General features: G+C 46.3%; 1 long non-coding RNA gene across 1 annotated transcript in view; it reads right to left on the reverse strand.

Annotated features, from left to right (window-relative positions):
- LOC141424630 (uncharacterized) overlaps positions 1 to 734 on the reverse strand; it is a 2,267-nt gene extending 1,533 nt beyond the window's left edge. Inside the window, exon 1 of the long non-coding RNA XR_012449504.1 lies at positions 287 to 734. This is a non-coding gene — a long non-coding RNA (uncharacterized lncRNA). The remainder of the gene's footprint in view (positions 1 to 286) is intronic.
- Between the last annotated feature and the right edge of the window lie 71,355 nt (positions 735 to 72,089).

Below are 72,089 nucleotides of genomic sequence, written 5' to 3' on the forward strand. Positions count from 1 at the left end.
CCCTTCCCCCACTGTGTGTCTGCCCATCGCTGTCCCTGCTCACTCCAGTACAGAGGTGAGATGCTGGGGCCCAGCTAGGTGGAAGTAATGCAACGTGACGGCCCAATTTGGGCTCTCGGCCCCTCGGGCAGAGAGCCCGTCTCCCTGGTGCGGATTAGCTCTGTTTTATCTCAGCCCCTTCAGAGACAAAAGGGGAGCTCTGTGCAGGCGCATGTACAGGATGTGGTGGCCACAGTTTCAGACTGCATTGTGAGGAAAGGAGCCCACAGCCCATCCCATCCAGTACCTCACTGTGCACACAGGAAGGGCAGAGGCAGAAGTTGTTGTCTATGGGGCAAGCCAGGCTCTGATCCCAGGTCTGCAGACTCCTAGCCTCCCGCTGGAGTGTGTTCCTGGGTTGCTGCATTTGTGTAGAGGGGACAGAGTGGAGGAAGGTAACAGTGGAAACATAAAGGCCATTTCAACCATTGAGAGCAAATGTTGGCGGATCTCCTACAATGTGCAAGTCACCAGAACAGACATGGAGCAGCTCAGAGACAGAACGGAGGGGAACACAAGCCATGCCCCCAGGTCAGCAGGAAGGGCAAATGCAAAGCCAGTGTCCACAGGCTTCTATCTGTTACACACACACACACACACACACACACACACACACACACACACACACACACAAATCAGTGCCAGACTTCTGACCTGTCCTCATCCAGATCCCAGTTGGAGAAAGCACTCCTGTATTTACCTCCCCAACGCCTTTGTCACAAAACTTATCTTCAAGGAACTCAAAGCATTTGCAGTGTATTAGTTTTCTCAGCCACTCCCTGGCTCCATGTTCCTTGAGGCATGAGGAGTTTGGATTACTTTTATGTTTCAGTTCAGGAAACTGAGGCTGGGAGTAGCCCTACAGGATGGTCCCCCATGGCAACACTGGCCTACATAGTACCTTTGAGCTCTGGGCAGATCCGGCCCCATGTTGTAGAGTCTGGCTTGGTAAACAGAGTGAGGCTGGATTCCAGTCCTATAACTGCCCCCTCAGCCAAGCACCCTTATTCAGTGAACAACCTGCCCAACCAGATATGGCAGCTGTGCTGTCACATCTAACTGCTTAGGATGGCCCTGAGGGCTTTTTCAGCCAAAAGAGGACTTTTGGTAAAACAGTGCAACCATTGGCATCCTCTACCCTGGACCACACTGAAAAAGGAAAGGAATAGCTTAATTTCACAAGCAGGAAAACCAAAGCGCCTGTCTTCCAGGTGGTACCCACCTTCTCCATATGTCTTGGCCTCAAACCTGCCCCCCTCCCATCTTGGCCTCTGATGCTATAACTTCTCAGCTGTTTCAGATGGAAAAGATCTTGAATCACAGGACAGCTTTAGTTCAACCCTACTTCAAAGAGTCAGGGTAAGGGAAAAGTCCAGCAGAGCAGGGAGTGTGCTGTGTCCCACAGCAGAGCTAACACCTGTGCCAGGGCCTTGACCCTGAGCCCTGCTCTGCCTGCAGTCCAGGAGCTGTGGAAGACTTAACTTTCCTCAATGCAGATCCGCCCATCTGTTCAGATGTCTTCCACTAGGATTCCAGAGTCTGAGTCTGTGCCTGTTACCTTACCTGGGCTTCAGGTGTGAGAGAAAGGAGCATCTCAGGCTCAGTATAGGCAGGTGTACTGGCAGAATCCCAGTCCAGGACTGGGGTCTGGGACTGCATTTCAACTGGAAACTGGGACCTTTCTATCTGCGCAGCCCACTCTGTCCCAGACCCTGGCAACATCCTGCAGAAGCTCAGGCCCAGCTGGCATGGCCAGGACCACACCAGCACCGGTGAAGGGTAGGATCTGTAGGGCTGTGGACTCCAGGGCTGCAGTGTGGAGTTTCCTCTCTGCAGCTGTGACTCACAACCCCTAGATCTCCTGTGGCTATAGCAGATGGCCTGGTTCCCAGTCCCAGAGCTGGGTCCCATACTAGCTCCTGCAGCCATGAGGTGTCCCCATGTCACACTCATCTGCAATAACAGGATAGCAGAGTTGGTACATCATCTGTTTTTGAAAAATAGGGTCGATTCAAGGCCACCCCGGGAATGCTGCCTCTCTCAGTTGCTTGCATTTGATGCTAACACAGGAGACCCTTATATTAACAATAATAAATAATAGCTAGTATTTATGGGGTGCATCCTAGGCACCAGTGCTATTTTCAGAGCCTCATGACTCCTCTAACAGCACTGAAACCAAGGCTCACTGTTACTCCCACTATTTAGATAGGAACCCTGACAGCCAGTGTCCTTCTGGGCCAGTTTGCACCTATCCTGTCTGACCTCAACCCTCTCAGTCAGCCCCTAGAACTGTTCCCGACCTGATCTCCTAGGAGCAGGCACTTAGGAGGGTCACTGTCTTATGGGGTCTTAACAGAGAGAAGGTAAGAGCTGTGGGCCTGGCCCACCCTATGGATCTCTGGGCAATGCTGGTCTGGGGAGCCTCTTCAGTGGAACCCTCTTTCCCATAGCCTCTCCCTCTGGGGAGCCTCTCAGTACTGCTCCCCTCCCTTATGGCACAGCCATGAGTCATGTCCTACACTGTGGGGTTTTGTATCTGCTCCAGAGAGGCCAGTAAGCAAGTTCCATTCTGTTTGGGGATTCAAAGCTTTTTAGCTTTATTCTAGCCCCTTCAGTTCAGCAGGTCAGGGGTGGGTGGAGTAGGCTCTAGGAGTTAGTGTGTAGATGACAGCCCAGACTTCACCAATGTCTCCCTCTCCACCACCCCTACTAGAGTGCCAAAGACCTTTCTTCCTAGGACCCCCCTGGGAATTGTTTGTCCTGATGAACATGGGGAAACTGAGGCTGGTCTCCCTGTAACCCAGAGCCTCCTCATCTTTGTCCCAGAGAGAAGTGTGGCCCACCCACATCTCTGAGGCCAGGGAGGGGAGAGAAGAAATAGAAGAAATAGGACTGAGAAGCACTTGTTTTTCCTCAACAAAGCCTGTTTCTTTAGGCAAATGATCTGGGGAAGGAGAGTCACTGCAGGAGACCAGAGTGATTAATTACAAAGGAAATGAGTGGCCAGCAAGACTAGGACTGGTGGGTGGAGGGTGAGCTCAGAGCTGGTTCCACAGGGCAAGTGAACCCTGAGCAAGCACAGGCTGAGCCTGAGGGGTACCTACCTGGGCAGAGGGAGGAGGGGGTACACCATCCGGCTTCCAGGAACTGCAGGCTTCCCTGGGGAAAGGAGACCAACTCACCCAGACCAGGAGACCTGAGCTAGGGGCACAGAGGAGCGAGGATTGAAGGGAAGAGGCAGGAGGGCTCACAGGGTACGGGAGAACTGGTATGTCTGGCTCCCCCAAGGGTGTGTCTACCCATAAGTGTCCTCCTAGCTGTCCCTCTGCTGCCCACCCAGGTGCTTAGGCCACCCTGCAACTGCTCAGGTCCTGTCTCATCCACATGGCTCTCACCCACACTTGGCTTTGCCCCTCCAAACACTGTCAAAGCATACCAATCCATGTACCTGTCCCTCACGGCTAGGGGTTTTGGCACATTGTGTGAAAGGATAGTGTACCATGAGCACAGAAGAGTCAATCTGACCACAGGGCAAGCACCTTGTCAGAGCAATGCCTTCTAATGGGTAACAGAAATGTCATGGTGGCTGCAAACTGTACAAGTTCAACCACCGCCTTAGGCTTCTCTCAGCTCCTGCCCTGCTTGGGCCAGCTGTGGCATCCATGTCCCAAAATGCCAGTGCAGAAGGGCCCATGGACTTTAACTGAGTCATTTGTAGACCAAGGGCCAGAGAGAGGTTATGCCGGTCCCCCAGCCACATAGCACGTTTGCAGACTGGGTGAATTTCCCAGTTCCTACCAAGATTCCTGAATATCCTTCAGAGAGGCAGCTTTCTTCCCTGAGAGGACCACCCACCCCTCTGGAAGCCCTTCCCTTGCCTTGGTTTCAGCATCTGTCTAATGGGTATACACCATGAGCTCCCCCTAAGGGCACCTTGTTTGGCTGCAACTCTGATCTCCACCCTAGCCATGCCTTAATCCTCAGTGGGCAGCAGTGTCTCCTTCAGTCAGTGTGGCACCTTGGCCAGCACAGGGTTAAATCCAACAGCTCCTCCCTCACTCTCCATTCATGACAAGCTCCTCACCACGTGATGGGCACTGGCTAAGAATAGAGCTGGCTGCCCCTGGCTCTGCTCAGACGCCATCCTGATACCAGTGTTTTCTGTGTCTGCCACTCCAGGGCGCTCTGGGCCAAAGGCCCCATGACTTCCTCTTTGTCCCACCAGGCAAGGGGCTGAGAGCCAGAAGCCCACCTTGGAGGCCCAAACAGGGTCCGAGACAAGGAGCTAGGGGGACTCAAAGCCCCAGAAAAGCCCATCACTTGGGCTCATTCAACAGACATTGTTGAGAGCCCCTTCTGTGGCTATCAAAGACTCTGTGGGCATTGGATCTCCACCCATTGCACAGCTGTGGCAATTGAGTCAGGGGGAGAGGCTCATCTGGGGTCCCGCAATGCCCAGTGGAGGACTCAAGATATGACCCCAGGACTGTTCCTTTCATGGAGGGGACACAAGTCCCTTCTCTACCCAGCTACAGCCTTCAACTCTCCTTTCTTTGTCCCAACCTAGTTCCATTCCTTGACCCCTTCATATGGGTAAAATGAGACACAAAGTGGTAAAATAACTCATGCAGGGTTGCACAGCTGTAAGCCACAGAGCCAGGATCCAAAGCCAGGCTGTCTGTAATCAGTCTGTGCTCCTAGCTGCCCTTAGCACAGGCCACTACCATGACAATGACCCGCCTATCCTAGCTCTTGCTCCAGACTCAGGCTGCAGCTACTTCCTAAAGGGTAGAGGAGGCACACATGGCATTCTGCAGAAAATATACTAAATGTGTCATTGGGCGCCCCCATTCCTGGGCCCCTTGGACTCTCCCAGGGGAGGTAGCGAGGCTAACGGCTCACGTGTCTGCAGGACCCTCTGGCCTGCTTTGTAGCTGTGGGTTCAGCTCTGGCTCCCAGCTCCCCAGCTTTCCATCGGCTCCAGTCCAAATCCTTTTATTAATTCCCTCTCTCTGCAGCAAGAGAACTTTAATTAGCCAGGCCGATTTATCTATATAAATACAAACGGATGGCGCTCCGTGGTGGGGTGGGGAAGTAAAAGGGGAGCTAGGCCAGCGGGTTGCCTGGGGCAGAGGAAGTGACAACCGCGCCTTCCCAGCAACCAAAAATATGGCTTTAATATCGTGCGCATGTGTGCGCGTGTGTGCAGGGTCCAGGCTGCTCACCGTGCCGACAGGAGCCACAGGCACACTGTCACTCTGTGATGAGGATGTACTTCCAGAGCTGCGTTCTTCTGCTTTCTCCAGGAGGCCTTAGTCTCCTCTCCTAGGAGTGACATTGACGTACCCCTACTCATCGACCCCTTCCCCTAAACTACCCAGAGAAGGCAGGGGGCCTGTGACAAAGTCACCATGTTCAAAAGGCTGCCTTCAGACTTTCAGGATTCTGGGTAGGAGGATGGGCTTGATAGTTCAACTCCTGTCCAACCCTGGAGACTCAGCAATGAGGAGTGGGTCCCAAGGATGCACCTCTGCTTACTTACATATGGATCCCAAAGGTTAAACCTTCCTTACTGAGCTCTTGAGGTCAAGGGAGAGGAGGGGGTGGGCAGAAGAGTATGGTCTCTAATATAGACTGCCTGACTCTGCTACTTCCAGCTGTGCTACCATGGGCTAGTTATTTTCCCACTCCAAGCCTCAGTTTACTCTTCTGTAAAAACAGAGCATTATAAGTTGTGAGGATTAATGGGGTTCTCATGTTTAAATGCTTAGAACTGTCCCTGGCACGTGCCAAGGGCCTGCATCCTGTTGCTGCTTGCCTGGCCAAATGAGGGAGCAGGACCTAAGATCTCTCACTTGTGCTGTGGCTGAGTGAGGTCCCAGTAGCTAGACAATGGTGGAAAGAACAGCCTTTCTTGTTACAGCAGCTGACATTTCCTCATTGTGGGCTAGGTTCCATTCTAAGCCCTTTTTCTTTATCATCTCACTCAGGTGTGGGAAACGGACCTCTGTTCTGGTGAGGCTCCTGTCTGGCTAGGAAGACAAGACCCCTGTGACAAGACACATGACCCCCGTAACAGACAGACATGATATGAAAGGGAGACAGTTGTTATTAATGGAGAGACAGAGGAGAAAGTTGGGGTCCTGGGGTGGTCCTGGATGGGATCCCTGGAGAGGGAAGGGCTGCAGTGACCTTGAATTCCCTCCAGCAAGATCACAGTGACTGGGCCCTTTGAGGGAAGGACAGTAAAGGACAGGGAAGGCCCAGGAAGTCTCTTTTCCCAGTCAGCCTTCTCAGCAGGCAGCAGGTACCTTTGGAGAGAGCATGGTTCTTGTCACAAAGTCAGACAAGAGGCCTAGGGACAAAGGTCAGAGATGGTGTGGAGGGGATTTCTGAAGTGGGTGTGGCAGGAGGCAGGAACCTGTGGAGTCCTTGTCATTACAGAAGTCACGTACATGCTCCAAGGCATGTACACACACACACACACACACACACACACACACACACACACACACACACGATTCAATAAGAACATTGGACAGGTACCTTTTTGAAGAGACGGCATCCAGTAGCAAAAGTCTTGCACACTAAAGGTTCCTGTGGAGTTCTGGTGCCTATGGAGGGGACCTTACAAAAACAACCTCCTCCCTGAGTGTTACAAAGAACTGGGCAACACAGCCTGCAGGTGGCCAGGTCAGACCTCCACCCATCACATTCCAGATTGGGACCCAGCAGCCACAGTGCCACTGGACTACAGGTGCCCCTGGTGTCCACAGCCTCCAGGCTGGACTGCTTTATTCTGCCCAGACATAAGTCCTACCTAAAACCTACAGCTGGGAATCAAGGAATTGACTCCCAGGACAGAACAGGCCTGGGGCTATTGGATTGCACCCTGTCCTGTCTCATCTCACAGCTCTTTCCCATGACTCTGGCCTCAGTGTCCCCAATGTCCCTACTGCGTTGGTGGTGAGAGCAGCCTACTAAATTGTGTTCCTCATAACATCTCATTTTTAACTTTCCCCACCTTTGTGTGCAGGAGACAAGGGACATCCCTCCCCACTGCCCAAAACTGGGGCAGAGACCCAGATAGCTTACTCTGTCACCAACTGACTGTGTGACCTGGGTCAGACCCTGCTCTGCCCACAGAGGCTTGCCTCTTCACCAGCAGCCTCCAAGCTCAACCCTCTGAGGTTCCAAGCAGAACTCTCAAATTGCAAAGAGGAAAAGCCACCAGCGCAGGCCTGGATCTACTTACTCAGAGGAGCCAATTGGTTCTGGGAGGATTTGGCTATGAAGTATTGGACTTCAGACTTCTAAAGGTCCTGAGGCTTCCTTCACTCTAAAAAAGGATGTGGGGAGAATGAATTAGGCCAAGAGCCTGACTTTCCAAGAGGGACCAGCTGGCCTGTACTCGCGTAAGCAAGGCCCCTCACTGCACAAACCCTTCCCAGCAGAGGCCAGTTAGTCCTAAGTTGCCCTCACTCCCACTGTGCTGGTCACAGTTTAAATGTGAGCATGATGAGAGGCCATCCCTGACCACCTGAAAGAAGCAGCCACCCATGCCCACCTCCATTTTGTCTTCATAGCACCCTGTCCACCTGCCTGGGTCTGATGGTAGTGTCTGTTTTTCCTAGAGAGGAGGTTGCCCACTGTTCACTGCCGTGGTCCCTGCACCTGGCACCCCAAAGCTAGTTTAAATAAGTGAGTACATGAGCAAATGAGTGACAACATGGATGAACCCCTGAAAGGATGGCCCCAGTGCATCCTACAGAGGAGAAGGCCAACCAACTGGAGGGTGGCCAGGAAACAGCTGGGCCTGTTGGGGCCAAAGGCCTGGGGCTGGCGCCTCCTGATCATCAGTCCATGTGCCAGTGGTCTGGTCCTCTGAGACCGAAGCCAGTGGGAGAACAAGGTGAGGGCAGTTTGAGAAAGAAAGATGGGCCAGAGATAACTTTGGGACAATGAAAAAGTGAAGTCCACAGGAAAAAGCAGACAGGGGACAGGAAAGGTTTGAGGACCATCATTCATCAGTAGGACAGTCCCATCCAGGTGGCTCTCCAGAGCTGGCTCATCTTTCCCATTATCTCTCAGCATAATGACGCCAGGAAAACCCCTCCCGACCAGCCCGGGACCTCCACCTGCCCTTCATTGTGCGTTGGCCGGAAGGTAAGGCACAGAGAGGGCCAGGGACTTGCTCGGGGTCACAGAGCAGAAGCAACCAGACTCCAGACATCTTGGTTCCCTGAGAAAAGCTTTCCCACTGCCTAGCCCATTACAAGGGTGTTTGCATCAACACCCCAGCCCCACCCCACCAGCCCTACTCACTGTTAGCCCAGCAGAACCCCATTTGGGTGTCAACCAGTTATTTCTAGCCAGCACTTGCTCCCTGAGGCCTGGTATCTGAACGTCAAAGCCTAAAAATAAAAAGACAGATTGTCCACTTCAGCTGTAATTACTGCCTAAAAAGACCCAGTGGGGAGAAAGAGAGAAAGAAGGAAAAATCCCAGAGCTAAGCATCCATCACAGGCAGACAGACACTAGGAGGGCGGGTCTGCTGGCACATCAGAGGGACTCTCAGCCTCCTGCTCCCGCCCCCAGCTCACAGAGCAAGCAGACCCTGCATACTGCCACCAGCCCCTTTGAATTAGATAGAGAGAGGCAGGCCACGTGGGGGACCTAGCCAAGCTCAGTGACTCCCAGCTGTATGACCATCACACACAGCAGACTTCTCTTGGGACTCTGTTTTCTCACCTGCACAATGGGATTGATGGTGCCCTCAACAAATATGTATTGAGTGCTTACTGTGTGCTGAAAATACCACTGAAAATAAGAAAGGCAAGTCCTCTGTTCTATGAAAGACACATCTGTGCACGTGGAAAAGTGAGTTATGACCTCACAGAATGGAGGGAAGCTCCTTCAGATGGGAGGCAGGACACTTATGGCAGAGGAAAGCATACTTGGGGACAGCAGAAAGTAAAGCCTGTGTCTGGGGCCCTGGAGGCAATGGGACATTTTACAGAGGCAGCCAGGGCAGATCCTGGAGGGCCTCACAGCTCCAATTAGAAGTTTGCATTTTATTATGGGTGCTGTGGGAAGCCACCAGGGGTGTTAAGGACTGGGGTAGCACCCTGACTTCAGCTACACAAAGGCAATCCTGGCTGCAGTGTGGATAGAGGGAAGTGGAGGGAACAGTAGGAGACTGTTCCTACAGTCAGGAGGAGAAATCACAGCGGCCTGGACAGGGACAATGGCAGTGACAGCGGAGAGAGGAAGGATGGGTGGGAGAGAGGAAGGATCAGTCTGGTGATGGATGGGATCCAAGAGGGGAGGGGAGGAACTGAGGAGAATCCAGGTGTCTAGACTGAGCATGGGACACACGGTGGTAACTTGCCATGAGGAAAGACTGGTTTTCTTGTGAAGTGATGGGTGCTTGAGAGCTCTGTTTTGACCATGATGATTTCAGACACCTACATGACCATTCATCCAGGTAAATACCCCAGCAGGTGCCGGTGATCCCTGATTTACCATGTTTCAACTAATGATTTTTCTACTTTATGATGATGCAAAAGCAACATGCATTCAGCAGAAACGGTACTTCAGAATTTGAATTTTGGTCTTTTCCTGAGCTAGTGATGCTCAGGAAATGATGTTATCTTCTGATGCGATGAGCCATAGCTTCCAGCCAGCCATGCAGTTGTGAGGGTAAACAACTGACAACCTACAGTGCACTCTGCAGCTACGAAACTTGGTAGGCTGGGCGTATTGAATGCATTTTCAACACGATACTTTTAATATATGATGACCGATCAAGATGTGGCCCCATTGCAAATCAGGGAGCCCCGTGTGATGGAAATACATGTAGAGCTAAGAGTCAAGGCTCAGGCTGAAGACACAAGGGGAAGCCACCAGCAAGGGGTTGGTTGGTTTCAAAACTGCAGAACTGGGTAGAGAGCCTGGATAGAAAAGAGAAGAGGGCCTTGGGCTGAGGTCTGGGGCTCCCCAATAGTGTGAGTCCTGGCGGTGGAGAGCCCACAAAGAGGACCAAGGAGGCAGTGAGGTGGGAAACAGGGAAGCCAGGGAAGCGACTTTTCTGGAGAGAGAGAGAGAGAGAGAGAGAGTGATGAACTGTGCTGGACATTAGGGAGATGAGGATGACACGAGGACCTGACCAGGCCTGGCACTCCATTACAGTGGGGGCAGGGCGGGGCATGAGAGGCAGAGGATGGTGGAACTGGGAGATGGGGGGTACAACTGTAGGACATTCTGCTTTTCAGATAGCTGAAGGGGAACACAGGGCAGTGGGGAGGGGCCATTAGATGGGAGAAATAGAGAGCAGCTGAAGGCCACAGGGAATGGCTGACTCACAGGAAGAGGTTTGTGGCACAGGAGAGAGGATAGAACCAAAGCTGAGGCTGGAGGAATAGAGGAAACAGGGAAAGTGGCAACCTGAAGTACTGTGGCCTGGACTGGCCAGGAGCCATGTTGCACCAACTGTAGAGGTGGCTGTCACACTGTGTCTGAGGGACAGTGGGGACTGAGAGAGGATGCAGGGAATGCAGACTGCTCCTGCCACACTCTCTGCCTTGTGCATGAATCTGAAACCTCCATCCCCTCTCTGTCTACAGACTCCCTGTGTCCCAACAGTCTGGGGGTGCTGGGGCCTGCAGCTATTGCCAGTCTCTGCCACACAGCTCCTCTGTCACCTCTGAAGCCGATTCCCTGCACTTAGTCCCCCTTCTATAAACATCTGAGACCCTTCTCCGTTCCTAGTTAGTGACTGCCTGGTGCAGTAGGGAGCAGGGCCTCTCTGAGCTCTGGGCAAGGTAGTCAGTATCTCTCTCTCCAAGCTGTCAGGAAGACAATATGAGGTCATTGATAGAAACATGCAGCACTTGGCTGAACATACAGAATGAGCTTACATGGGCCCTGAAGGAAGGCCAGAGGTCAAGGTTTGCATTTCATACTCACCTTTTCAGTTCCTGCTCTATGCTGCATGCCGATGACATCCCTGGAACCTGTCCGTGGCCCGAACTTACAGGCCTGAGCTCCAGGGAGAGCAGGCAGCCTCAGAGCAGCAGTGCTGGTGTGAGGGATTCAGCCCAAGAGGCCCGGCTCAGCCTGCCAGCTGGGGTGGAGTGGAGACTTCCAGGGAGACCACATCTGAACTGACCATGCCATGTGAGGATAAGTTTCGCAATACAGGAGAGCAAGGATCAGGCGTCCATGTCACTTCCCCAGTACCCTGGCACATGGGATAATGCTCAGGGCAAACGACAACTCACGTGCCTTTGGCTGAATGCCCCTTCTTTCTGGTGCGGGGCTAAATACCGTCTTCCATTCCTTGCCCTGACCCTTGCAGGGAGGCACCATTTTCAGAATGGGTATCTCAGCACTCAAGATCTATGTGACAATCAGGCATGGGATGAGGAGGCAGCCAACAAAGCCAGGGGCAGAGAGCCTTGAGCACAGCAGATGGCTTTGCTCAAATGGCTCCAAAGCCAGATGGGAAGGTTTCCTGCAGGCTTCCCTGGGGGCGCACATTCCCATCCTACTCTAGGTACATTTGTTGTGGCTGCATGGGTACAACCTGCACTGAAACAGGGTATGGAGGAGCTTCTTGGGTGGGGGTAGAATTGACCACAGAGGTCAAGACTGACCTCTGTGCAGGGAAGGAGGCAGGGCTGCACTAGTGGATGGGGATAGCTAGTCTCTGCCCCTGGGTCTTGGGGTTGAGACAGCAAGAAGGTAGGTAAGAATGACAAGTGGCCAGGCCATTTGAGGTCCACCTTCCACTGGCTTATCCTGCTTCTGCCCCCTAAACTGGCCTGTGGCTATCAGTGACCACCCAGGACTGACCTTGAACTGAAAAATTCCAGAAACTCTTTAGCCTTGGAAGATGGTCAAACACTACTCTTCAAGGAGCTGCTCCTTCCTCAGGTCCCAGGGCATTTTGAGACAGTCTCTCTGTGGTTTTGGTTTCAGGATTTTCATTCAATGAGAGGCCTCAATAGGTGCTTTCAATACAGTGCAGCTTCAGGGAGAGGGAGAGGGAGACAGAGAGGAAGAGGGACAGGAAGAGGGGCAGGGAGAGGAGAGGAGAGAAGATGATGGAGAGGAGAGGGGAGAGGAGAAGAAATAAAAACAAAACAACAAAAAAATGCAGTGCAGGTCCTCTGTGGGTCTCAGTTTCTCATCTGCCACATGGGCCTATTAATTCTCCCGTCACGCCTTCTTCTCCAGGATTACCAAAGGCTCTGCTGTGAAGAGGCAGATGAGGGCCAGCTAGGAACTGGATGAATGGGCATGGGTCCATCTCCCCCCCCCCCATTCTCAGGGGCCCTCTCTGCTCCTCTGTGTGCTGCTCCCCTCCCAGCTCCCTGAAGAACCACAGTAAGTATCAGTTGAATGCAAGTAGCTTGGCTGTCCCCTGCCTCAGTTTCCCATTTTGTGCACTGGAGAGATTGTTCCTTCTCTACAGAGTTCAATGACCAGTGTGGAGATCAAGTATGGGTGAGTAAATGTGAGGATTAGGAGGGGGATGGCAGGTCCATTTCACCTTCACAGCATCGGGGGCTGCTAGAGTCTCACAAGGTGACAGAGCTGCCCAAAGGGTGTGATGCCCTTGCTGCAGACCCAGTCTGGCTAAACATCACACATCCTCTCTCTCCCACCTCCCAGCTGACACAGCTGAGGACAGGCAGGGCCCTCTCTAAGCCTCTGCTCCTGTCCCCATACCCATGCTGCTGGACACAGTATCACACAAGGGGTGTTCTTAGAGCCACCAACATTTATCAGACCACACTAGCACAGATCTGCTCCTCTGGGTTGTCCCCTCCTGTGCTGTGCAACTCCTGCAGTGCTAGCACATACTGGCCCTGCCCTGAGAGGAGCCGCAGGGCTTCAAGAGCTGGGCACATCCTTATGTTATGGAGCCCAGCTTCTGTGTGTCTTGGAGGAGAACCCTGAGGCCCAGAACACTTGCTGTGGGCGAGCCTGGGGCTCCCATGTGGATCTTACTGCTTCTGCTTGTCCAGCCGTTGGTCGCATTCCTGGAGCCACAGCTACTGTCTTTTGGACAAGTACTCCCCGTGAAACCCCCTGTGTCAATGGGTAATAATGACAGCAAAGGTGGCCAGCACACGTCTCACTTAATCCTCACATTACCCCCAGAACCGGTCCTGTTATCAGCCCCAGCCTACAAACGAGGCCTTAAGGCTCTGGCAGGTTAAATTAGCTGGAGAGACCACACAGCTAGTAAGGACGTAATCAGGATTCCAAGCCGGATCTGCTGGACTCTGTGACCACCTCCCTATGCTGCCAGGGCTTTGTGAGCCTCATCCTCTTCCTCAATAACCTCTTTTTGAAAGCAACTGCCCTGCGCCAGGCCTATCACCAGACCTTAGGGTCACAATGATGAATGAGACCTGGTTGCTTTAGAGTCTCCAGACATTAGCGTCTCTGAGACCAGGCAGATAGGTCGGCTGTTGGATAAAGAAACTGATGGGATTCTGCCCATCTCAACTCACTGGTAAACATTTAACGTGTCACTTTATCAGTCCCTTCCCCTCCCCCGCCTGTGAAACAGTCCTCAGAGGCCTGAGCTAATGAGCTAATGGCTGAGACTGGAGGTCGGAAGTGTGTTAAGTGCTCTACGTGCAAAAGCCCCATTAAAGCCATTATCTGCTGATTGGGTGGGCATCACTGCAAGTGAACTCAGAGTGACCACGGATGGGCACCCCATGGAGGGCTGTGGCTGCAGAATGGGATACCCCTCTTCTAAAGTACCTCTCACCTTGGGGCCTGCCCTCCCCAACATGTCTCAGGTCAAGCTCTCCAGGTCCTAGCTCCAGCCCACCAAGCAAGCCAGCCAGGACAATGTGTCTCAGCCTAGGCCACCACCCTGTTGGTTCACTAATGTCCTCTAATGGGCCCCTTTAGCAGCCCCGTCTCTGGTCTCTGCTGTCACCGTAGCAGCTAATTGCTGCTCCTCCTCCAGCCCCTCACAGGCCTCTGTAATCAGTAGCCGGTAACTGCCTCTGCTGTGGAAATGATTCCCCTCAGCCTCACCCCCCTCAGACCCGCTCCCCTCAGCCCCAGTTCCACTCCTGTCAGCCCTGGTGTTCCTGACCTCACGAGCCCAGGCCCTCAGAAAAGGAGGCAGCCCCTTTGCAAAGGGGATCGGGGACTGGAGATGTAGAACACACTCCCCAGCAAGGTTATTGCCCTGAAAAATCAGGGGGTCAGACAGTCATACCTATAGACATACCATGGTATGTCTATAGCCAGGGTGTTCCTGGCTGCCCAGGCCTCAATTCCGCCCATTCAGTACAGTGAGAAAACTACATGGGATCCACAGAGTGAGAAGTACTGAGGTCCCACACTGGCAGTCAGTTTCATCCCCCATATGTTTGGGAGTAAGTGGACATCATTACCTGGAGGTCCTCAGGAACCTCAGACTCACCTGTCCCCAAGTGACTGCATCTCCTCCCTATCCTGAGTCTGCAGCTTTATGCATCAGTCCTGTGGTTGCTCAAAGCAGGATCCTAAGGTCCAGCTGAGACTTAACTTGCTCACCTGCTCCCTGGCCAAGCCAGTAGACTGCATGTCTTTCACCTGTTGGATATCTATCTGCATCCTGATACCTCCCTGACCACTGTTAGGATTGGATCTTAAATGTCCCCCCAAAGGCCCATATGCTAAAGGCTCTGCGGCAAAGTGGTGGAAATTTTAGGAGGTAGGGCTTAGAGGAAGGAAGTTAGGTGATTGGGGTATGTTCTTGAAGGGGCTATTGAAACCCCAGCCCCTTCCCTCTTCTCTCTTTGCTTCCTGGCTACCATGAAGAGACAAGGTTTCCTCCTCCTCGTGCTCCCACCATGATATCCAAACATATGAGCCAAATAAGCCCTTCCTCCTTAGAAGCTGGTTATCTCAGGTATTTATCACAGAGATGGAAGCTAACTGACACTGCCCCACTGATGGATAGGTCCTCATTATCTTCACTTAATGAATGCTGTGGCCTCCTAAGCCCCCTAACTCTAGCTTCACTTAGACTCCCATTCTTTCTCAATTCATGTGACACATCACAGCTAAAGAGATCTTTCCAAAACATCAGTCCAGTTATGTCACCCACTTATTAAAAACCCTTCATTGGCAGAACATTGAGTGAGGGTGAAGTCCAGGCTCCTCACTAGGGCTTGAAAGGCACTGCAGCCTTCTCATTTCTTTCTCTGACTCCAGGCTCCAGCCCCACAATGCGTCTTTCTTTTCTCTGAATGGCCCATGCTTTCTCTCATCTCTGGGCCTTTACACATGCTGATTCCTTTTCTTCAAATACCTGCACATCAGGATTTCTTAACACCTCCCCAGATTCTGAAGGATAGTCAGAGTTGACTCGGTGTGGAATAGACACGAATAAGTGTCTATGTAATGAATGAGTACACATTGAATGAGAGTGAAGAAGCAACATGAACTCTAGAATCAGACAGACAGGGGTTCCAACAGGACCAATCTTGGACATGTGACCTCCGAGTATTCATTGCCTCATGTAAGATGGAAAATATAGTGTTCCTCTTCTAAGGTGCTTATGAGGATTAAATGAAATCACCCAAGTCCTCTGGCACCAAATCAGTCAGAACAAGTTAATGATGGCTGTGATGTGGGTGCTCTCCTGGCTGACCAAGGAAACCCTGGCAAACTCCTGTCCCAGCAGGTACCCCCTCCCCACACCACATACACACACACCCAGGACAGCAGGGAAGACCAACTGTCATGGCCACCTTTTACAGAGGGGCAACGAGGGTCCTGAGGAAAGTAGGCCTACAAGAGGAGAGGCCTTCCAAGACTGTGAATGAATGCACAGGTCCCTTCCTACATGGTGCTGATGCGTCTGAAAGCAATAGTCCTGATATTCTCTTGGCTCCTGGAATCCTGGAGATGGAGAGTTGGACCATGTGAGGACTTGCCAGCTTCTAGAGACCCTAAGGGACTAGTCAGCTTGAGCGTCACCTGGGCTGGGACCTTCTGGGATGGGTCAGACTCTCCTGCCCCCTCCCACCAGGGGAGGCTGGGCCAGGCAGGTTCTCAAGCTCAGGAGAGCCTGAGCTTGCTTGAGTTCCTCGCCTGCCCCTCATATACCTCAGACCCAGAGAGATGGAGAGGAGCCTGGGTCAGTGTGTAAGGTCATAGCTGTCCCAGGCCTCCCCTGGGTAATGGAAATGGGCAGACAGCTCAGGCATCTTGAGTGGAATGCCAGTCTTCTCATGAGTCTCCTCCACCTGAAGGAGTCACTGGGTAAGGTCAGGCTCCCTCTACCCTGCACCCTATGGTCTGAAGTAGAAGCAAGACCAATGCCCTTCTGTCAGATGCCCTAATGCGTCTGTCTGCTCCTCACTGAGCAGACAGAAAGCTGTCCCCAGGGTCATATCTCCAGGTCTTACTGGGCAAAGCCTTTTACCAGGGAAGCCCCCTCCCCCTGGGACCCGAGCAAGACCATGTGGCCACTAGAGCCCCCTTGCTCCTAGCCCGACCTGAGCAGAATGTCCTCCTTTATGTGTCCTGGCCTGTCCCCTGGTCACCCCTCCTCACATTTCTCTGAGACAGATCCTGTCTCCTGGGTATTAATTATTAATTGCTCCAACTGCATTAAGCCTGGACCAGCCTCTTGGCTTCGTCATTCTCTCTGGGGTGGAGCTGAGGCTGAGACCAGACTAGCTGGAACAGAGTCCTGAAGAAGTCAGGACTCCCTCCCCACAGACACTCAAGTGCACAAAACCTGAACCAAAGGACTCTTCAGGACCACCAGATCAAATAAATGGGGAAAATGAGGCCCTGGAAGGGAAAGATGCTGGAGCCCATGCCCAACTCTTCCCAGGACACTTGATCTTCAGTCTGCCATGTGGCTCTGACCTTCACTTCTCTCCTGACAGCCTTTGTCCTGCTGTTCTAATTGACCTAAATACACCCAACGGATGCTTTGTGAGTCTTAAAATGTCAAATGGGGCTTCCAAGGTCACAGACCAGTGATGTAGAAAGCAGAGATTGTATCCAAATGTCCAAGAAACAGCTCCATCCATCAGAACAGTTTCCCAACCCTGCTCATGTTAACAGGAGTCCCTCCCACAAAAGCTCTTCTGGACAAGAAGTTAGGAAACACTCTGCACCATCCAGTCTTCTGAGAGTACCACAGATGTCCTCAAGCTCCAAGAAGGTCTACAGGGGAGAAACCTGTGTTACTGTGACTTGACAAGGGTGACCCAAATTATTTGATGGTGGAACAGTCTGGACTTACTGGATTCTGCAGAATGTGTGGAGGGGCGAACTGAGATTCCCCACCCCAGCCCCATATCCACAGGTGCAGCTGGAGAGGGTCAAAGTAAAGAAATGCTTGGGTAATGGCCTCAAGGTGGTAGAGAGGCTTGGGGAGTGAGGCTGGGCTCCCTGGTGATGCCCTCCCTGGTTATGGAGCTTGAGGCAATTGCTCAACTTGATGGACAGGGTGATGGGGTAGAAGGTGCTAGAGCTTTGGGACTCTCCCAAACCTGGTCTTCAGTTCACCATTTGCTTTACCAATCATGCTAATCCTAACAGTGACCATGCAGGAATCTAGCTAAATGTCCATCACATTGGCTTACATAATGTCTATTTTTTTTCAGTTGGGGAAACTGAGGCCCAAAGGGATTTAGTCACTTGCCCAATGTCACACGCATTATTGGAACCTTGGTCAGTTTGGCTTCAAAGCCCACACTGTTTTGTTTGTCTGTCTTTGTTTTTTTGAGACAGAGTCTCACTATGTAGCCCAGTCTGGCCTCGAACTCATGATCTTCCTGCCTCAACCTTGGAGTGCTAGGATCACAGGCATGCACCACCACCTGTGACTTCAAAGCCCACCCTGTTAGCTGTGGCCCCCAAGGAATCATTCAGCACATCTCTCTGGATCTCCATTACACAGCTATAGGTGGGTAAACAGGATGCATATTTATTTCTCTGGCTTGTTCTGAAGAGAGGACCTCCACAATGTGCCTGGTGCCCAGCGGGATGTTAGTCATGGGAGATTCCTTTCATCCTTTGTTTGAATTCTACCTTAAAAATAGGAAGAAGTTTTCACCCCTGGCTTGTCCCTCAAATTAGATGGAACTGCTTGAGTGGCACTATTGGGAGTCTGGGTTTTGGAGGGAGAGTTAGGGCTGGGTCACCATCCCCAGGTCTGCAGGCTGACCTCCTCCCTCCTGCAACCTTGAGAGTGTCCTTCAGTGAGGCCTGGTTCTAAAACCTTACATTTGAAAGGTCCTCTTCTCCTCCCCATTTACAAAGCCAAGTTTTAAAACACAGTGGTTGGATTGCAGTAAATATGGTTGGAATCCACAGCACATAATGGCTTATAAATTGTGACAATTCAACTGCTGTCTGGGTCACTGTCCCTGCCCCCAGCCTTGCAGGTCATGTGAGTCCTGGTGAAGTAATAAATCGGGCATAAGAGGCACCCAAGTAACTAAATTTCACTTGTCACCTTTAAGCTTTCCTGCTGGGTGTGAAGTTCTCACAAATATTGCAAAGTATGTGTGTATATGTGTGTGCATTAGTGCATATATTCATAAATAAACTACCCTGCTTTAATGTAATTCCCTCAGGACACAAAAACCTTTTCCGGCAAGAGCCTTATTTTTCCAGCCGTATAGAGGGTTCGGCAGGTGAAGTCCCCATTCTCACTCCCCAGCCTCCTACTTCCCAAACTCAGGTTCCTCCATGATTTAGTCTAGGGAGGGTGGACAAACTCATGTTAGCGCTAAGAAGCCAGTCTCCTAAGAAAGTTACCATGCCTTAAAGTGGCAGGAAACTGAGCAAAGGAAGGGGACCTCACAGGTCTCCAGTCCTACTGCCTTGTCTCAATGTCTCTGAGATGCTTCTGGGTACCAAAGTTCAGTTGATAGGGTAGAAATAAAAGCCCAAAGTCTCCTAGCCAGGCTGCCTGGGAGTGTCTCTGCAAGAAGTGTCCATGTGGGGAATGTCCACACGAGAGCAGCCACACAGGAGTCTCCATTAGGGGTGTTAAAGCTTAAGTACCCCAGCTGAGCTCTGGTCTTAAGGAGGTCAAGACCTCTTGACAGGTGGAGAGGTCCCTTGGGACAGATTCTGGATCCACTTCTCTGAGGGTGATTTGGATACTCCAGAATCAGGTATGTTGGCTTTTCTTTTGTATTTTATTGGAAAACCAGAAATTCCCAAATTGTTTGATCCAGTGAACTGTGTTTGGGGTGTGTGTGTGTGTGTGTGTGTGTGTGTGTGACCTTGGGAAAGTGATCTGACCTCTGAGCCTCCATTTTCCTGTGTACCAGTCAGACTCTGGTTGGTTGTGAATGTGTGTGAGTTCATTGTGGGGATGCCAGGCACACGGACCAGCCTTGGAGGAGGAGGAGGGGAGTCAGTGCCTATCAACAGAGACCCTAGTAAGCAAGAGCCTGAGGAAGGGAGGGTCCTGCCCTGGCCCATCAACCGCACCAAAGATAAGGCTGTGAGGAGCAGCGAAGCCTGGGTGGCAGGGAGGGAGCAGTCTGCACTCATTCTGGATAATGAGAAGTGTCATCGGTAAATGAAGGATCTCCTAATTACCCAGACGTCCCTAGGGGGATTTGTGAACCACAGGCAGTGGCTGAGGCCCTGGTGCTAAGCATGGTGGCAGATGGGTTTGTGGGTGAGGTGCTCTGTGAGACCTAGAGGAAGCCCTGATTCTGGACAGGGAAGAGCCACAGTCCAGGGTCCACAACTGGAAGTGGAGACCTGGCATGTGTCACCCACAAAATGGGCCATGTGCTCCAGGCAAGTTGGACTTAACTCATCTGAGCTGTCTCCACCTCTAACAAATGAGCTGGCCCTTATCAATAGCTCTCTGAGCCTGTCTCCTTACCTGCCAAGGGGAATACTTGAGGAGTGAGGACAAAGACCCAACAAACAGAATAGAAACCATTCCTGCCAGACTGCAAAGCACTCACACAGCCAGCACAGGAGAGCTACAGCCTCCAGACAGGCCCCAGTTTCCTAATTGTGGCTTTTGACTGGCATGTCCCGAAAGGGCCTTGTGAGGCAGGAACTAGGGAAGGATTGCTGCTGGGCACATTCTGTGTGAGAGCTTGGAATGGTGTAGCTATAGGGCCCTTTGAAGACATTTATTATTATTATTATTATTATTATTATTATTATGAATGAGATCCTCTATTATGATGATTATTATCACCTCTCCATTTGACAAATGACAAAACTGAAGAACAGAAGGGCAGTGACTCCCTCGGGGTCACACAGCAGTGTTCATGTCTCCCACTCCCCTCTGAGCCCTCAGGGCCTCACCTTCCAGATGTATCATCAGTGTCTTCTCTCTCCTCACCATGGCTGTCAGAATGCTCGCTGACATCCCCCTCCCCAGACTGGACTCTTCTTAGGTAAGACCTTGGCTGAGATGGGACATGGCAAGCTTCCCATCTCTACCTATGCCCAGTGTTGTTCACAATCAGAGCTGTCCCTCCAGTTCTGTCTCCTCTGCCCCGGCCGATGGAGTGGTCCAGGAAGACCCAGCACAGAGAAAACATGATGACAAACAACTGCCAAGAGAGATAATCCACTCTGGAGACACGCCTGCTGCTCTAATTATGTAGGGGACCAAATTGGGTTCAAATCAGAATTAATTGGATGCCTCTTTATCCATGCCATCTATCTTGCCCTCACCAACCGTCTGGATAAGCATCTTCTCGTCCACTGAACATGCATCCCCAAAGGCCGCCTCGCCCAGCCCCCAGCCCCTAATCCCTTTAAACGTTTCAAGGAGCTCAGACAATGGAGCTGGGGTGCCTGGACTCCTCCTCTGCCCTCCTCACCAGAGCGAGGATGAAAGGATTAGGGAACTCTGGAAGGCGGTGGGGGAGGGGAGGGTCACATCCCAAAGGACAGGCCCTGCAGGAAGCAGGCAAGGCGGAGTAGCTTGGAAATGTATGCAGGAGGGTTGCAGTGGGCTGGGAGATGACAGGTCTACACACAAAGCAAGACTGGTCTGAAGAGTTTCCTTCACCTAACTGGGCCTTCAACATCTGTAATCAACCAGCTACTCTCCTGGGTCTCAAAGGGTGGCCCGGGGACCAGAATCCATTTGAACTGCCCATGCTCTTTGGTTAGGGCTTTTTGTCTTAAATGTCCATACCTATTTGGAGCCCTCTTTCTATTTGTCTGCCGTTAGGTTCCAAAATTTCATCTTGCACCTGGCTTGCTTCACTTGTCCATATCACCCACCTGGCTTCATCAGGCACACCAGTTTGCAGTCCTCACAGGCTCATTCAAAATGTGCTGTGGCTTGTGAACCCCTCTACTGCCTGCCAAACACCATCTCCACCTCCACCTCCTCACCCCTTTACTGTATACACATATGCATGCATGTGTGTGTGTACGTACCCAAGTCCCACTGGCCCCTGATGGCTTATTTCTGCAAAGCCACCATCTCTGGCCCTATATCTCAGACTCTTTGTTCCCCTCCAGCCCTGTCAGCAGTGTCCTCTGAGCACTTGCTGCTCCTTCCTATCTTCCCTGCTCCTTCTGGGGTCATCTTATTTCCTTGGATTCCTGGAACACACCTGAGAATGATTCACTTGTACTCGCAAAAATAAGTACCCAGAGTGAGGACACACACTATAAGCTGAGAAACTACCTGGTGCCCAACTGCTGGATGTCCCTTTGTGTGCAGAGCATTGAGGAGAACATGGGCAGCAAGCTGCTCTCAGATGATCTGAGCTCCCAGGGCCAGCAGCACTGCAGAGAGCCTCACCCTCTGTCCCCTCTGAATCCCCTCCCATCTTAGTTCTCACCTGCTTCAGGATTTCATGCTGGTGGCCATCCTGCTTCCTGGGGTTTGTTTTTTTTTTACACACCCCAACCACACAGACATACATGTACATACACATCCCCTTTTATCTCCATCCACCACATCTAGAATTCTGTCCTCTCCACAGATATTCCACATCTAGAAATCTATTGTCACCATATGTACCTGAAATCCTTTCCTCCTCTCCTCCCAGCTAGTGCCTTCTGTTCTCTCATGTGCACCCTAGAAGCTTAGTCCCATACTAGTACCTTTCCCTTGCCTTGGATACCTTTCATCTTCTCATTCCTGGAGCTGTGCACTCCACATCAGTGACACCTCCTTCTACCTCTATCTCAACCTCATGAATCTGGCCCCTGCACCCATCCAGAGACTCCAGCTCAACTCCCAAACTTGTAACACTACTGTTCCTCATGCACACTCATCAACAGAAGCCCTAGAGGTCTGAATTCTGCTGTCTGTCTGCCTCTAAACCATGACAGTGGCTCCTCTGACCCTCATTCCTCCCCTGCTCAGAGGAAAAAGGCTTTCAGGTACAGAGCTACACAGATTTTGTGAAAGAGACACACCTACACAAAGAGATTGGGACTCATTTCCATCAGGGAGAGAGTTTCTTCTTCTCTATGCATGAAGTAAATATTTGCTTAATTTCTTAATTCTGAACAGGACTCATGGAGCATTTTAGGCAGGCCAAAGTTTGGGAAGTCCTGGGTGATCTCAGCTCCTGGATGTCAGGGAAGAAGAGGTGGAGGGAACAAAGCAAAGCTCCTGAATTAAAGAGTCTGTGAGAAGACAGAGGGGCTGCAATACTCTCACCCCGAGAGAGAAACCACAGCAGTTGGCAGACGTGCAAAACACAGGCTTCCAGCTTTGGAAGCCAGGAGATAGAGGTGAGTGACAGCTGCCGTGTGCCACTGAGAAACTAGAGTTACCATGAGAGGCAGTGAGCTGGGAGCTGTTCTCAGTGCAGCTGGTGCATAGATGTGGGAGAGGTTGATCTCTGAGGAAGGTTCCATTGATAAGCCAGTCTGCCAACCAGCTGTGCATCCACAAGTTCTTACTGAGCGCCTATTGTTTTTTGGGTCTAGTGTGAAGGGGTAGTAAGATGAGGCTACCATAATCCACCTACAGAGCTGAAAGTGGGAGTCAGAAGAGGTGTGTGCTATAGGATTGTGAACCTGTAGGAGCCCAGAGGTCAGTGAAGGCTCCAGAGAAGAGGGCCTCCTGGGGTTGGGCATACAAAAATAAGGAGGATTTAGCTGGGCAGAGGAAGGAAGGCAGTGAAAGCAGGAGGCATGGCGTAGGCAATGAGGAGAGACCGAGCACGGCTGGTTGGCAGGAGGCATGTTAAGGAGTTTGGACTTGACACTTGAGTGTAACAGAGCCATCCAATTTGTGCAGAGGATTGATTAGCAGGTACAATATGAAGGCAAGGAGACCCACTAAGCATTATTGCTGTGATTCAAAGATGAGAGTGTGATCAAAGGCCACAGGGGTGGCCAGGGTGATGGAAAGAAGTGAATGACTTGCTTTGGTGACTTGCAAACTGTGGGGTAGAAAGATGGAGGAGTTGAAGACAATTCACAGGCCTGTAGCTCAGGCAACCAAGTGAAAGAATATACTCAGCGTTTTTCTAAAGAAAAAAAAAGTGTGAATGAAGTCACACTTTATTCCAGTGCTTCTCACTGGCCAAGCATGCTCTGCCTCCCCATCCAAGTCTCACAAACACTGATACCTGGAAATGGTGCAGACAGACTAGGGCCGTGACCCTCCTCTAACTTCCCAGAAAGAAAATCTTAATCTTCTGAAACGTGATAGCATTGCTAAAAGGACAAGAAGTGAAAAATGGAAATTGAGAGCCAGGATTCTATTTCTTCTGCAACAGTTTTTCTTAAAATCTTTAATTTAAAAATTAAATAATAAAAGCTCTGTATCCAGGGAAACGCTACTTATGGAATACACAGAGAATAGGAGATGCAGTCTCACCTTTAAGCCTAAGGATGCTTCAGGACCTCGGACAGTAACATGCCAAGAAAGGAGGCAAAAATGTCCATCCTGAAGCATAGTTAGCTTCCTGCAATAGTGCACAAATGTGTCACTGAGTCATTGGGAAGTCAATATTATGTCATTTGATATTATTTTTCCATCCTTTGAAGAGGATGACTTCAAAGGCTCACCCTGCTACCAAGACCAGAAACGGTTTCTCACTGAGGTTTACATGAGCTCCACTGGACTGAGATAATCACTTTGGGGCATGACTCTTGGGCCCATTGAGCCCAATGAGAAGGAAAAAGAGAATGAATAGGAAGGCTTTGTGTCTGTTGGAACCAAGAAGGGCAGAACAATCAAGCATCTGAGTGTCACTGTGGTGAGAGCAAGGTGTCAGCCTTTCCAAGAAGAAAAGGCAGAGGCCCTTGCCCACTCCCAGAAAGGGGGACCTCAGATGGGCTGACAATGTGGGTGGCTGTGATGGCTGATCACTGCAGGGCAAAGTGAAGGTCTTTGTGACCCAGCCAGCAGGAACAGGATGGAATCTCCAATGGAGCCACTAGCTTTGGAGTGGATGGAGGTGACTCCAGTCAAGCAGCAAGCCACAGGGCCCATTCCAATTTTGCAGGACTCTTATAAGCCTGGTGAATATGTTCAGCTCAAGACTTTAAATCTGGAAAGTTCTTCGTAATATTTGGTAGGTGCTAAAGCCAGATGTGTTTGGTTTAGAAAAGATAAAGAAATGTGGCAATGTGCACACCAATGTGCACTATGGTACAATTATGCATTCATTTATCCATTTAACATTTAACTCTTGCAATGTGTCAGGTCTTGAGGATAACTAGGGAACGAAAAATTGGCAGTCTCAATCCTCCTGGGGCTTATCATCTAAAGAAAGAGACTGACACTAATCAAATAATAACAAAAAACTGCAACCATCACCAACATTGCAGAGTGGGAAAGCTACCCACTGTGCTAGAGAAATGCATGATGGAGGTGTAACCTGGTCTAAAGGTAATGGAGGCATCCCAGAGAAAACCATGCATGAGCTGAGAGATAAGATAGAATCATCTGGAATTGGAGAATGGAGAGGAGAGGAGAGAGCCCTAGGAAAAGGGAGCAGCTTGTACAACTGTCCTGAGGAGGGAGAGATTCCAGACAGAGAACAGGGTGGGTGGGGGGAGAAGGGTGGGGAAAATGGAGCTGGAGAGTCAGGCAGGGACTAGACTCTTCAGACTCTTGTTAGTTAAGAACCAGTTTCATCAATAATATGAAAACACTGAAGAGCTACTGAAAGGTTTTGAGTAGAGGTGAAGAGAGGCCTAGCATGATGACAGATTTGCATTTTGGAAAGTTCGCTACCTAGCCTGAGTCCTCCTCCGATGCAGAGCCTGCAGGAAGCACCTGTATGCACACAGTTTATTTGGAAGGTGATCTGGGTATGAACAATGGGAGAGGGTAAAAGATAAATGAAGAAAGCACCAGTATGAGGGGGCATTACTGAGTTATTCCCCACAGTGGGGATGAGGGCTGATCCCTCTGAGGCCTCCTGAGGAAGTCACTGACTGCCTTTTTGGCGTTCCCCACACCCAGGTCCACAGGGAGTAGTTCTACCTTGACCCTGCCCCACACACATTGGCCAAAGGTTGCTCCAGGTATGCTGCCCCACTTCCGTGCTTTCAAGCTACATGTGCTCATGTCATGTGCACTCTTGCTGGTGTCCAACACTGTCATTGGAGAAGCCCAAATACTGAAAGCAGAAGTTACACATTGTGCACTGAAAGTGAGATATTCTCAGTGGAAATGTACCTTGTGATCATGGCTGGCCTCAAAGACCACAAAGGAGGCAGCAGTGCAGATAGAATTGAGTTAGGGAGATGTGAAGATGGAAGACTTGGGCCATATTGTGGAGGTTGAGCCAGCAGGACTGGCTGGTAGAAGAGGAGAGTGAACTCAAGAATGACTCATGAGTCTTCAGCCTGAGCAACCGAGTAGAGGGCAGAAACCCTGCTATGAAGCCTCCAAACAAGGGTGAGTGAACAGGAGGGACAGTGAGGAAGGAGATGTGTGGAACCCAAGAGAAGAGGAGCTTCAAAGAAAGTGGTAAACGTCTGGGAGCATGGCTCAAGTGGTGGAGTGCTTGCCTAGCATTCATGAGGCCCTAGGTTCAATCCTCAGTACTGCCAAATAAAAAAGAAAAGAAAAAAAAAACAAATTAGCTTGGCATGATGGTGCATGCCTGTAATTTCAGCTACTTGGGAGGCACAGACAAGAGGATCATAGTCCAAGGCTGCCCACGGCAAAGTTAACACAAGACGCTGCCTGAAAAACAAACCAAAAACAGAAGGTCTGGGCAGGGGTGGTTTAGGCATTAGCATCCTTGAGTTCAATCCCTAGTAACACACTCACACACACACACCATGGTGATCGGCTGCTAAATAAAATCAATGCAGAGGCTAAATAATGGCCCCAAAAGAACCATGTCTGAATCTCCGGGATCTTAGAACATTACTTTATCTTGAATAGAAAGAAAAAGACTGAGTTAGGGACCTTAAAATAGGGTGATTATCTTGGATTACTTGGGAGGGCCCTAAAAGCAATCATTTGTGCCTGGAGCCACCAGAAGCTGGGAAAGACAGGGAACAGACTCTTCCCTGGAGCCTCCTGAGAAAGCATGGCCCTACTGATTACTTGGTTTGGGCCCAGTGAAACTGATTTCAGACGTCTGCCTCCAGAATGGCAAGACAATAAATTTTGGTGGCTTGCAGACACCACATTGGTGGTGATTTATCATAGCCACCACCGGAAGCTGACACAGGTTTGTACAGAAAAGTGATCTCAGGTTTGGTAACGTGGAAGTCTTTGGGAACCAGCAGGGTTGGATGTGGGGAAGGAAGTAAAGGGAAGAGTCAAGGGCAGCACCGGAGTTTTTTGGCTTACATGAGTAGATAGATGGCAGTGCCACCTACTGAGGTAGAAAACAGGTTTGGGGAGCAGGATCAAAAGTTCCATTTTAGCCGTGTTAGGATTAAGAGGAGCAATAGACATCATTGCTGCCCAGAACGGTTCAGCTAGATGAAACCCAATCCCAATTGTCCCAGCAGGACCTTGGGAAAGCCATGGGGACATGCTTCCTGGTTATGCAAAGGACGCCAGCTAGACAAGATACTTCAGCCTTCATCCTGCACATGCCGAGCGAGCACACACATGCCTAAAGAGCCTTCCCTGTGCCAGAATGAGTGCAGCTTCTGCCAGGATTGTCCCCAGGCAGTCCAGAAATAGCAGTTGGTGCCAGGGGGTCGCAGTGAATGCCAGGCCAGTTAACATGATGCTAGGGATGCAGAAATGTGTGCCAAAGAGACACTGTCAGTTGAGAGGATTACGGGGGAAAGTGAATGCTGACAGAGTGACGACGCGTGTCAGAGAATCGTGAGGCACATGGGGGAGCAAGAGGAGCTGATGGGTAGACTCATGCAGACCATATGCCATTGCAGGAGCCTGCCCTGTGGCAGGACTGAGCCCACCACCCATGCCCAGGAGAAGCCCATCAGCTCCAGCTCCCAGACCCCAGGCTGCTGCTCTCCAGCCTCAGTGTCCCTTCTTTTCAGAGGAATCTGGAAATGCAAAGGCCCTCCCTGCATCTGGCTCCATCCCTGTGGACCTAAGTAGGCTAGGAGATCAGCTGTACTAGGAACCAGCTACTAGAGGCCCCAGGAGGTTCAGAGGCCCCTGACGCCCAAGAGTGCAAAGCCCCAGGAACGTGCAGCCCAAAGCAGCCTTTTGCAAATTCTCCCTGCTCCCAAGCCAGCCCTTCCCTCCACCTAACTTGCCCTGTTGGGGCTCCTGACCTGCTGTCAGGAACCAGGAAGGAGAGAGCTGGAAAAGAGGGTCCTAATAGCTGGGAAACCATCAGACTATGAGGATCAGCTGAGCACCGGCTGTGGGTCTGAGCCTGAGCTGGGAGCTGGGGAGGCCAGTGTGTGCCAGGCGTGGAGACCTGATGCGAGAATGGGACAGGTGACTTCACAGCCACCTTTCCTTTTCTTTATATGTTAGGTGGCTAAACAGGCTTTCCTTTTCCCATTTTTCAGAGAACACTAATCTCAGGAAAGGGAAGTAACCCACTGGATGGGCCTGGCTTTTTCCCCCCAGTCCAGCATTCTCCTTACTGATTGTTGCCTCTGGAGAAGAATCAGACCTGATTCCTCTCTCTGCTCCCTTCCTTCCAACATTTGCAGTCCTCTACTGGGGCACTTCTCAAATTCCAAGTACAGATTGTGACTCATTCAGTCTGGGCAGGGCCTGAGGGTCCCATTTCTAACAAGCTCCAAGCTGATGCAGGAGGTACTGGTCAGTGGACAGCCAGGCCCCTCTCCTTTGCCAGTCCTGCCCATTCATCCTGGCTACCCAACACTGAGACTGGGTAGGCAAGTTGGGAGCTCAGCATGCCTACCATACTGGTCAATAGCTCAGATGCCCGACTTTGCCCGCTGGCCCTGGAGAGGGTCACAGGTCCTCTGACCCCGTACTCATTCTGCCTCCATTAAGAGCCAAGTCTCAAATCTTTCTTAATCACAATACAGGGTGAAAGAGCCAGAAGACATGGTTTCCAGCATCTAACCAACCACAACCGCATTCAGGCACGTTATCTGCCCACTCTTTCACCCACTGCGAACAGACATTGGCTTGGAATCTCCTGGGCACTTTCCCTCCCCGGACCTTACAGTTTCCCTGTCAATAAGACGAGGGGTGAGCCAAGATCAGTAGCTTCACACTGGAATTACTTGGGGAAGATGATTTGCTTTATTGAGATATAATTTACATACAATAAGATCCACCAATTTTAAGCGCACAATTTGACAGACAAGTATATTCAGCCATGTAACCGCCACCACAATCAACATATTCCATTGCCCCAAACCACACCCCCTTTCAGCGAGCACCCTCTCCAGCTTCAGTCCTTGATAACTATGGTCAGCTTTCTGACATTATGTCAGCTTTTCTGAAATGTCATAAAAATGAAATCATACAAAATGCAGTCTTTTGTGTTTGAGTTATTTAACTCAGCCTAACACATTTGAGATTCACCCATGTTGGGTTATGGGTAGTTGATTCCTTTTAATAACAATGGGTTTCAGTGTGACATTTTCATACTTGTCTACTATGTACTTCAATCATCCACCCTTCTTGAACCCCACCCTCCTCCTAATAGTTCACCCCCAAGAAGTCCCCCTTCTGCTTTTATGTTTTTTAAAATCTAGATTTCATATATAAGAAATACATTTCTGACTTATTTCATGTAATGTGATGATCTCCCGTTCCATTCATTTTCCTGCAAGTGACATAGTTTCGTTCTTCTTTGTGGCTGAATAATACTCCATTGTGTAGCTATACTACAGTTTATTTATCCATTCATTTGTTGACGGGCATCTAGGTTGATTCCATGACTTGGCAATTGGGAATTGTGCCATGATGAGCAAGGGTGTCCAAGTGTCTCTCTTGTACGCTGACTGATTTCTCCAGGCATGTACCCAGGAGTGGTTTAGCAGGATCATATGGTCATCCTGTTTTTAGTTTAGGAACCCCATGCCAATTTCCATAGGGGCTGCACTAAATAACCTTCCCACCAACAGTGTATAATGTACACACACACACACCCCTCCTCATCAGCATTTGTTGCTCTTTGTTTTCTTGGTGATAGCCATTCTGACTGGGGTGAGATGGAATCTCAGGCTTTGATTTGCCTTTCCTTTGTGGCTGAGGATTTTGGACCCTATTGCTGACATGTCATAATTTGCCTTCTCACCATCTGACATGGCTCTGGATTGTTTCTAGTTGTCTATCATGAACAAAACTATTACAGTCAAGTAAAAATTTTTTGTGGCACTGGGGCTTCAATTCAGGGTCTACACCTTGAGCCATTCTACCAGCCCTTTTTTTTGTGATGGGTCTTTTTCCAGATAGGGTCCCGCAAACTGTTTTCCCAGGCTGGTTTCAAACCATGATCCTCCTGATCTCTGCCTCCTGAGTAGCTAGGATTACAGGCTTGAGCCATCAATGCCTGGCTCAAGTAAATTTTTTGTGATACTGGGGTTTGAACTCAAGGCTTTACACTTGTTAGGCAGGCATTCTAACTCTGTAGCCACACCTCCAGCCCTTTTTGCGCTAGTTACTTTGGAGATAGGGTCTTGCTTTTTGCCCAGTCTGGCATGGACGTCAATCCTATTTTACGCCAGTGTACAATAGGTACACTGGACAACAGTGGTGCACCATGCCCAGTTTTTTCCATGGAGTCTTGCAAACGATTTTGCCCAGGCTGGCCTGGAACCACTATCCTCCCAACACTTTACTTTTATGGTTTGTGCTTTTTTTAAAAAAAAAAAAAATCAAAGATTTAAGAAATCTTTAATGAACCAATTCCCAATGATTTTCTCCTATGTTTCATTACAGAAGTTTAGACCTTTTGGTCCCATGTTTTGGCCTATGATCCATCTTGAATTAATTTTGTGTGTGTATGTGTGTGTGGTGTGAGGTAAGGGCTGAGGTTTTTGTTGTGTTTTTTGCCCATGAACATACAATTGCTCAGTATCATTTATTGAAGAAATTATTCTTTCTCCCAATGGATTACATTGATGCCTTTGTCAAAAATCAATTGACTATTTTTTAGGTCAATTATCTACTTATTGACTTTCTATTCTGTTCTCTTGAGTTAGCATGGCTTTGGCATAATTATAGACATCTGTCTTGCTTATTATAACTTATTAATAAATCTTGAAATTTGGTATAATAAGATCTTCAAGTTTGTTTCTTTTCTCAAAATTGGGCTATTCAAAATTCTTTGCATTTCCATGTGAATTTTAGAACAGGCTTGTCAATTTCTTCAAATATTTTGCTGGGTTTTGATAGCAAATGCATTGACTCTTTTAACACTATTAAGTCTTCTGATTCATAAACACAGTGTAGCTCTCACTTCTTTAAATCATTTCTTAATCATTAATTATTAATGCTCATTTTCTGAGCATTACTATAGCTTTAGTATACAGGAATCTCACATATTAAATTTATTGTAAGGCATTTCATATTTTTCATGCTATTCTAAATAGCATTCTTAAATCTGAATTTCCAATTATTCACTTCCAGTATGCAGAAATACAATTGATTTTTGTATATTAACCTTGAATCTTGTTACCATGCCAACCTCACTAATCAATCCCACTAGCTTTTTTGTGGATCCATTAGAATTTTCTACATAGACAGATAATAGAATTTGCAAAAAAGATAGCTTTTATTTTTTTTTCTTTCCAATGTGTAAGCCTTTGTATTTCTTTTTCTTGTCTGTTTACACTGACAGGAACCTCTCTTAGTTGTTCTACAGAAATGAGAATGGAAGCCTCTGCCTTGTTTCTAATCTTAGGGGAAATGTTCAGTTTTTACTAAGTGTGACTTAGCTATGTGATTTTCATAGATGTCCTTCCTTGGGTTGTGGGGTTCCTTTCTACTTCTAGTTTGTGGAGGTTTTTTATTTTTTTGTTCTTTTTAAAATCATGTAGGAGTGCTCAATTTTCCTAAATTCTTTCTTATATATGTGGATGGTCATATTTGTCTGTTTTGGTGTATTAATCTGGTGAAATACATTGAATTTTGAAAGTTAAAACAACCTTCAATTCTTGAGAGAAACTCTACTTAGTCCTGGTGCACCAATTTTCTCATAAATTGTCAGATTTTTGTCATAGAATGTCATGCCATTTTGTTAAGACGTTTGATTTTTGTTGATGTGGATATTGAAGTGTCACTTTCTCTTCCTACAGTGTCTTTGTTTTTGGTATCAAGGCACTGCTTGCTCATAAAAGGAAGTAAGAAATATTCCCTCCTCCTCTTCTATGTTCTGGAAGAGTTTCTATAGAGTTGATATTAAGTCATCCTTAATTGCTTGATGGAATTAACCAGTTACACTATCTGGGGCCTGGCATTTTCTTTATGGGAATGATTTTAACTACAAAATCAATTTTTTAAACATAGATGTGGGCTCTAAAGAAACAAGACAAAGATGTCTTCATTTACCACTTCTTTTCAACATTATACTGGAGATTCTATTTATTTATTTATTTATTTATTTATTTATTTATTTATTTATAGGTACTGGGGTTTGAATTCAGGGCCTCCCACTTGCTAGGCAGGTGCTCTACCACTTGAGCCATGCCTCCAGTGTATACTGGAGATTTCAGTAAGAGAAATTAGGCAAGAAAAAAAATAATTAAAGGCATCCACACTGGAAATAAAATGTAAAACTATTTCTGTTTGTAGGTAATAGGCTCTTATATATAGACAACCCTAAAGAACACACACACATCTAGAGCTAAATAAATACATGAAGGATGTATCACACAAGATTCATAACTCATATCATGTTATTAGAAATTTATCAGAAAAAGAAAGGAAACAATCCATTTACAATAGCATCAAGAAACTGAAGTATTTAAGATAAATTTATTCAAAGAAATTAAAGACTTGTGCACTAAACCTGACAAAACATTGAAAAATATTGAAGAACTAAATAAGCAGAGAAACATCCTATGTTCATGGATAGGAATACTTAACAGTCTTAAGACAGCAGGGTTTCGCAAATTGGACAAGCTGACCCTAAAATTTATATGGAAATGTAAAGGATTTGAAATAGCCCAAATGAAGGAGATAAAGAACAAAATGGACTCACACTTCTGATATCAAAACTTATTATAAACTATAGTAATTAAGACTAACATAAAGATCAATGGAACGTAATTGAAAATCCAGACACAAACCCATCCATTTATGGTCAGTTGGTTTTCAACATGGATAAGTACCATTCATTGGAGGAAAGAACAAGTCTTTCCAACAAATGGCGCAGGACAACTAGATATCCCTACGCAAAATGACAAATGGGCCATACCTCACACCAGAGATGAAAATTAACTCAAAGACCTACAGGCAAAGGCCAAATCTATAAAACTCTGAGAAGGAAACATTGATGTGAATCTTCTTAACCTTGGATTAAGCAATGGCTTCTTAGCTGTAACATCAAAGCATAAATAAAGGGAAAAACAGATAAATTAGATTTCATCAAAATGATAAACTTTGTAAGGCCCTGAGTTCGGTCCCCAGCACCGGAAAAAAAAAAAGGAAAAAAAAAAAAATGATAAACTTTTGTGCTCCAAAATTGAAAAGAAATGAGAGGAAGTATTTTCAAATTACATATCAAACAAGGGCCTAGCATCTGGAATATATAATGAACTATCACAACTCAAAAATAAGACATTCTAATCTTTCAAATAGACAAAATAATTCCAACAGACATTTCTCCAAAAATATACAAATGACCAACAAGCTTACATAAAGATTCTCAACAGCATTAATAATTAGGGAAATGCAAATAAAAACCACATGAGATACTAGTTCACAACTACCAGGATGGCTCCAAAAAACAAAAAGGAAACAATGAGAGGATGTGAAAAAATTGGAGCCCTCACTTATTGCCAATAAGAATGCAAAATGGTACAACTGCTTTGGAACAGTGTGTCAGTTTCTCAAGAAGTAAAAAATAGGTTACATAGAGCATATGACCCAAAAATTCTACTCTCAAGTACAAAAGCAAGAGAAGTAAGAACATATGCTTACATAACAGCTTGTTAAGGAATGTTAGTAGCAACAGTAGTCATAGTAATCAAAAACTGGAAACAACCAAACGTGCATTGATTAATGAATGAATAAACAAAATGTGGTATGTTCATATAATGGAATATTATTTACCTGCAAACAAGAATGAAGTACTGACACATGCTATCACAAGGATGAATCTTGAAAAATTATACTAGATGAAAGAATCAGACAAAATGTTTTACATCATACAATCCATTTATATGGAATGTTGAGAATATCTCTAGGATAGGAAGTACATTAGTGATGTCAGGGGTTGCAGGAAGGAGGGAATTGGAGTGACGGTAAATAGGTATGAGATTTCATTTTACAGCACTAGAAATGTTGGAATTAGAGGTGATGTTTGCATAATCTATGATATTCTGAAACCCATTGAAATGTGTATTTTAAGATGTTGAATATTATATGAAAGTTATGAATTATATCTGAAAATAGATAAAGGGATATTCAGAATTTTATTTTTCCTGAAGTAAAGAATAAAATGTTGGTTGTACTTTCAATTACTTTGTCTATTTCATCTTAGTTGTCAAATTTATTGAGTGAAGTTTACAATATTCTTGTATTATCCTTTTACTATCCAAAATATTAGATATTAAATGTTAGACATTAAAATATTAAATATTAGGAGCATATTACAACAGTTCCTCTTTCATGTCTTTACTCTTATTTTTTCTTGAGTAGTATGGTTTAAGAGTTTGTCAATTTTATTGATATTTTCAAAGAATCAGGTTTTGGTTTCTCTCTCTTTCTCTCCCTCCCTCTTCTCTATTTTTTTCAAATTTTATCCTCTTAGGTCTATTACTTTTTCTGTTTACTTTTGATTTAATTCCCTTTTCTGGTTCTAATTTCTTTAGTTAAAAATTCTATAATTAAGATTTTTTTTCTACAGTCATTTAATGCTATAAATTTCCCTCTGAGAACTGCTTGAAAGGCACCTCACAAGTTTTGATATGCTTTGTTATTTTCTTTCAGTGAAAAATACCTCTGGTTTCCTTTGTGGTTTTTTTCTTTGACTCTTTGTTTATTTAGGACTATGTCATTTAATTACCAAAAACTTGGGGGGAAGTTCCAGATATCTTGCCATTATAGATTTCCAATTTATTTCTGTCATGTGCATTGAACATATTTTATGTGATTTGGGTTTTCTTTGTTTTGTTTTATGATCCAGAATGTGCTGTCTGCATAAATGTTCTATGAGTACTTAAAAAGAGTGTGCATTCTGCTGCTGTTGGGTGTAGTGTTCTATAAATGTCAATTAGGTCAAGTTGATTGATAGCATTGTTAAATTCTTCCTGATTTGGGGGGGGGTACTTGTCCTTTCAATTACTGAGAGAGGAACGCTGAGATTTTCAACTGTAACTACAAATTTGTCTGTTTATTTTTTAGTTCTAGCTTTAGTTTTTGTTGCATAGATTTTGAAGCTGTAGTGTTCAGCACATTTAGGGTTGTAGGCTTTGATTAATTGACCCATTTATCTTCATGAAATGTCTCTCTTTATCCCTGGCCATATTCCTGATTCTGAAATCTATTTTATATGATATAACCACACTAGCATTTTTTGGATTAAGGTTTGTATTTTTTATATATACATTTTTAACCTAGCTGTGTCTTCATATTTAAAATAGGCTTCTTAGGGACAACGTATAGCTGTGTCTTGCCTTTTACCCTATCTTAACACTTCTGCCTTCTAATCAAAGTATCTAGATCACATTAAACATTATATAATTATTGATATCATTGATTTAAACTGATCATCTCCTATATGTTTTTGTTGCTCCCTTTACTAGCTTTTTTTTTAATTTTACTTTTTCTTAGTTGCACTAGGATTTATGTGATATATATTCAACATATATCATAGTCTACCTTCAAGTAGTCATATACCATTTCACTTATCCTGTAAAAATCCTATAATAGAATACTTCACTTATCCCCTCCCACCCTTTGTGTAGTGTTGCCATACAGTTACTTCTACATATCTTTTAAGCCCCAAATACATTATTATTATTTTATCTTGAAATAGTCAATACAGGTCCAAGACAGAATAACAGGAATGAGTTGTACACTCCCATCCAACACAGAAAATCAGGGAAACACACACACAAACTGTAAGAAGCAACACTACAGATGCGGAATGTCAGGAAGTGAAGGAGAGCAATCTCTGAGAAGCAGTAAATAAACCAAGTCAGCCCTACACATGCAGCAGCTGACTACCTTGAAAGATTTTCAGGCTCTGGCAGAAGGAGGGAGGAATCCAGGCAGAGCCTAGTGGACTCCCGAGTCCAGAGGACCAAGCTAAGCATTTGGGGAGATGAAGGAAGTGGGGTACTAATGAGGAGTGTATTGCACAGACAGTGAGCCCTGGAGCTCTGCACGGGGGCTCCTTGTATTTAGCACAGTGCTGATCAGTGCACATGGGGCAGGAAACTACACACAGCCAGAGAACCACAGTATGAGAAGATTAGATGACAGTGCCAAAGCTCACACAGAGCTGAGGACAGTGCCTCTTTCACACAGCAGACTGGAGAAACCAACACCTCATGGGCAGAGAAATTGGGAAGGTCTTGCCTTAGGGGGGCAGTAATTAGCCCTAGACTGAGCACTGATCAAGATCTCCCTAATATCATAAAAAGAGAGATTGAGAAGTATCAACACTTCACGAGGGAAAAAAAACAAGAATATTTATAGGAATATAAAAATATCCAGGATTCAATAAGGTAAAATTCACAATGTCTAGCATCCAACAAAGGTTGCCAGGTATACAGAGAAGCAATAAAACCATGTTGCGGAGAGTAAACAATCAATAGACCCAGAACTGACGGCTGATGTGAGAACTGGCAGGTGGGGGCATTAAAACAGTTATTATAACTATTCCACAGGTTCAAAAAGTTAAGATATGGATGATCATTGTTTTAAAATCCAATTTGAATATCTACAGTTGAAAATTACAATTTCTGAGATGAAAATCTTAGTATCTAAAATGAGATGAATGACAGAATAACATAGAAGAAAATATTAGTGAATTTAAGAGCACAGTAATAGAAACTATCCAAACTAAAGCTCACAGAGAAAAGCAAATTTATTTGAAACAATGAGATTATCACTGAATGTAGGACTTCATGTGGCCTCATGTGTAAGTAACTGAAATTTCCAAAGCAGAGGAATGTGGGGAGAATGAGGAAAAGAAAAAAAGGAAAGAAACATTTGGAGAAATAATAGCCAAAATGTTTTCAAATTTGATAAGTTTTAAACCCATAAATCCAAGTAATTCAATGAAATCCAAGCATGAGAAACATGAAGAAAATAACACAAGGCATATCGTAACTAAATTGCTCAAAACTGGTAATAGAAAATCCTAAAGGAAGTCAGAGGAAAAAATGATATTGCATACAGAGGGGAGGAAGAGATTAGGTAATAGTATAGACTTCCTGTCAGAGTTATGAAAGCAGAAAGACAGTGGAATACTAATTTCCAAGTTGTTGGAAAAATTGACAACCTAGAATTCTATGCCCTGTAAAAATATCTTTGAAATGAAAAAAACAGGATGACATTTTCAGACATGCAGAGGCTGAAAGAACGCATCACCAGTTAATTTGCACTCCAAGGGATATCAAATGACATTCTTCAGGCAGAAGAAGCTTGATACCTAATGGGAACATGGATCTACACAAAAGTAACTACCTGAGGCAAATTATTTTAACATGTTTACTTTAACATGTTTGATCTTTAAAAGGTAATCAACTGTATCAGCAAAGTACATCATGTAACATATATCTCAATAATAGCATTAAGGTCAGGATATATATTATTGCAAGATACTTATAATATATGTATTACTATAATACCGCTTGAAGTGATAAGTTAAAGAAGTAGTTATAAACCCTAAGAAAACACTAGAATAATATAATGAAGAGTTATAGCTAATAAATCAGCCAAGGATAAAATTGACTCATAAAAAAATAGTCAATAATTCTAAGGAAGGCAGGAAAAAAGAAAATAAAAACATTGAAAGCTATAAAACAAAGCAAAATTATAAATTTAAATATAACTTTATTATTACATTAAATGTATATGGTCTAGATACCCCCAATTAAAAGGCAAATACCATTAGTGGATTTTTTAAAAAAATGAAGCTCAATTGTCTATTGCTATAAGAAATGCACTGTAACTATAAAGATACAATTGGATTAAAAATAAAAGAATTTAAAAAGATACACCAGGGTCTATCTAATCTAAAGAAAAAGGAGACTATTTTAGTATTAGATGTGGAATTCAGAGGTAAGAATTTTATCTGGGATAAAGTCATATAAAATGATATAGGGATCAGTTAAGGAGGAGAATGTTACAATGCTAAACATTAGGCCCTTAATAACAGCTTCCAAATACAAAAAGCAAAAGGTGATCAAAGCACAGGAAGAAAGAGACTAATCCACAATTACAGTTGGAATAGTCAATACCCCTCTCTCAATAATAAGATAGGACAAATAGGCAAATAAATCATTAGGGATATGACTTCAACAATTTTTTCAACCAAACTGACCCAAGTGACACCTAGAGAACACTCCACCAAGTAGCAAAACACCAGTTCTTTTCAAGTGCATAGATATATTTGCCAAGCTAAATAATATTCTGGATCTTTAAACACTCAAGTCATACACAGTATATTTTCATCATATAAAATTAAAATTAATAACAAAAAGATTCACATAAATTCTCCAAATAGCTAGAAACTAAATATTTCTAAAGAAAGTTTGAGAGGAAATCAAGATTAATCTTAATGAGATGATTTTTTCTTACCTTTCTTTCCTTACCTTCAGAATGGACAAACATCTGTATTGGTGATGGTCTGAGGAATCAGCACACTCCTATACTATTGGTAGGAGTCAGAAACAGTCCCATCTGTTAGAAGTAATTTGGTGGTGTATCAAAATTTAAAATGATCCTGCCCTACAATCCACAGTTTAATTTCAACATATTTAGCTTCCAGCATTGTTACAGAAAGTACTAAGTACACAGGTGTTTACAGCTGTATTATGATAGCATAAGATGGAAAACAGCTGAAGAGTGGCTTAAGTGGTACAGCACCTGCCAAGCAAGCATGAGGCCCTGATTCAAACCCCAGTGCCAACAAAAAAAAAAAATAGAATTTACTGTCCATAAATAAATATGGCACACACATATGAAAAAGATCTAATATCCTAAAGAAAATTAGCACTGCCACCCCTAACTTATTGCTTATTTCTCTAGACTCTGGACACTTTGCTAATGTGTACCTTTTTTTGGAAGGGGTGGGGGCTGGTTCTTTTTCAGTTTCTATCCATGTTGAGTTTCCCCTTTCCCACCCCTCATAATTCTTGGGCAGAAAAATTACACTGGCCTCGACCTAAAACTCCAGTTCAAGCCCTCAGAGGAAGCACCTGGATATCTTTGTCGCACTTGTCACCCATGGGAAAGGAGGCCCCAGCCACCAATGCTCTCTCACCCTTACATGGCTTTGTTCTGGGGTGGCCTGCAGTCCAGGGCTGTGCTGACAGGTCTGGGTTTACCTCAGTGTGGGATGTGTGGGACTTGCTTTTCCTGTGTGAGCTGTTTGTTTTCCATAGCACTTCCCCTAAACAACAACCTAAAAGCTAGGTTGTCACGGGCAGAGAGCCTGAGGCCTTTTCTCCTTTGCCTGCTGGTTCTCTAGCCTAATAATCACCTGGATCCCAGCAGGCACTCAAGGCCAACAGCAGCAGTCACCCCCTATGTGGACAGTATGAACTGGCATCCGTTTCCTAGGGCTCCTACCACAAGAACCAAAGACTAAGTGGCTTGAAACAATATGAATTTATTGTCTCACAGTTCTGGATGCTAGACATTTGCAAAGTGTTGGCAGGGCATGGTCCCTCTGACAACTCTGGGAAAGACTCCTTCCTTGACTCTTCTAGCCGCTGGTGCCCACCAGCAATTCGTGGTGTTTTCTGCAGATCATCACTCAAATCACATTTCTGTCTCTCCCTGTGTGTCTTCACATGATTTTCCCACTGGTTTGCATCTGCAGTGTCTCCCAGAGGTCATGTGCTGCCAGCCTGTGGTGCTACTGGTACTACTGGGAGGTGGTAGAAACATAAGGAGGTGGGGCCTAATGGGAGGAAGTGAGGTCACTGTGGATGTGCCCTTGAAGAGGATGTTGAGACTCCATCCCCTTCCCTGTTTGGCTTCCCAGCTGCCATCCCATGATGTGCTATGCTGCCACAGGCCCATAGCAACAGGGCCAAGCCACCATGGTCTGGAACCATATAAGCTGATATTTACAAATATTTGTTATAGCAGTAAAAAGCTGACTAACACCTTCTTTATGGTCTCTGAATCCAGAGTCCCCCTTTTCATAAGGACACAGGTTGTACTGGATTATAGTCCAGCAGTCTCAATGTCAATGATCTCTCTTTAAATTGATCCTCTCTGTAAAGGCCCCATTCCAAAAAAAAAGGTCACAGTCTCAGGTCCTGCCATTTAGAATTTCAACATATCACAATTCGAAAAAGCAATGCCCTTGATATGATGAAGATGGAACCTGCCCACTGTGGCCCACTTCCAGTGGTCCATCACCCCAGGGTAATCATGAGAAAAAGTCAGGCAAATTTTGATAGAGCAAAAGGGAATTCTACAAAATACCTGACCAGACCCCTCAAAACTGTCAAGGTCATCAAAACCAAGTCACGTTGGAGAAACTGCCACAGTCAAGAGGAGCTTGAGGAAATCCGACAACTAAAATTAGTGTACTGTCCTGGATGGGATCCTGGAACAGAAAAAGGACATTCATAAAAGCTAAGAAAATCTAAAGAAACTGAACTTTAGTTAACAATAGTGTGTCAATATTATTGATATATTACTTGTAGCAACTGTAGTAACGTAAGATGATAATAAGGAAACCAGGTGGCGGGTGTATGGGAACTTGTATACCACTCAATTTTTCTGTAAATCTTAAACTGTTCTAAAAAATAAGGTCTATTGTAAAAAGAATTTGACAGTATTGCACAGCATATCAGAATTCATGGGATGCTTGCAAAAGCAGTTCTGGGAAGCTTATAGCAATAAACACTTAATATTGGAAAAGAAGAATATTCTCAAATCAATACTCCAGCCTTCACCTCAAGAAGTTAGAAAAAGAACAAATAAAATCCAAAGTAGGCAGAAGGGAATAAAAAACATTAAAGTGGAAGTCTATGAAACATGACAGAAAAATAGAAAAGTCAATGAAACCAGAAATAGTTTCTTTTAGAAGATCAATAATAGTGCTAAACTCTAGTGAGACTAATCAAGAAGAATCAGTAATCAGAGTTGATGTCACCACAAATTCTGGAAATATTAAGAGGATAATAAGGTAACATATGGAAAAATTCATGCCAATAATTTCAGCTTAGGCGAAATGGACAAATTCCTTCAGACAAACTGTAAGAATCACTTGAGAAGAAATAGATATCCTGAATAGTCCTAGATCTATGAAAGAAATCAAATTCCTTCCCATAAAGAAAACTCTAGGCACAGATGGCTTCACTATTGAATTCAACCAAGCAATTATGGGCAAAATAATATCAAACCTATAGAATCTCCTCCAGAACACAGAAGAGGGAACTCTTCCAACTCATTTGATGAAGCTAACATTACCCTGATACCAAAATTAAAGACGTTATAAGAAAGGAAAGATTTTCATTTTATCAGTTTTCACTTTATCGCACTTGATTGCATTTTTTTTTTTTCTGATTTAGGTTGGGATTCTTGAATCTCAGATTTGGGAGGTTTAAAATTTCTCTTTTCATAGCTCAGATTGCTTTTTTAAATGCCATAATTGTGCATGTTTTTTTCTGCCCTTCACCCTTCCCTGTGTACCTCATTTTGTACAGTTTTTGTTGCAATATCTTCAAGTTCACTGCTTTTTTTTTTTTTAAGTACTGAAGATTGAACCCAGGGCCTTGTGCGTGCTAGGCTGGTATTGTACCACCTGAGGCATGCCCCTACCCCTTTGTTTTTTGAGATACTATCTCACTAACTTTGCCCAGGCTGGCTTGGAACTCTTGAACCTTCTGCTTCCCAAGGAGCTGGGATAATACACACGAACCACCACACCTGATCAAGTTCACCGTCTATTCTTCTGCAGTATCTAATCTGTGGTTAGTGTTATCCAGTATATTTTATACAGATATTAGACTTTTCATCTCTAAGAGTCTTATTACATCTTCCATTTTCTCTTCATCATAGTCATGTCTTACTCTGTCAAAATATTTGTTTTCTATCCTTGTCTGCCAATTCCATCACCGCTGTCATTTCAGTCCATTAATTGGTTTTTTCCCCCAGAATGGGTCATATTTTCCTGCTGCTTTGCATGCCTAGCAGAATATGGCCTCCAGGAAGATCCTATGTTCTAATCCAGGGCCCTGTGACTATATTACCTTACATAGAAAAAAGTACTTTGGACACACCAGCGTTTGAACCCAGGGTCTTGCACTGGATAGGTAGGCACTCTGTCACTTGAGCTACGTGCCCCCAGCCCAAAAAATGTACTTTGTGGATGTAATTAAGATTGCTAATCATTTGGGCTTAGTACCACATTCTCTAAGTGGATCCATTTTAAGGACTCATGTTAGTCCTTAAAAGAGATGAAAAAGGAAGCACAGGAACTTGATCTGCCACTGCTGCTTTGAAAATGGAGACATCACTAGGAACACAAGCAGCCTTGAGGAGTTGAGAGCAGCCCCTACCTGACCGCCCACAAGGAAATGGGGACATTCGTCCCATACCCACAAGAACTGAAGTGGAATTGGAAGATGTTCCCAAGATCCAGGTGAGAACACAACAAACTGACAGCTTGATTTCAGCCTTATCAGACCAAAAGGGGAAAGCTCAGGAGAGCTAGGCTTGCCTGGACTTCTTACCCACAAAAACTATAATAAGTGAGTGTTTCCATGGTAATTTCTTGTATCAACAATAGAAAATTAATATACCTGGTAATTTTTTGATTGGATGCTAGACATTGTGAATAATACCTTCCTTGTTAGAGGCTCAATAGTTATATATTCCTATAGCCTTAAGTCTTATTCTGAGATATAAGTTACTTGGAAATAGTTGGGTCCTTCCAAGACTTACATTTTTCAAGGATGAGTCCAAAGTACCCCAGGTTACCTCACTACCAAGGTGACAGCTTTCAGGGGACTCTATGTTACAAGGTTTCCCAGTCTGGTGGGTAAACAAAAACAATTCCTAGTGCTGTTTGAGCATTGACAGTTGTTTCAGCATGATGCTTTCTAGTGGTTCTTTTCCTGATCTGGCATGGCTTTCTTTCACACATGCTGTGATCAGTTCTGACTCCTTTTCAGTTCTTTGATGTACTTTTTCTTCCAGCACCCACCTCTCAGAACTCTGCTCACGAAATTTTAGCCACCTCCATCTCCCTAAGCTGCAGTCTCTGAAATTGTAGGGCTTACCTTCATGGTTCTCTTCTGAGATCAGTCCTGCCCTGCCTGTTCAATGTCTGAAAGCCATCATGTCCTGTATCATGCCTAGATTTCTGGGTGTTTAAGGCGTAAGGGTAAATCCAGTTCCTATTTCTCTCCTATGACTGGTAACAGAAGTTTCTGGATCATTTTAAATGTTGAAGCAACGATCCTTTCTGGGGGCAGACTTGGAGTATTTATAAAGCTCCCTCAACGATTCTTACGTGCAGCCAGGACTGAGAAACATTGACCTGGACAGTCTATAAGAACGCTTATTCATAGAAAGAATCTGCCACCCACTGAGCACTTATATGTGCCAGGCATTCTGCTAGGCATTTTACTCTTCTACCAATTCTAATCCTCGTATCAGCCCTGTAAAGTGGGTACATTGTGGAGGCTGAGGCTCAAGAAGGTTGGCCACCTTGCAATATGTAGAAGACCTAAGAAATGAGACCAGCCTTCCAGGCTTCAGGGGCTCTCTCCCCTCCAGGCACTGCCATGTTTTTCTGATCCCCATATTGGAGCCCGGGCTGCATCATGCTGGTTTTTGTGGTGAACAGCCAGGTCTCACTGGCCAGGATGCTCTAGGCAGTGGCTGGGCTCTGTTCCTGCTTCCTTATGGCCCCAGAGAAGGGCTGTGGACAGAGAAGTTCCTTCTCAGCTGATGCTCAGCTCACAGCCTCTTCTGACCTTTCTCTTTCCCTCTCTGCTCCCACTAGAAGCTGCTAAGAAGGAGCCTGGCTGGCCTCTTGGACTCCCCAGTCCCTTCCTACAGAGGGCATTCTCCACTGCTATAAAGGCACAGCTGAACTATTGGGAGTGGTAGATTGGCAAGGGAGATGACTTCCCCATGTCCTCCATCCCCAGTCAGACCTTGGGCCCCTGGGGGCTGGATGTGACAGGAGAGGGGTGTTCTTAGGAGGTCTTAGAGCTGGCAGAATCCACAGACTTTGCTCAACACTTTCATTGTGCAGTGGGAGAACCAAGCCCAGAGGGGTCATTCAGAGGCTTGAGGGTAGAGAGATAACCCAGCTTCTCCACCACCTGCCCCATTCCTCCCTCCAGAGACATGGCTTATGAAGGGACCCTATTGCTCTGGGGCCCCTGGTAATGAAAGCTTAGCTAGGTGGTGTTGAGGGAGCTGCTTTGGCCCCTCGGCGGGCTGCAGCAAGGCTGAGGGGTCTGCTGCTCCATCTTAGCTCACCCTCCCTTCCAGGGACCTTGATGGAGACATGTGGTTCCCTTGGAAACAAAGCCGCTTGTCTCCGGGGGTCAGCAGCACTTAATCTGCAGTTACTGCAATTTTGACAGTATTGGGGGAAGGGACCCCAAACTCTCTCCACATTCCTACACCACCTGCCACCCTGTTTCACAAGGCACACAGATTTGCCCTCCTCCTCCTTGTGTGTGTACGTGCGCACACACACTCTTTCTCCCAGGCTTGGAGAGCTTCTAATGACTCTGTTTTCTGACGCCCAACTGAAAAGGAACAATCATGTCCCTAACAATTACCTTCCCTGAGGTTTCCCGAGAACCAGAATTGGAGCTCCTTTGCTTTCCAAGGCATTACAATCAGATTAGGAGTGGGATGAGGAAACTGGCCAGATAATCCATTTTCTTTGCCCTCTACCTCCCAAGACTTTGATGTGTGCAAGGAAAATCATGAGTGTGTTGGAGCGTTACATTGGACACAGTGATGTTTAAGTGCTCTGCATTGTAATTTGTCAGCACACACACTGAACCTGGACTATGAACCGCTGGCTGCCTGTCTCTCACTGGAGCTCCCTTGTACCCCAGGGCCCAAGGGGTTTGTGCAGAACAGATACCCTGGGCTTCAGAATGACAGAGATGAGCACTTTCAGAGTGAAGATGCATAGGGCCCACATCCCATGCTCTGATTCTAACCATGAGAACAGCCCATGTCAAGGAGGAAAAGGAAAGGCTAGTAACACTTCCACGAAGGTTACCAGGAACTGTTCAGAGGAACGAGGAAGATATAATCAACACCAGAAACAAATGGAGGCCAGGACCCAGGAGGGGGACAAGTTGGGACTGAGGGCAAGGGCTGGAAACACCACCAAAATAATAAAAAAAAAAATACAAAGTCAAGGGAGGGACTTTTCAGAACCTGGAGTCCCTGGAACGTCCTGATGGGGCAGAGCTGAGCCAGGACAGAGAAAACAGGGCATTTGAGTTCTGGCTCGTGACCTTGTCTGTCAAAGAGTCCTTTGGGAGCACAGAGGCTGTTGATAAATACCTGATTAGTGGGAACAGCAAGAGACAAGGAGCAACTCTTTTCAAAGTTATGAAGCAAATGTGTGCATTGGCAAAGTAATCAAAACCATATAAGTGTTTGCAGCTCTCACCTCTTTGGTGCTGTACCTTTTCCACGTCAGCCTGGGGGTGGGGGAGCACATCACTCCTAATGGCTGACTAGGTCACTTCACAGGTGTGTGACCAGCAACCTAGTGACATATCTTTAATCTGTTCTTAATGCTTTTGCAATCTGGCAGTCGATATCCTAGTGTATGCATACCTAGACGCACAGATTTGACTTACGTGATAACCTAAAGGCAAAAATATGCATTTAAATTTTGATAGCTGTTATTAAACCACCCTCCAAACACTTTCAACAGCCATATATGCAAGTGTCTATTTTTCCATATCTTTTCCAGGATCAAGTTTTATCATTTTGGTACTCTGATGTACAGATTTATTCTCATCATTTTATATTAGTCATGATTCATATGCTTCCTGACCTTTTGTATTTCTTGTTTCTATAAACTGCCTATTCCTTTTACCTGTTTTTCTTGGATTGTACATATTTTTCTTACTGGTTTTTTTTTGGGGGGGAGGGGGGAAGATGTGGGACTGAGGTTTGAACTCAGGGCTTCATTTTTGCAAAGCAAGCACTACCATTTGAGCCACACCTCCAGTCCATTTTCCTCTGGTTATTTTGGAGATGGGGTCTCAAGACCTATTTGCCCAGGCTGGTCTCAAATCATTATCCTAATGTCTCAGCCTCCCAAGTATCTAGGATTACAGGTGGGAGTCTCTGGCACCCACTTTTTACAGATTTTTAAGACTTATTAGTATAATAGACAAAATTAATCCTTTGTCATATTTGTGACAAGCATATTTTAATTAGCTTTTATTGCAGAGAGGTATCTTTTCTCATAGATAGGTTTAAAATTGTTTAGGTAACCAAATATAGTAATTTTTTCTTCATGTTTTCTAGCTACCTCAAATGAGTTTGTCTTCCAGTAATGTTTTCTTTGAAGCTTCCGGAATAAGTAAAAGATATGTTTGCAGAACCTGAAACAGCTATCTTGAAAAGCATGGAATTCAAAGGAGGGGTAAAAGGAGGCCGATACAGATCCCAATTTTTTGAAGAGAAAGGTTCCAGAAATGTCACACTAATTTTGTGCTGGTTCCAAGTGAAATTGTAGCACTAATCACTAAGCCAGTAGTTTGAGAAGTCATCAAAGGCTACATAAGGACCAGGAAGAAGTTGTGGCAAACCTACTCAGTCCCTTTCTTGTTTGTTTTGTATTGTTTTTGCAGTGCTGGGGTTTGAACTCAAGGCTTCATGCTTACTTGTCAGGTGCTCTGCTGCTTGAACCATGCTTCCAGCTCTTTTGCTCTGGTTACTTTGGAGATAGGGTCTTGCTTTTTGCCCAGGCCAACCTGGACTGAGCTCCTCCTATTTCATGCTTCCTGATATAGCTGGGATGACAAGCACATGTCAGCACACTCAGTTTTTTTCTACTGACATAGGGCCTCAGGAACCTTTTCGCCTGGGCTAGTCTGGAACCAAAATCCTCCCATCTCAGCCTCCCACATAGCCGAGATTACAGGCATGGGTCACTGGTGTCCAACTTCACTCCCCATTCTTGTTAGAATCATTGAACACAAGTCAGAAGACTGCTGTAGACCTAGATCTGAGTTCCAGCAGGCTCTGATGAAGGCTCTCAAGGCTTCCCTGTGGACAAGGGTGTTAGTTACACCTGTAGCTGGTTGAAGGACTATATCAAAAGAGAATGAATTAATAAATCAATATCGACCTGGAGGGGTCTCTAGAGAATACAGGGCTTTCACTGAACTTGACCATCTCTTGTTTAATGCTTTTATCAGCTTGGATAATGGCACAATGGCCACTTATCAGATTTAAGAGGACACAAGGCTGGGAGGGAATGCTAATACAACGGCACATTGAAAGATAAGGAAAAAACATGAACAGCTGGAGACAGGGTGAAGAGGGGTAAATGTAAAATCTGGCACTTTGCTGGGGGAAAGAATGAATAAGTAGAGCTTGGCAGAGAGGAGTTAAAAGCAGTAATTTATATGGAAAAAGACATGCAAATTCAAGATGTGCCTGGTTGCCAAGAGAAGACTAGGTCCCCAGAGACATTGGTTCTCCTCGGCTCTGTGCTGCTCTTGTCATAAGGAGTGGTTCCAAAAGCAAGATGTTTACCTGGAGAAGACTCCAGAGGACAGGCCACTGACCGTAACCATGGCAAGGCATGCCTGAGAAGAAAGAGCAGAGAGGGGTCTTTGGCTCCAGCTGGCTACATGAAATCTAACTAGTAGTTACCAAGAGGAGAACTGAGGCTGGCAGAAAAGAATGCTCTAATCGGCGGACTGCCTGTGCATCAGATAGTCCACCACTGGCTATGAGCTGCCTGCTGCTTTCTGGGCCAGGTACACTCTGCTATAGCTTTGGAGTCCATGATTCTGAGAGTAATATTCAAGGTCACCTAGACGACCAGGCACCTACTCAGATGAGATCTCTGCTCACCTCCCATTGTCAGCAGGGTGGGTATCTGCTGCTTGTGCCCTGGCCTGCCTTGCTCTTTCCTGGCTCCCCTCTGGGAAAGTTCAAGAAGTCATCAAGTGCAACTACCTTCATGTCACAGTCTGAGAAGTGGAGGGGACAGTGACAAACTCAAGGCCACACAGCAAGTAGGTAGCTCCCCCCCAGATGGGACCAGCCCCCAGGGTAGGGGAAGCACTCAGGAAACACCTGGTCCCAACAGCCAGACTCCTTCTCTGGCAGGGGGAAGTGCCAGAGGTTTGGAAGCTGCCCCCTCCTAAGCTCTGGGGACACCTCAAAGCCCTTCCCCTTTCAGGGTCCCCTACCTCAAGTCTCACTGGATGAATGTACAAATGCAGCCTTGAGACAAGCCCTCTACGCCTCCCATGCAGGAGCTCCAGAGTTCCTCCTGCACATCTGTCCTCACTCCCACTGCTGGGAGTACCAAAGATGTTTCAAGGCCTGTTACTGGCCCAATCACAGACGGGTCCCCACTACCTGGACCCATTTTCAGGGCTCGGAGCTCCTAAGGCCTAGAACCTCTCTCCAGCACTGCATGTATTGGGGTGGGCATTAGGGGGCATACTGGAAGGGCAGTTGACTTCTGAAGAAAGTTTATCTTCAATCCCAGGCTCCCCTTCTATGACTGGAGGCCACCTTACATCATGTGACACACCCAGGGCCGTAGGGTACTCTGCAACCTTCAGAATTAACTTGTGGCAGAAGCCCCTGTACAACTCATCCCCGCCCCCTAAACCACTCCAGGCCAATGATAACCTATCTCTCAGTCCTTCCTACCAGCCTTAGCCTCCCAGATGTATTCAAGGCAGCCAGCCCAAAGGTCGTTTGCCTGCCCTCAGTATGCCAAGCACAGCACCCTCCAGACACTTCCTGCTACACTCAGCAGCCCAAGTGCCCCGCAGCTGAGGGGCCCAAACATTCCTCCACCATTTCCACCCCATGGCACCTGCTTCCTACCCTCCCTTTGCCACTGCCCCCTCAGCTCTGGGTCCACTCACAGCTTTGGAGTCACTTGCCGTCATATCTCCCCACCCCCACCCCACCTGTTTACTGGGGGAATGGTGGGGCGTCGCCTCAGGATGACTTCCAAGTCTCCTCTGATTCCTTTGCCTCAGGCTTTTCAGAATCTGCTTTCCTCCACACAAAAGGAAGATCTCAGATTGATTCTGTACCAGCAACTAACGTCCTACCTTTTATAAGTGTCTTCCATTCCAAACTCCAAATAAGTGATTCATATGTATTAAGCACCTGTGACAAGCCAGGCTCCGTAAGTCAGAGACAGTTCTCATTCATGCTTCCTGATCCCCGAGAGGTGGTAATGTCCAGCCCTGTTTTACCCATAGGGAAACCGAGACAGCACTGAGAGGTCATGTAACTTGCCCAAGATGAGCGAGCTAACCCCACCCCGCTCAAGGAGCCAAGACTGAAGCCAATGGTGGTGTGACTTGGACCACACCCAGCACAAGATTACTCAGGCTTGAAGACTCCAGAACTCTGGGCTTCCATCTTATTTGTGCTCCTTGGGGATGGGGGAACTAAAGATCCAAGGGACTCTTCGCCCTGCTAGCCAGAAGGGCAGGGGAGTGTTTATCACCCCCACCTCCCTCACCCACCACCCACCCCCGTCACAAGGGAAGTTGCCAGGACCCTCCTTCCAAAGCCACAATATTACCCACCCTGCTTTTTTCCAAGGACGGGATTAAAACACCCCCCCTTTCAATCCAATAGCAGGACTGAGCTAGACAAGGTATGTTCAGTTGTTTTGTTAAAGAAGCCAGAAAGGTTTTAATGAGAATAGACTCCTTCCCCAAACCCCGTCCTCGGTCCAGCTGTCCACAGGCACCCATGTTCATTGCCTTCAGCTTCTCCTTGGACTTCCCTTCATCTTAAGTGGCATGGTTTTGCAGTTGTTCCTTTACCCAGATTTTATTCATGTTCTGTTGACTTGGACTGACAATTCCTGGCTGAATCTGTGCAAGCATCCAGAAGGGCAGGGAGGAAAAATGCCTCTTCCTGGAGTAAGGGGTTTAGGGACCAGGCCTGGTGACAGGACATAGTGTGGTGCATGTAGAGGAGAGGGACAGTCCTGCTGAGGAGCAGGGGCCAGCCAAGTCACCAGAGGTCCTGGGACTTAATGAGAAGTGGCCCCTCTCTCGGCATGGATAACAAGCCCTGTTCCATCCCTGGTCCTGTCTAGGACATATTGACCTCCCCACTCAACCTGGAGGCTACCGTTTGTCCCTCAAGCCTGGCTCGGTATTCCCTCCTGCAGGATGCCACTTCAGCCTCACTGCTTTCCCACTCCTCGAGCTCCTGAAGGTGGGGTCTTAGACCAGCACATCTTGCACTCCTCAGCTTTCTGCAAGCTCAGCAGTGTCCATCTGACCTTTCAAGTCAGATATCAAGGCCCAAGAACACAGGAGCTGATTTAACATCACACTGCACCCTCCAGTCCTGGGCTTAGCACATGGCATGTAGAGGGCACAGCCTCTGTGCTCCCAGGATCACCACTACTGCTGGCAGGGAAGAGAGTGCCAACAGGGTCTTACCTGTACCATAGTCTTGCTGCCAAGGTTCTGGTCAGAATAAAATATCCAGACAGCCCTTTCATAAAACTTATGCATGAGCAATATCTCAGCTTTAACGATGAATTGAGTGAGGCTCAGAGGATTTCTAGTAACTCCATGGTTAGAGGTAGAACTGCCTGGAGGCTACCATGTTTTTCAAATTCTTTGCTTTCCCCAGCTTTGGCCCCTCAGGGCTACTCAGGCAGCCATCAGAACAGGGCCAAGGTTCCCTGTTCCCCAGGTGCAGGTGAAACTGGCCAACTGCTGTCCCTCACTCAGATCTCTGTCAAAAGCCCCTGTATGGCAAGCAGACCCTTGTCCTTGAAACCCAGGCTGGCCCACCACACCCTTGGTGACAAAGTTCACAGCTTGTCAGACATAAAATGGTCTTCACAGATGGGAAAACAGCCAGTGTGGGGCAGCAGTTTGCCCAAGGCCAAACTGACAACTAATGGCAGAGTTAGGAGAACCTGGGTTCCTGATCCCCCAACTGTGGGGCTATCCAACACTTGCAGAGCCTGAAGGAGGACACGTAGGAGAGGGGAGTGTGTATAGATTGAGAAAGCAAGTGTGCGTGCATACCTGTGGGCATGTCAGTGGGTGCCTCTTCACTGTAACAATCAGGATGAATGAATGCCTCAGAATTCACTGCTGCCTTGGCAGAGGTAAGATTACAGGGTGAAGTATGATCCCGATTAAGCTTATATATCCACACCCACATAGACATTGCTAGTTCAGACTGCTGTAGTAAAATACCACAGACCAGGTGGTTTAAAGAACAGAATGTGTTTCTCACAGCTCTGGAGATCTGGAAGTCCAAGATATCAAAGTGCCAGCAGGTCTTATTTCTGGTGAACTTTCTGGTTTTAGATCCCCCGGCTTTTCCTTGGTGTCTGAGCAAAAGCAGTGAGCTCTGTGGTGCCATTTCTTATGGGGACACTAATACTATCAGATCAGTGCTCCATCTTGATAATGTCTTTTAACCTTAATCTCTCCTTTGAGGTCCTATCTCCAAATACAGCTACTCTAGGAAGTAGTACTTCAACATACAAACTCAGGGAAAATAGAAGATACATAATGATATGAGAGTGTATTTAAGTGTAAATGCAGTATTTTATCAACTATTCCATTATTCTTAGGTTGCTTCATCTGTTACAACATGTTTTTTTTTAAAAGCTCAAAAACTTATAACAAATAAGTCTGCCTTAAAGAAGCAGGAGGGGAGGGAAGAAAGAACATGAAATAAAACCACAACTTTCCAGCCTCCCCATCTCCAGAGCTCAGAGAGTGGTCATCCACACCTCCCTGAAGAATGACAGTCCAGCCAAACATCTGATGCTTCCAAGTAGCCACAGGCAAACATCCAATGGCCTGGAAGGCCTCACCTCCTGTGCCTGAGGATTATAACCATCTTCAACCTGTCACCTATCAATTTCTATGGCAAGAACCAGCGTGGCGGGCTCCATTCTGGTTCAGAGGGCTGCAGGTCTGGGATGCATCTTACACATCACATGACCTTCTTACTCAGGAGAGAAGGCTCTGGTGAGCCTGTTCCTCCCCACCCCTCCAGGTCCAGCAGAGCTAGGGAATTTAGTGCTAAGTCTTGGCCTGTTCTCTGGAGGTCCAGCCAGCAGTACGCAGATGTATGCAACAGCCACATCCAGAGGCACGAAGGGAAATCAGTGTTCACCCAAGGCCTTGGAGATGAGTAATCCACAACCACACACCCCTCTTCTGCAGAGGGGGAGTTAGAGGCCCAGACAGGGAAATATATCTCCTATGACAACACCGTCCTTCTGCACCATGGAGCCCGTTCTCCACTGTTCTACCATGAGCTGCCTTCAGGCTCTCAGGAGAGCACCCTGACCCCCTCCCTAGAACATGCAAGGTAATTTCTACCACTGTGCCTCCTCTCCCCCCACCCCCAGTGGCTCTGGTCAAGTTTGGCAGCTGGAGTCCCAGGGAACACTGAATCCATCACTGGGGTCAAAGACAGGGCCTGGGGTATGTGTTAAAACAAGAAAACCAATCAGAGCTGAAAATGAAAGGCAGCTGAGGTGTGAAGCTGGGATGGAGACTGCCAGACAGACACTGGGTGCTGGCGGGCCCAAGGCTGCTGCTGCACATCTGCCTCCCAGTCAGCATGGGTCCCAGACCTCTGGGAAGCTGTGGTCCCTGAGAACTCTGGGCCTGTCTCTCTCACCCTAAAGAACAGGCCTTGCCCAGGGCTGAAATGAGGGGATACTCAAGAAAGAGTTGCACGTTAGCCCGTCAACTCTTAAGCCCCTATCACAGTTGACACATGTTTCCTGTTGGAGACAGTGCTCACTCATCAGGAATAGTCTGGGGTCCTCAGAGGCCTCTGGATTTCCGGCTTTGATGTCCCTTTCCTGGTGTAGGAGGTACACATACTGTAGGTGCTACCAGGCCCAGGTAACAGGGTCTTAATACAAATCAGTCGTGTATTCTGGGCCTGACTGCGCACGGGCACCACCCCCAGCAGCCGTCCTGCTCTCAGGGTTGAGTACATGGCTGAGGGAACGGCAGCCCATGGAGAAGCTAGAAAACAGCCCAGCAGGAAATAGAGTAAAGGAAAGGTGGACAACCTGGGGAGCTGGTCTCTGAGGGGCAGGCTGTGAACATGTCATACAGAGCAAAGAATACAAAGGGAGCTGGAAGCACCAGGCATAAACATACACAGCTGGATGCCTCTGCACTAGACACCAATCGGAGAACCAAGTATGGGCTGCCCTTGGGGACTTCAGATGCCAGCCTGAGCCAGCATCTGAAGACCAGCCAAACTCTGGTCTTTTAGGTCCTCACCCTGCTCAGATCTCTAAGGAGAGTGGAGCCATGTGGCACCATTGTGATCAACAAACTGACCAGACGATCTTTAGGAAAGGGGCTGTCCCAGGCAGAGCTGCCACCTCCCTCCACCTGGTTGCCTGCGCTGACAAGTAGAATTGCTCCACTGGCCTCCAGCTGCCAGCAAAGCCCAGGAGATGCCGGCAGCAGCTCTATTAACACACAAACCAACGGCCCTGCAGCTGCTGACACTGGGGTTAATTAAATCTATCTCCCCATCAATTCTCATTCAAGTACTATCGATGGCCATTAGATGGGTGACAGAGTGACAAGGAAACAGTAATAGACTTGTCTTAACCCTCATGCTGCATGCAGAGGGGGCACCGCACTGCCGTCTCCCACTCACCTGCCTGAGCAGTTCCCAGCTCATTCCCAGGGAGAACTTGACTGGGCCAAGGCTGTTCCCAACCACATGACCACCAGCCAGGCTCACCTCTGGTTCAGTTTGCAAGTTCTGGGTATCTCCTCTATGCCAAGTTCAACAAGCAGAAGACTTGGCAGGACCTGGGCTATATCCCCTTCACACTGAATCCAGCCCTCTCCACCAAGTCAAAGCCACCCAAGACTGCCTCTTCCCTGAAGTCTGAGCCTAGATGGGCAACCATAATCCTGATGACCCCTGCCACCCAGACCTGTGGGTGGGCAGAATGGCCCTCCCAGAGATGTTTACATCTTAATCCCTGGACCCTGTGATTACATCACCTGGCAAGACAGATCACAGATGTGATCAAAGATCTCAGGATAGGCAGACTATTCTGGGTTACCTAAGTGAGCCTGATAGAATCCCAGGGTCCCACAAGTGAGGTGGAGGAGGCAGTACCACAGTGCTAGCTTTGGACCTAGAAGGGCCCATGACTCAGTGACAGGAAGTCTCCAGACACTGGAAGAGGCAAGGAAATGTTCTCCCCCAGGTCTTTAGAAGGACAGTGTGCTGCTAACACCCTTGTAGCCAAGAACCTAACCTTCTAACTCAGTCATAGTTTGTGTTGGTTCAATCCACCAAGTTTGATTTGTTGCAGCCAAAGGAAGTTAACACACCCCTTGTGCTCATTCTGTGTTCTAGCTGCCTCAGGTCACCTGCAGCTGGGTAGACCATCCCATTTTACATCTCCTGGCTTCCTATCTTCAAAACTCTCCAGCACCTTCACCAGCACTCATGCACAGCAGTGTCTACTACTTAGCTTGTTTTCCTCATTTGGAGGAGTGAATTGAATCTCTTACGCTTTATGCCCAGTACACGTGGAGTTCTGCCGCACCCACCTCTGACACCTTTGAGTTCTAGGAACTTGAAATGGCTCAAGGCAGCATGAAGGTGAGCCGGCTATTTCCGGAGGCAGGAGTTACTGGAAGTAACCAGGGCTCTGTTGACAGAGCATTTGAATTTCTACTAGGAGCCCAGGACTGTCAGGGAAAACCCACACGTGAAATTCTGAAGATGGAAGGGAACAGGAATGGCAGCCCAGAGACCAATTAGGAAGCTCGAGCAGTGATTCTGGGTAGACATGAGAGGCAGAGGTAGACTTCACTCCCAGGTCTACGAAGACTATCCTGTTCAGTTTCCTCTCCAGCCTTTACCCCACAGCCAGGCTCACACTGTGGGCTGTGAAGTTCAATGAGGGCCCTTGAGGTCATCGGGCCTAAAACTGGGTGCTGAAGGAGAACAAGCAAGTATGTCTAGGGCAAGCTGGATGCTGATGGGAGAAAGGTTTTCTTACTGTTCATGCTGCCACAGCCCCGGGAGCCTTAGGAGGGCTGCAAGACAGAGTAGACCAAACTGGACCACTCTTTGCTCTGGATTTGGTGGGGCACTCAGGATTTTAAGCCATGCAAGAGAGACAGGGGACAAAGGCACCCAGAATTCTCAACAGGATCAGGAACAATAGGGTTAGCAGCTTCTTGTAATTCTTGGCAGACTTTCTCCAGATCAAAAGCAAAAGGCAGGGTTGCAGGTATGGCTCAAACCTAGCAGGTGTAAAGCCTTGAGTTCAATTCACAATACCACCAGAGGAAAAAAAAAAAAAAAAGGCAGTTGGGATGGCAGGTGGCACCTCCTGAACAGTCAGGTGCTGTGGACTCTGAAAACAGCCAAGTCAGGCGCTGGTGGCTCATGCCTGTAATCCTAGCTACTCAGGAGGCAGAGGTCAAGAGGATCACAGTTCAAAGCCAGTCCAGGCAAATAGTTCACAAGACCCTATCTTGAAAAAAAATCCATTACAAAAAAGGGCTGGTGGAGTGGCTTAAGGTGTAGGCCCTGAGTTCAAATCCCAGTACTGCAAAAAGAAAAAAGGAGGGGAATTCCAAGATGGCGGCTAGAGGTAGGAAGCAGAAAGCGACCCTCCTATAGTGAAATCTTGGAGAGACGCTGGAGACACACTTTACAGGCATAATCACCGAGAAAAGGCATAACTTTGACTCCTCCACATCTCCAGCCAGCGCAGAGAATCTCCACTTCACGTTAAACGGAGAACCGAGGAGGCCCCCGGGCCGCCAGTGGCCGGCGCCCATACGGCGTGGGAAGACGCAGACCAGGTGAGCTTCGCGGTACCGCGGTTCCCCCACAGACAAGCCTGGGCCAGAGCAGCATAGCCCCCTGGACAGACTGACGTCCACCCGGGAAAAAAAGAGAAACTGAGTACTAAGCAATAAGAACAGTTAAGACACGCTGGAAAGAGGGTGGGGCGCCCTGAACGCTGAAGATTGGGGGAAGGGAATCCTTCCCGGGACTGTAAAGAAACGAGCCGGGCGGCCGGAGAGGCTCTGGCAGGAGCGGGGCGCCAGCAACCAGGAGCGGGACGCTTGTGAGAGGAGGGAAGACCCACTTCCCACGTGAACTGTAAATAAACACGCAGGCCTGACAACGCGGGGCAGTGGCACCTTTCCCAGTGCTTGGAAAGGGGAAAGCCTGTAGCAGAGGCCTCCGCACAGGAGAACTCTGAGCAAACAAAGCCTGTGGGACCAGGTGAGTGCTAAACTCAACCCAGAGATCTGCATAAATAACGCTGCCAGCTACAGGCTGAGAGCAGCAGGCAGACAAGCCACAGTTGCAGATACCACTCTCGGAACTGCCTCCAGACGCTTTTTTTTCTTTTTCTCCCTACCTTTGATGAGAGAACAACCGAATTACACCTGCAAGCCGAAAAACTTACTGAAACTGTATTGCATTTGAACTGGGGACACTTGGTGGGGTTTTTTTTTTTTTTTTTTTTTTTTTTTTAATCCTCTGTGTGTGTGTGAGTGTGTAGTTTTGTTCTACTTTATGCATCCCCTTTGATGAGACAACTACAGAACAACATCTGAGGCACCAACTCCAGGACTGGAGATTGAGACGGACATCCAAATTATTAAGACTGAAACTGCATTGCATATAAACTTGGAAGTTTTTGGGTTTTTTTGTTTTTTTTTTTTAATTTTCTATTTTCCATTTTATTTTAATTCATTTTTATAAATAGATATTACTTTCATATACTTATTTTTTATTTTTTTTATCTTTGATTTTCAATCCTCTCTCTGTCTCTCTATTGTCTGTTCAGCTTACTGTCGATTAGTACACTAACACTCCCTGTTTATACCTTTGAAACTCTCTTGTCTGATACCTTCTTCTGCTTTCTCCCTCTTGTCTGTATATTTGTTTTCCCCTTTTCTTTAACTTCTTGCTTTCCATCTCAGCTCACTCTTCCATTCTCAATATTACCATTGTTATTATTACAAGCTAGAAAATACTTAATTGCACACAGTACAGGGACAGTAACAACACCAAGGACAATGACAGGAAGACAGAAAAAACAAGGAAACCAGTTTCCCCACAGCAAAAAATTAGTACAGGAACCAGAGGGGAATGAAGAGAACAGAAACTCAGATCCAGACTCCAACAAAATGAAGATAAACTATGCCAAAGGACCCAATGAAGCCCACAAGAATAATTTAAAAGAAGACATACTACAAGTACTCAATGAGAATTTTATAGAGATGATACTGGATAGGGTCAACCAAAATGTACAGGAGACACTCAAGAAATTCCAAGACAATAAAAATAGAGAATTTGAAAAAGCAAAAGAAGAAATAAAGGAAACCATAGAAGCACTGTATAAACACCAAAGTGAAAGAGAGAACACAATGAATAAATGGATAAATGAACTCAGGACAAAAATAGACAACAATAAAGAAGAAAACAGCCAGGATATGGAAAACCTCAGAAAAAAGAATGAAACAGAACTGCAAAACAAAACGGAAGGCCAATCCAGCAGAATAGAACAAACAGAAGACAGAATCTCAGAACTTGAAGATGAAATGGTAATTAAAGGAAAAACTGAAGAACTATTAATTAAACAACTCAAGACCTGTGAAAAGAAAATGCAAGAACTCACTGACTCCATCAAAAGACCAAACTTGAGAATCATGGGCATCGAAGAAGGAGAAGAGGTGCAAGCGAAGGGAATGCGTAATATATTCAACGAAATAATAACGGAAAATTTCCCAAATCTAGAGAAAGATATTCCCATACACATGCAAGAGGCCTCCAGGACACCAAACAGACCAGATCAAAATAGAACTACTCCACGACATATCATCATTAAAACAACAAGTTCAGAAACTAAGGAAAGAATATTGAAGGCTGTAAGAGAGAAAAAACAAGTAACATACAAAGGTAAACCCATCAAAATCACAGCAGACTTCTCAACAGAAACATTAAAAGCAAGAAGAGCGTGGGGTGAGATCTTCCGGGCACTGAATGAAAATAACTTCAACCCCAGGATACTCTACCCAGCAAAGCTATCATTCAAAATAGATGGAGCAATAAAAGTCTTCCATGATAAGCAGAAACTAAAACAATATGTGACCACAAAGCCACCATTACAAAAGATTCTGCAAGGGATCCTGCACACAGAAAGTGACACCCAACTTAACCATGAAAAGGCAGGCAGCACCAAACCACAGGATAAGAAAAAGCAAGACAGTAGAGAGTAACATCAAGTTAGGTACACACAATCAAACCTCCAAACAACTAAGATAACTAAATGGCAGGAATCACCACATACCTATCAGTACTAACACTTAATGTTAATGGACTTAATTCACCCATCAAAAGACACCGTTTGACAAAATGGATTAAAAAAGAAGATCCAACAATTTGTTGCTTACAGGAGACTCATCTCACCGACAGAAATAAGCATATGCTTAGGATGAAAGGCTGGAAGAAGATTTACCAAGCCAATGGCCCCCGAAAACAAGCAGGAGTAGCAATACTTATCTCTGACAAAGTAGACTTCAAACCTACATTGATCAAACGAGATAAAGAAGGACATTCCATACTAATAAAAGGGGAAATAGACCAAAAGGAAATAATAATCATCAATCTGTATGCACCCAATGTCAACGCACCCAATTTCATCAAACATACCCTGGAAGACCTAAAAGCATATATAAACGCCAACACAGTGGTTGTGGGAGACTTTAACACTCCATTAGCATCAATAGGTAGGTCATCCAAACAAAAACTCAATAAAGAAATCCAAGATCTAAAATATGCAATAGATCAAGTGGACCTAGTAGATGTCTACAGAACATTTCATCCAACCTCTACACAATATACATTCTTCTCAGCAGCCCATGGAACCTTCTCCAAAATAGATCATATCCTAGGGCACAAAGCAAGCCTCAGCAAATATAAGAAAATAGAAATAATACCATGCATACTATCTGACCACAATGCAGTAAAAGTAGAACTCAACAACAAAAGTAAAGACAAAAAACATGCAAACAGCTGGAAACTAAATAACTCATTACTTAATGAAGAATGGATCATCGATGCAATAAAAGAGGAAATTAAAATGTTCCTGGAAGTCAATGAAAATGAAAACACAACCTACCGGAACCTATGGGACACAGCTAAGGCAGTCTTGAGAGGAAAGTTTATAGCCATGAGTGCATATATTAAAAAGATTGAAAGATCCCAAATCAATGACCTAATGATACATCTCAAACTCCTAGAAAAACAAGAACAAGCAAATCCCAAAACAAATAGGAGAGAAATAATAAAAATAAGAGCTGAAATCAACGAAATAGAAACCAAAAAAACCATACAAAGAATTAATGAAACAAAAAGTTGGTTCTTTGAAAAAATAAACAAGATCGATAGACCCCTGGCAAACCTGACTAAAATGAGGAGAGAAAAAACCCAAATTAGTAGAATCAGGAATGCAAAAGGGGAGATAACAACAAACACCATGGAAGTCCAGGAAATCATCAAAGACTACTTTGAGAACCTATATTCAAATAAATTTGAAACTCTTAAAGAAATGGACAGATTTCTAGATACATATGATCATCCAAAACTGAACCAAGAGGAAATTAATCACCTGAATAGACCTATAACACAGAATGAAATTGAAGTAGCAATCAAGAGTCTCCCCAAAAAGAAAAGTCCAGGACCTGATGGATTCTCTGCTGAATTCTATCAGACCTTTAAAGAAGAACTGATACCAACCCTCCTTAAACTGTTCCACGAAATAGAAAGGGAAGGAAAACTGCCAAACACATTTTATGAAGCCAGTATTACACTTATCCCAAAACCAGGCAAAGACACCTCCAAAAAGGAGAACTATAGGCCAATCTCCCTAATGAACATTGATGCAAAAATCCTCAACAAAATAATGGCAAATCGAATTCAGCAACACATCAAAAAGATTATTCACCACGACCAGGTAGGCTTCATCCCAGGGATGCAGGGGTGGTTCAACATACGAAAATCAATAAACGTAATAAACCACATTAACAGAAGCAAAGACAAAAACCACTTGATCATCTCAATAGATGCAGAAAAAGCCTTTGATAAGATCCAACATCATTTCATGATAAAAGCTCTAAGAAAACTAGGAATAGAAGGAAAGTTCCTCAACATTATAAAAGCTATATATGACAAACCTACAGCCAGCATTATACTTAACGGAGAAAAATTAAAACCATTCCCTCTAAAATCAGGAACCAGACAAGGATGTCCACTATCTCCACTCCTATTCAACATAGTACTGGAATTCCTAGCCAGAGCAATTAGGCAAAAAGAAGGAATAAAAGGAATACAAATAGGTAAAGAAACTGTCAAAATATCCCTATTTGCAGATGACATGATCCTATACCTTAAAGACCCAAAAAACTCTACTCAGAAGCTTCTAGACATCATCAATAGCTATAGCAAGGTAGCAGGATATAAAATCAACATAGAAAAATCATTAGCATTTCTATACACTAACAATGAGCAAACGGAAAAAGAATGTATGAAAACAATTCCATTTACAATAGCCTCAAACAAAATCAAATACCTAGGTGTAAACCTAACAAAAGATGTGAAAGACCTCTACAAGGAAAACTATACACTTCTGAAGAAAGAGATTGAGGAAGACTATAGAAAGTGGAGAGATCTCCCATGCTCATGGATTGGTAGAATCAACATAGTAAAAATGTCGATACTCCCCAAAGTAATCTACATGTTTAATGCAATTCCCATCAAAATTCCAATGACATTCATCAAAGAGATTGAAAAATCTACTGTTAAATTTATATGGAAACACAAGAGGCCACGAATAGCCAAGGCAATACTCAGTCAAAAGAACAATGCAGGAGGTATCACAATACCTGACTTCAAACTATATTACAAAGCAACAACAATAAAAACAGCATGGTACTGGCACAAAAACAGACATGAAGACCAGTGGAACAGAATAGAGGATCCAGATATGAAGCCACACAACTATGAGCAACTTATCTTTGACAAAGGAGCTAAAAATATACGATGGAGAAATAGCAGCCTCTTCAACAAAAACTGCTGGGAAAACTGGTTAGCAGTCTGCAAAAAACTGAAACTAGATCCATGTATATCACCCTATACCAAGATTAACTCAAAATGGATCAAGGATCTGAATATCAGACCCCAAACTCTTAAGTTGATACAAGAAAGAGTAGGAAATACTCTGGAGTTAGTAGGTATAGGTAAGAACTTTCTCAATGAAACCCCAGCAGCACAGCAACTAAGAGATAGCATAGATAAATGGGACCTCATAAAACTAAAAAGCTTCTGTTCATCAAAAGAAATGGTCTCTAAACTGAAGAGAACACCCACAGAGTGGGAGAAAATATTTGCCAATTATACATCAGACAAAGGACTGATAACCAGAATATACAGGGAACTTAAAAAACTAAATTCTCCCAAAACTAATGAACCAATAAAGAAATGGGCAAGTGAACTAAACAGAACTTTCTCAAAAGAAGAAATTCAAATGGCCAGAAAACACATGAAAAAATGCTCACCATCTCTAGCAATAAAGGAAATGCAAATTAAAACCACGCTAAGATTCCACCTCACCCCTGTTAGAATAGCCATCATCAGCAACACCACCAACAACAGGTGTTGGCGAGGATGCGGGGAAAAAGGAACCCTCTTACACTGTTGGTGGGAATGTAAACTAGTACAACCACTCTGGAAAAAAATTTGGAGGCTACTTAAAAAGCTGGACATCGATCTACCATTTGATCCAGTAATACCACTCTTGGGGATATACCCAAAAGACTGTTACTCCAGAGGCACCTGCACATCCATGTTTATTGCGGCACTATTCACAATAGCCAAGTTATGGAAACAGCCAAGATGCCCCAGCACAGACGAATGGATTAAGAAAATGTGGTATCTATACACAATGGAATTCTATGCAGCCATGAAGAAGAACGAAATGTTATCATTCGCTGGTAAATGGATGGAACTGGAGAACATCATTCTGAGTGAGGTTAGCCTGGCTCAAAAGACCAAAAATCGTATGTTCTCCCTCATATGTGGACATTAGATCAAGGGCAAACACAACAAGTGGATTGGACTATGAGCACATGATAAACGCGAGAGCACACAAGGGAGGGGTGAGGATAGGTAAGACACCTAAAAAACTAGCTAGCATTTGTTGCCCTTAATGCAGAGAAACTAAAGCAGATACCTTAAAAGCAACTGAGGCCAATAGGAAAAGGGGAACAGGTACTAGAGAAAAGGTTAGATCAAAAAGAATTAACCTAGAAGGTAACACCCACGCACAGGAAATCAATGTGAGTCAATGCCCTGTATAGCTATCCTTATCTCAACCAGCAAAACCCCTTGTTCCTTCCTATTAATGCTTCTACTCTCTCTACAACAAAATTAGAAATAAGGGGAAAATAGTTTCTGCTGGGTATTGAGGGGGGGGAGCGGGAGGGGGTGGAGTGGGTGGTAAGGGAGGGGGTGGGGGCAGGGGGGAGAAATGAACCAAGCCTTGTATGCACATATGAATAATAAAAGAAAAAAAAATAAAAAAAATAAAAAAAAATAAAAAGAAAAAAGGAAACAGCCCTTGGAATGAAGAAAGCTAAGACCATTCACTTATACAGGATTGCTCTGGAGTACATCAAGTCAGGATCCTGCAGAAGACACTCATGTGTAATGAAGGTTAACTAAGGGAAGGAGTCAAGTTTTAAGGTGAGAGTCTGAGGACAGAGGCATAAGAGGACAGGCTAGGTATCTAGTACTTCTAGAGAATGAGATTGTGGCTTAATCAAGGCCAGGGTGTCTTAAATGTTTTCACCCAGTGGTCATATCCACATGGGATGTAAGAGAAAAGGCATTTAAGAGCCACATAATCACTCAAGTCAGAGCAAAAAGCTCAGCCAGGAACACCCAGAAAAGTCACGGCTCAGAAGTGCTTGTCACCACCACCACTGTCCCTCAGCTTGAGCTGCGAGACTAGCCAAGAAAGCCGATGTTAAAGGTCTTTACTCTTTATGACATAAGACTCATGCTCAGAGAGAACAGAGATATCTGGGTGGAACATTTAGATCTACAGCAAAAAGAAAAACACCCCAAACGTTCACCATAGTCCACCCTCCTTACTATCAAGCTTCAGTCTCCATTCTTCCCCTGTCGAGAAAGCCTGATGTAATTGTTCAGACATAGCCATTCCCCTGCTCCCTGTCAGGGAGAGAATGAGTCCACTCAGACTGCCCCAACCCAGTCTCAGGTGACTTCATTTTTAGCTCCATCCCAATTCTGTCATGATCCATATGCTAGAATATGCATTGCACTTATATCCTACCCTTAAAAAGAGGTAAACACTAATTACAAGGAAGAGAAATGCAGATCATTGAAGGCTTTTAATTATAGCAATTAAAAGGCTATGGTTATACATTTCCTTTCTCAATATAGAACTCCAGTTGTTTATACTATGTAGATGGTGGGATGGTCCAAACTCTTGTCACCAGGAGTCCACCTTTGGGTGGCATTTCTATAAGGTGGCTATAATCTGCTCCCCTGCCCGAGTGTCAGGAAATTCTCTGGGGGATTTCCAGAGCTGCATCTCTTTCCCTACTGATTCCACTGTGCACAGAGAGCTCGTTCTTTGATGTCATACCAGCCAGCACCATAAGCTCCCTCTACCTGTTCAAAGTTGCAGAGATAGATGACTAAAGGAAGGTTGTCTTCACTTCAATGACAATGCTTCTATCAGGACTGTAACTTAAGTTAGCAAGGCCTCTGAGCCAGCAGAGTCCAGATCCTCAGAACAGGAATCGAGGTTGAACAGGATCTCTACTATTGCAGTGGGAGGTGCCACATTCGTTTCCTCAATGCAGTGTCCAGATTGGAAGACTCTGGCTGGGAGGGAAAGGCCATTGCAGCAAGTACTGGCTCAGCACATAACACCCTGTGACTACTGTGGCCTCCCACAGAAATGGGTCCCTCCGTGATGGGGGCTTCAGGAGACTTCCCAGGGTTCTCCAAAACCAGCTACTGAGATGAGCTGCGTAAGAGGTTCCATAGCCTAGCCTGTGGATTCACTTGTGCAGAGAAGAGACTTCCTCTGTAAGATGCAGTGCTATGTGGGGAACAATGAAGTCAAGCATTATACGGAGACTCTGGGTAGTTTTAAGAAGATACGTCAGGCAGGGAAAGGTATAAACCCAAGTCAGAATCTTGTAAAAGCAAGTGGCCAGCCCCTCCTATTACATTGCAGGGAACTCACCATCAGGTAGCTGGCTGGCCTCCCAGGTTCAAGGTACTTAATCAGGGTCACTGTTGCAAGTTGGTTTCTCAGCAGCAGTCAGTTCAGCTTTGTAAGAACTTCAAGACATTGACACCACATGTGGCCTTAATCTTTGCCCCTATAGGACTTCACACTGAGGTGGCTAGGGAAAGACAGGCCACATTGCTCAGCTGCAGAAGCCTCCAGGATCAGACCTTTACAAACGGTCACAAGGGGTATTACCCTTTCATTCCAAGAGTTCCGTCTGTATTCTTCCTCCCAGACTTGTCACTCATCATATAGTCTTGTTCCTTCTAAGTCCGTGACCAAGTGGTACATCTTTTCCTCTGACCACAGGCCCCGAGTAGATCTTCATTTTAGACCATGTATCCTTCCAGGACATACAACATGCCCAGAGCCCTGCTCCTTAGGAAGGAGTCCTTTCCCTATGTCCTTCAAAGCTATTTTGAGTAGAAATATCAGCCTATTTTGTCTAGAAGCATGTGTAAGTCTCTAGACTTTTCTCTGTGAGTCATAGGAACCAGATGAGGGATGAATGACAATGTGACAGGATCAGGCATACAACATTAGCCAACTGTTCATATAGCTTTGCAGGTGCTTGTGTAGTCTTGTCCAAGTCAGTAAGAATTTGGCTACCAGAGTGCTGACATGCCCAGTGACAGCTGGGTGTATGAACTAAGCCCTAGTAGACAATGTTTACTTTCTGCAGGAAGACTGCAAGCCAAGAACCATTTCTCAAGACCTTATTTGCAGAAGGCAGCTTGGTTTTGCCCAAAAGCCTTGGCTGTCCACTGAGATTCTCCTAATAGGGCTTGTGGAAAGTTCAGTGCTGCATCCTGACTCACCATGGACACTTGGACACTAACATCGTACTGGGGCATGGAAGCTGAGCTGCAGAGCTGCTGCACAACTGCATCCTGTCCCATCTTGAGTCTCCTTGCAGAGTACCACTCACAGCTGCTAGCCTTTTATGTCACCACTGAAGAGGCTGGAGTGTGTCATGCATTGTGACAGCCCACCAGGTGTTATGGTTCTAACTAGAACTAGGGCTTCATGAAAGTTTGACCACTAAAGCAAGGCTTTGAGTGGCAACACTACCCCCTTGGAGTTGCACAAGAACTACGACAAACTCTGGACTGCTGCTGGAGAGCTTTGAAGACATTTCCTTCTCAGTGACAATTTGTTTTGTTTCCACGTGTCACAGGATGTGAGCATCTCAGACCTTCCTTCACTGCCTTCAGCCCCCACCAGGCCAGCACACCCTTCCTATAGCCAGCCCAGCTGGCCACATGGGTTCTTGGTCACAGGTAAAAGAAACAGTGTAAATTTAAGCAGAAGGAACACATGACAAAGTAAGGACCGCTTGCAGAGATCCCAAGAGAGCTGGGGTCTAGGGTTCTGAGGCTATTCCATAGACACCTCAGCCCCCACTGAGCACTAAATGTCCACCGTTAGGACACAGAGATGGCCATTTCTAGAACTATCCAAAGGTTGGTCTCAGTGGAACTGTCAGTAAAAATTTATCCACGAGTCCTGAGACTTTTGCCTCAGTGGCTTCCATTTCAAGTCTGGGAAGTTTCGTCTCATCCGTGGAGCTTGGGTCACGGGTGCCCTCAGCCCATTAAGAGACTGGAAAAGGGGTTTGTCTGCTATAATAGCACTTCACCACTAAGTCTTAAGGAATCCCTTGACACCAAGGGATTAGTGAGTCTTGAAGAGGACTCAGACACCAGGTAGCCCAATGGTGGCAAGCATAGCCAGATTCATTTATATAATCTTGATCTCCCCAGGTCTGGCTCTTGCTTATTCACATAGGACAAAAGCCCTTTACCATATCTTCCACTGGGGTTAAGGGACAGACACAGCTTAGTCTCCAGGTAGATGCTGTCTCACCTCGGGAATGTCTTCACTCAGAGCCACCAAGAATGTTTGATGGCAGACCACAGTCTCCCATGAAGGTCAGCTTCCATGCCAAGACCCAGGGTGCAAGGCTACTACCAGGCCAGTGTTCTAAATGGGAAGTTGGTGATCAGGCGGAAGGAGGACTTTCACAATTTCTTCAGGATGTGACCCTGGGATCCTAACTGCCATGTCCAGCCCTCAGCCCCTTGGCCTCTGACCATAGCTCTTTCAGTTCTGTCTCTCCTTGCCACGGGTCTCACCAGGATAATCCAGGAGCAGGGGTCCATAATGTATTGTCCCCTACTCCTGTCCCACTTCTCCCACCCCTAGACAAGAAATTCACTAATAACCTTTCTCCTTTACCCACAGATATAGGAGGGCTGTGTAAGACCCCATGAGCTCCAGGCACCCCTCCACGGAAATGGGCAGTGGAGTACACTAAATCCAGGCCTGTCTGGTAGACAGGTGTTTGCAATTTCTGATTCTTTACATTAGCTTCGGCCAATTCTTCCTTCCACCCTGCCCCAGGAGCTCTGGGAACTAGAGGTTAATCAGGGATCAGAGGAGCTGGTACTGAGTAGACCTCATCTCCCACCATGGGGACATGAGTGCTGAGGCTGTCTGCCACCTTTCCAGCACCTCTGCTGGAGACAAGTACTCCAGCTCTGGCCTAGCCACCCTGAAGGGGCTACTGAACGCTCTTATAACTTTACATAGAGAATGGAAGACGGTGTATAGCATAGGTCGGGGCTATCACTCAAGTACAGCTAGAAACCCAGATCTTTACCTACCAACATAATGAGCTGTAATAAGAACACAGGGAAAGCTGAGCCACAGGAAGGAGAAGCCACTTCCACTTCCGATGAGCACGAAGCGGGGCCTCCAGGCTGAAGTCTTGTTTCAACACCATGTTCACAGTCCACACAAGGCAACCTCAGTCTCCAGACACAGGATCCAAATGTGTAGCATGAAGGTAGGATCACAGCAGGACCAGTGTCCTTTGGACACAGTTGACTTGATCTCCTCAGACATCTGTCCAGGGCCAAATAACCTCAGTCATCCTGTGGCCCAGCCTAGTCAGAGTGGATATGGACATTTCCCAGGCTCCTCTTCTCAGGTATCTGTATCTCTAATTCCCCACCTGCCCTAGACTTCCATGGAAGTACAAGTTGAGCCCCTCACAAGAAGGCTGCACTCTTGAGTTCATGTAACTTCCATGCCTGCTGATATCTTCAAGCTGCTCCACAACCATGGCTGTTGTGGAATTACCACCAGTCTTAAGTTCAGTGTCTTGATGTAATGATGACCAGGCATGGGGCCACCACTGGTCACAGTCATCCTCTGCTTTGGTGCAGTCTGCATGAAGAACAGAGGCCTCCATCCAAGCCCAGCAGTCTCCATCTTCAACTCTAGCTCAAACCTCAACCCAAGTTCTGGTTCAAGTAGGGATGCAGACTTGCCTTGAAGTACCTTTGGCAAAGCTTCTAGGAGAGTTTACATTTAGTAGCCTCTCATAGCTAATAATGTATTAGGCCAGATTAGTCCATTCATCTTTGCTTGGCTCGGAAGAATGCCTATCATCTGAGGACAGGCAAGCCTAATGTGGCAAAACCCTTCCCTTTCCCCATAGCCAGTCTTTACCCTCAGGTCTGCCCATGTAGTCAGTTGGTTCTTATCCCAAACAGCAGCCTCCCACCCCACCCATAATCTCCTATCCCCAGAGAAGATCAAGTTGAAGCAAAAGAAGCACCCCTCCCACATTTGAGGTATTGAAGTCTCTGCCTGATCTTGGAAAGTAGACATAATGGCTGGACAGTCTTCATTTAGATTTGCCTTTTGACAAATCCAAGGACCTTCTCCAGACCCATGCTGCCAGGATTTTATGAGATGCTGAGGTGTGTCACAATAGTACCAACTCCCAGGTTGGAGGGGGAAAAAAAAAAAAAAGAGGCCACAGTGTCCAGGAGAGATACTCCTAGATTTCTCTTCAGGTAAAGGTCTGGCCTTGGGAACCTGTTTCCATCTCCCAGACTATTGTAATGTAGTGATTAGAAGTGAGATGGTCACCAAGGATAGTCACCAGCAGGTCTAAGGGGACCATGAGATGCCTGGGGGGACCCAGTTGTCCTACAGTCTCATCTATCTACAAATCTTCTTGCTCTGAGGCATTTTTTACTCTAGACCCAGGGTCCATACCTCAGTTCTGCACCCTGTTCCATGCCAGGCCAAACCTCAGAGCTACATAGACTTGATAACTTCTAGCAAAAACCACTTGGTTCTGTTGGCCTTGTCCACTCCCTACTCCTTCCCCCAGTTTCCACCATCCCCAGAAACATTCCCAGAGTTCTCCCAAGATCCTGGTACCCATCCCCCTCCTTATGCTTGTCACCCATACTCAGCAATAACTCAAGCAGAGGACATTGGCAATCTTGGCCTTAGCAACTCCTAGGATGGGATGAACACATCTGAAGAGGTCTCTTCTCCCTGGAGCTCTCCAGGTCTGTCATGTTTGTGTCTGGGGGATAGTCATCCAGAAGGCAGTACTTGTCCTATTTGGATGGACACATGCTCAGCCCCTACCCTTATCCTCCCAGCCTCTAGTACATACCCAAGATCACCTTCCCCGTCTGAGGACAGAGGATATGAAAGACAAGTCTCCAAGAGGCCCAATTACATCCTGTGGAGAGAGGAGCATCACTACCATTCTTCCCTTCTTGTACAATATAAGGACACCTAGATTCCTGGCTCAGCACAGCCACCAATGCAGCCTCAGTCCTACACGGCCAGCTCAGTTGAGACCCTGGCCGCTAGGGCCCATGCACTACCTAACTCAGTATCAGTAGAAAGATTTGGATGCCACTTGGGAGAGCTGGTGTTTCTAGCAAGGTAACAACCTGCTTTCCTTCTCTGCAGACAGAGGGAACCTCAGTCTTATTCCTTGATAGAAGTGAGACAGGTATACTTCACATGAGCACAACTAGATGCCCAGGAAACTAGACTGGTTCTCCAAGAGAGGTCCTAAGGTCTAGATCATCACAGGACAAGTGCTGCCAGCAAGGGGACAATCATGGATAAGCCAAAGCAGCCGCAGCCAGACCAAGAACAGCTGGAGAGGCCTCAAAGGGACCCAGGTGCCAGGCTGCTGAAGGACGTCAGATATATCCAAGGATTTCAGTGCTTCTAAAGAGGACCATGGAAAAGAGATGGTGTCCTTGGAGACATACCTTGGGTGACAGGAAGTTTGGGTGTACCCTGGGATGAAGGTTCTAGAACATCAGAAAACCAGAGGCATGAATCCAGGACTAGAGCAGCTATCTGAAGGAGGCAGGGTAACCAGGAACCCAGATATAGGGAGAGGAACAAATGGGACCCAGTAGGGAGAACCAAAGCCACATGCCCTCCCTGAGTGGACTGATGCCATATCTAATATACTTGTAAGAATGCTCCGGGCCCCGTGAATACAGTCATGAGTGCCTGTGTTTCTACTACCCAGGACCTGAGCTGGGGACACCCAGCACTGAACCCCTGCCACCTGCGGCACATGGTGTGGTCCTAGTAATCTCCAGCTCCAACAACATGGACCTGAAGGCAGCTGTGCAGGGTACCAGGCGCCCCCCTGTGCCCCAAACCAGCCTCCCCTGAGTAGCCAGGCTACTCTGAAGCCTGGTTCAGTGGCAGAGGGAAACCTCTCAGGCCAACTTGAGGCTTCCTCAGCCAGGGCTGTCACACACCATCCGATTTGTCAGCCATTACCATGAGCTCCCTAAAGACAAGTACTAAGCTCTTTATATCCCAAGCTATGGCAAAGCCAATATCCAATATCCCTATGTAGAGTTATAGTACTAGGAAGAGCCCCTAGGAAGTCTTTAGGTTGGAGAAGTAAGCAGACCTATATACGTTGCATTGTGACAATCTTGGGAACTCTATGGGACAGTTTAAGGTGCCTTTCTCAGTAATTTTGGCTATTAACTCTAAACAGAAAAGCAGAACAGAACGTCTCCCAGGAATAACCACAGCTGAACTGCAGGACCCAGGTTATGGGCCAATTCTGGTCTTTACCCAAATAAAGAGCAAATGCTTGTCTTCTGTGATCTTCTGGAAGCCCCCTGGTTAAGGAAAATCCTCGAGGTCCTAGTTCCTCTAGAAGTAATTAAGTAATGACACCAGTATTAAGAGGACTTTAGCCTCCTGGTGATTTCTAGTACCTTTAAGCCATACCACCTTGACAATTTGTTTAGATTGTGTTACGTATATACATGTATACTGCCATATGACAAATGCACCAGGTCTCTCTACATGATTCTGGAGTAATCCCTGGGACAGTTGTTCTTAGGAAAGATTTGGGAAGTCAGGAAAGAGAGACATTTGAACAAGTGAGTCAGTCACATCCAGCCAAGAGGTAGCCATGACAACTTCTAGTAACATCTGCCAGCCAGAACACAGCACACATCACTATAGTGAAGGGGGAGAAGACCAAACCTGAACTAGACAGATTTCAATGCCTCATCCTAGGACTGGGAAAGAGCAGACAGACTCTAGCAGACAGAAGTAAGGGAAGCAAGGATCTGAGCTTGGAAGACAGGAGAGGAGACCAGTTCACTGAGCAGAGGCCAGTCCCAGTGCTTGACTTATCTTTACAAGCAAGTCAGAGCACCCTGGCGCCATGAATTACAGTCACCACCGCCCTGATCTCCGTGGTTGGCAGGAATGAAGGTCCCAGGTTGAAGGGAAGGTGAAAGGTTTGAGAAGACCAGGAAAGAAGGTCCTGAAGTCTCCATACACAGCCCTGAGCAGGCCAGAAACCAGGATGCTCACAGCAAGAGCCACCAGATGTCACCACCTGCTATAGCTACCTCTGAAGGAGAAAAGCCATTGCTCAAGTCTCACAGGCACAGCTGAAATGAGGGCTTGCTTTCCATCTGGATTCTAGAATAAGCAAATTCTCCCAGTATCTCAGTTCTCAGCAGGCCCACCACCGACCTAGAAGGAGGTGAGTTAAATGAGCATGACGCTTACCATTCTAAGGACACCTGCTTTGAACTTTACTGCCATTCCCAGACATCACTTGAGTTACCAGCTTTTTCCAATGGAAGATTCTAGAAGTAAGGTCAGGGGCCAGCCTCCAACCAGTCTGACTTTGAGCCAGTGACAGGAGCTGGGTAAGAAACAACTAAGAGGATGGTACAAACCCCTCTCAAGAGACTTTCCTAGAGAGGAACTTTCCTACCACAGGTATGCAATGAATTCTGGTTTCAAGTTTAACACATCTCTCTCCTTTCTGCCCTTTGACCTTTTGTATTTGGCACTTCCTTATCTTTTGCCAAGAAAGCAGCCTCTGCTGCCCACCCCATTTCGCCTATACCAAGCTGACAGCCCACCCAACCAGAAGTTTTTCCCAAGGCCCTGAGAGCCTAAAATATCCCCTCCTTTAACATGGAGGGGAAAAATTAGCAACTGAATTCCTAGGCAACCTGACAAGTAATTGTACTAAGAACATCCTGCAAACTGGGATGATGAAGTTGCCACAGAATGGGTTGGTTTCTTCAGACTCACGGGGAGCACCAAGTACTTGAGCACCCATCTTCTGGTGAGTCCTGTGGGCTGGGGAAGAATGAGACAAGCCACTTCCATAATACCACCCCAGGCTTGTTTCTCTGTATCTGGTAACGCCACACCTGGATTTAAGAGAACTATGCTTCTGAAGTGAACTGGGGCCTTAGAGCTATAGGAGTCCTGTGAGCTCCTAGCTTAGAGGTGTCACTAGCACATCCATGTGTGAACTGCCAGGATATATCCATATACCCTATCTGGTTGATTTCGGCCATCCCCAAG

Source organism: Castor canadensis, chromosome 7 (assembly GCF_047511655.1).
Source record: "Castor canadensis chromosome 7, mCasCan1.hap1v2, whole genome shotgun sequence".
NCBI lineage: Eukaryota > Metazoa > Chordata > Mammalia > Rodentia > Castoridae > Castor > Castor canadensis.